Below are 72089 nucleotides of genomic sequence, written 5' to 3'. Positions count from 1 at the left end.
TTTTTTCTAAGAAGTATCTGTTTGTTTTGTTTCTTCTCTTTTAATGGGGTTCTGCAAAGTTAGGGTATCTGGCTTAAAGGGGGTTGCTCCTCGGTGACCTTACCAGCATTGGGCAGTGCATGAAAACAAGGGAAGGGATTTAAGGCAGGCTGAGTGAAAGTGGACACTTTCCCCAATCAGCACCCCAGCCATCCATGTCTCCCATCCTGAGGCTTACTCTAACACCAGTAGACACCAGTAAGGATACCCAGAACCCCCCCCCACACACACACACAAGCCCAGACATCCCAATGGGATGTTTCAGAAACTCCCATTTGAACAGTGCAGAGAATCAAGGGAAAGATTTAAAGGCAAACCACTTGTAAGTGGCACCTCCCCTCATTTTTACTCACTGTGCCCCAACCACAATGGTCAAAAGCTCATCCTCCTGATCAGGAGATATCAGTGATATCTGTACTTATATAGCCTGAGTGGTTAGAGAACAATCATCCAATCAAATAACTCTCTTACTAATATCAGATGACATAATTCAGAAAAGTTATAAGGAACAAAAATAGATATTTCCTAATAATCAAGGGGTAAGTACAACAGAAATAAATCACACTTCTAAACATATATGTACCCAATGATAGACCAGAAAAATATTTAATACAATTGTTCACAAATCTGAAAGAAGATATCAATAACAACACATTAATAGTGGAAGACCTCAACACTGCCCTGTCACCTCTTAATAGATCAATCAGACTTAAACCTAAAAAGAATATGCTAGCTATTAAAAAAAAAGAAGAAATGGAAGAAAGTGGACTAGTAGAAATATACAGGACACTCCATACCCAGAAAACTGGATACACATTCTTCTCTAATGCACATAAATCATTCTCCAGGATAGACCACCTGCCTGGCCCTTAAAACATACCTCCTGTATACGGACTCCTGTAAATGGACTAATATGATAACAATGGCTGCATTTGCCTTCTTTTGTTCAACATTATGTAAAAAAAAATACCTCCATAAAATCAAGAGGATAGAAACCATGTAGACTACCTTCTCAGATCACAAGGCACTGAAATTAGAAGTGAACTACAAAGGGATACAGAAGCAAATTTTTAACACCTGAAAGTTAAACAGCTCACAACTGAACAACCAATGGGTCAAAGAGGAAATCAAAAGATTCCTAAAAAAAATACCAATGGAAACACAAATTATCAGAATTTATGGGACACAGCAAAAGTGATACAAAGAGGAAAGTTTGAAGTTTTGCAAGCACATGTAAGGAAGAAAAGGGGGCCTTATTAAATAGATTAATGGCATAGCTTATAAAATTAGAACATTATCAACAAAATGAATCCAAAATAAGAAGGCAGAAGGAAATAACAAAGCTTAGAGCAGAAATTAATAAAGTGGAAATCCAAAAAACAATCCAAAAGATCGACGAAAGCAAAAGTAAGTTCTTTGAAAAATAAACAAGATTGATAAACTACTAGCAAAACTCACAAAGAAAAGGAGATAGAAAAACTTAATAACCCAGATTAAAAATGAAAAGGGGAAGATCACTACAGATAATACTGAAATCCAAAGGGTAATCAGAAACTACTTTGAGAAACTCTATGCCACAAAACATGAGAACCTGGAAGAAATGGATAAATTGTTGGACTCTTATAATCTTTTACGGTTGAATAAGGGTAATCTAGCATATATAAACAGTCCTATCACAATTGAGGAAATTAAAATGGTAGTCAAAAGTCTTCCAAAAAAAAAAGAAAAAAAGAAAAAAGCCCAGGTCCAGATGGGTTCACTCACGAATTCTTTCAAACCTTTCATGAGAAACTACTACCAATTCTTTTCAGGCTCTTTCAGGAAATTGAAGAAACAGAAATATTTCCTAATATTTTTTATGAAGCTAACATCACCCTCATACCAAAATCAGACAGATGCTGCCAAAAAAGAAAACTACTGACCAATATCCCTAATGAACACAAATGCAAAGATCCTCAACAAAATCCTGGCAAATAGAATCCAAAGGCTCATCAAGAAGGTCATACACTGTGGCAGGAGAGGTAACATGGAGGTAGGGCATTTGCATTGCATGCAGAATGACTGTGGTTTGAATCCCAGTCTCCCAAGTCTGCCAGGAGCAATTTCTGAGTGCAGAGCCAGGAGTAACCCCTGAGCGCTGCAGAGTGTGACTTAAAAAAAAAAAGTCATACACATGAACAAGTAGGTTTCTTCATTCCAGGAATGCAAGGATGGTTTAACATACGTAAATCAATCAATATAATACATCATACCAAAAAAGTAAAAATAAAAACCATATGGTCATATCAATAGATGCAGATAAAGCATTTGATAAAGTCCAACACTCATTCATGATTTAAAAAAAAAAACTCTCATGCTCGCTTCGGCAGCACATATACTAAAATTGGAATGATACAGAGAAGATTAGCATGGCCTCTGCACAAGGTTGACATGCAAATTCGTGAAACATTCCATATTAATTTTAAAAATAACTCTCAACAAGATGGGAATGAAAGGAACTTTTCTCAATATAGCCAAGGCCATTTACCACAAGCCAATGGCAAATATTCTCAATAGAGATAAACTAAAAGACTCTCCTCTAAAATCTGGTACAAGACAAGGTTGTCCCCTTTCACCACCCCTATTCACATTGTACTGGAAGTACTTGCCATAGCAATTAGGCAAGAAAAAGATATCAAGGGAATTTAGACAGGAAAAAAAGAAGTCAAGCTCTCACTGTTTGCAGATGACATGATATTATATAGAGTCCTATATATAATATATGTAACATATATTATATAGTGTATATATAAAGTCCTATATATAGGATATACCATAAAACTTCTAGAAACAATAGATTCATATAGCAAAGTAGCAGACTACAAAATTAACATGCAAAAATCAGTTGCCTTCTTATACACAAATAATAATAGAGAAGAAATAGATTTTTAAAAAACAATCCCATTCACATTTGTGTCACACAAACTTTGTTGTCTACTTAATTAAATAAGTGAAGGATCTATATAAAAAATATAAAACACTGCTTCAAAAAATAAAGAGGACATAATGAAATGGATACCCTGATCATGAATTGTGAGGATTAACATAATTAAAATGGCAATACCCCCAGAGCTTTTTTTATAGATTTAATGCAATCCTCTACAGATACCCATGAAATTCTTCAAAGAAGTGAATCAAACACTCATGAAATTCATTTGGAAAAATAAATACCCATAAATAGCTAAAGCAACTCTTGGGGAAAAGAAGATAGGAGGCATCACTTTCCCCAAATTTAAATTCTACTACAAAGCAATAGTCATTAAAACTTCATGGTATTGAAATAAAGACAGACTTTCAGATCAATGGAATAGACTTGAGTATTTGAAGAATGTTCCCCAGACATACAACCAATTAATCTTTGATAAATGGGCAAGAAATGCAAAATGTGACAAAAAAAAAGCCTCTTCAACAAGTGGTGATGGGACAACTGGTCAGCCACATGTAGAAAAGCAAACTCGAATCTCCATCTAACATCATGCACATAGGTCAAATCCAAATGGATTAAAGACCTTGATATCAGACCTGCAACCATAAGGTATTTAGAAGGACACTTAGGAAAAACACTCCATGACACCAATACTAAAGGCATCATTAAGTAGGAAGCAGCACTGTCCAATCAAGTAAAAGCAGAAATAAACAGATGGGACTATATTAAGCTAGAAGCTTCTGTATTTCAAAGGAAATAATGATGAGGATACAAAGACCACCCACAGAATGCAAAAAACTATTCACCCAATACCCATCAGATAAGGGGATAATATCTAAAATATACAAGGTTCTGACAGAATTTAACTAGAAAAAACATCTAACCTCATCAAAAAATGGGAGAAGAAATGAACAGACAGTTCCTCAAAGAAGAAATACAAATGGCCAAAAGGCACATAAGAAAAATGCTCCACATCACTAATCATCAGGGAGATGCAAACCAAAACAACAATGAGGTACCATCTCATGCCACAGAGACTGGCACACATCACCAAAAAAAAAAAATCAAGAACAATAAGTGCTGGTAGGGATGTGGGGAGAAAGAAACTCTCATTCACTGCTGGTGGAAATGTCGTCTAATCCAGCCTTTATGGAAAGAACACAGAGCTTCCACAAAAAAAAAAAAAAAAAAAAAAAAAAACTGGAAATCGAGTGCCCACATGATCCAGTAATATCATTCCTAGGGATATACCTTAGGAACACAAAACACCTTCTAAACACCTATATTTATTGCAGAACTATTTACAATAGCCAGAATCTAGAAACAACCAAGATGCCTGACAACAGGTTAGTGGCTAAAGAAATTGTGGTGCATATACACAATGCAATATGATGCAGCTGTAAGAAGAGATGAGGTCATGAAATTTTCCTATATATGGGTGGCTATGGAATCTATTATGCTGAGTGAAATAAGTCAGAAGAAGAGAGATAGACACAGAATAGTTTCATCTATGGGTTTTAAGAAAAGTAAAAAAATTACTGTAATAATTAGTACTCATTAATGATTTGATAAAAAAAATACTTCATGATTATGTCTTCTACTATGACCTAAAGCTTATGATCGTGGAGACCACAGAACTATGCAACTGCACACCAAAAATTTATGTTGCAGGTTACACTCATGTTTTTGCAAATTACTATTATCCCTTCTCTCTTGTTCTTACTTTTCTACCTTACTTTTTCTTTTTCTTGCTTTTATTTTTTATTTATTTATTTTGTAATTTTGTCTTCTCCTTTTTTCTCCTTCAATTCAAACTATATTACCATTATATAATAATGCCCATAATGCCCATAATGTCAGTTTCATTTCAGGAAAGGAACCTCAATGCACAAGTCCTGGGGAAGGGTGCTACATAGGGTAAACTCCTCTTATAGTGCTTGCTATCATATTGCTTAGATGTGAAAACTATGCTTACTCTAAAATTTAGCAAATTTTACCCTTACCATTGATTAAGTCCCAAGATATTGGAAAACCCTTTTCTCCAATGTGCTGGCCCAATTTATTTATTTACCTTTTTTTATTTGTTTTTTTTTTCTTTTCTTTCTTTTAATCTGTTTTATTCATCTTCCTTTTGGGGTTTGTTTGTTTTTTTTTGGTTTTTGTTTGTTTGTTTGTTTGTTTGGGGGTCACACCCGGCAGAGCTCAGAGGTTATACTCCTGGCTCTACATTCAGAAATTGCTACTGGCAGGCTCGAGGTACCATATAGGATGCCGGGATTTGAACCACTGTCCTTCTGTATGCAAGGCAAATGCCTTACCTCCATGCTATGTCTCCGGCCCCAATCTACCTGTTTTTTAATTTAGTTATTTTTAAGCACTCTGGCCCACCCCATAAGTGTCAGGACTCCAACCACAATCTACGAATAGATCTCTAATGTCTATCAGTGGCCATGAGTTTGTATGCAGTAGACTCCTCTGTTTGCCTAATCTATATTATAAATAATTCATGCCTATATTATATATACCTTCCTGATATATATATTATTCTTCCTCCCCCGCCATTCAGAACTCCTTCTATCTTCTCACCCCCTCAATCCTGATCCATTATCTCTCCCTATTTAACCCTCTTCACCCTCAGTTCTTAACTCCTTAGAAACTGAGACTGTCCACCTGCCCCAGTAAGCTGCCAACTGACTCCCAAAGTGAAAGAGCACCCTCTCAGCCCCTCATCTCTCACCCAGGCAAGAAGCTACAACAACCATTCCTGGTGATGCAATCCATGCAGCCTCTTTCTCCCACCACTACCTTCAATATGGACTATTGCTTGCTACCAGACTCAGCTCCAGAGGGATCTCCAGCTCGAAGACTCTACCTGACCCCTTATGGCTGCAAACCATTTCTCAGACTTAATAAGACCACAATGTGGGACAAAACTGAGCCCTGGATCTCATTCCCCGCAAGACTATCTCAAAAGGCTTAATATATTCTCCTTGTATGTTTAATTTCTTAATAATATACCTCTTAGTGTGTTTATATCCAAATGTAAAGTAGTCTCTCCATCCTTTATTTTTAATTCTAATTTTTATTTTTGCTTATTTTGGTTCTGCTTAGTACAAAATTCTAGTAGAATAGTCTTGCTTGGGATAAAAGCTCAGGTCAAAACCAAGGCACAGGGATTATATAGCTAGTCATTTTACCCTTGAATGCACCAACACTCTTTATTTCACTTCGTTTGGTTTATGCCATTGCTATCTGAGGGACCTTCATGAGAGATCCTCTTTTACAAACAACAATGGGGATTCGTTTGCACGGGATTATCTAATGTGGGATCATCAGAAACAATATAGAAGATTCCAACAGTATTTTATGTTTGTATAACTTAATATTAACCTGACTTAGTTGTATCACAATAAAACAGGGAACTGTTAAAATAAAATAAATAAAATAAAAAAAATGTGTCCAGGGGCTGGAGATAGTATAGCAGGAAGGGAACTTTTCTTGAATACAGCAGACCTTGGTATTACCCCCCCAAAAAAAAACTCCATAGGGTCCTTGAGGCCACTAGAAGTGATCCCGGAGAACTATGAGGTATAAGCCCAAATTTTTAAAAAGTAAGCAATAAATATTCCAATGTAATATCAAAATGGTTATAGATAAATAATGTGAATCCAAGATTTTACCATCCTAGAAAAAAAAGGAAATTTTCTTTTTGTTAAAGACTCGCCCCAATGCTCCCTTCATGTCTTTGTTCCTCAGGCTATAGATGAATGGATTCAACATTGGCGTCACCACAGTGTACATCATAGCCATGACAGTCTCCTTGACAGTAGAGTTATTAGAAGATGGAACTAAATAGAGACCAATAATAGTCCCATAGAACAGTGACACCACAGTGAGGTGGGAGCCGCAGGTGGAAAAGGCTTTGCGGATACCCCTGGCTGAAGGGACCCTGAGGATAGAAGAGATAATTCTAGCGTAAGACATGATAATCAGCAGAAATGGAATGACAAGAATGAGTCCACCCATGATAAATATCACCAACTCATTCACTTGTGTGTCAGAGCATGACAGCTTTAGCAGAGCAGACATATCACAGAAAAAGTGGGGAATCACATTGTCTGCACAAAAACACAATCTGGCCATGAGTAGAGTATGTAACAGAGCATGGAAAGTGGTCAGAACCCAAGACAGGACCACCAGGGAGAGGCAGAGCTTGGGGCTCATGATAGTGGTGTAGTGTAAAGGGAAGCAGATGGCCACAAACCGATCATAGGCCATAGCCACTAGGAGGAAGCTTTCCAAGTCTCCAAAAAACATGAAGAAGTACATTTGAGTCAAGCATCCAGCATAGGGGATGGATGGGACTTGGCTCTGCATGTTCTGCAGCAATTTGGGCATTGTGACAGAGGAAAAACAGAAGTCAGAAAAAGACAAATTGCTTAAAAACAAATACATGGGTGTGTGGAGATGAGAGTCAAGGTGAATGAGGACAATGATGAGCAGGTTTCCCAGGACAGTAGTAAGATACATAGCCAGGAAAAGGACATAAAACAGGTTTTGCTGCTCAGGACGAATTGGCAAGCCCAGGAGAATGAAGTCTGAGACAAAGGTCTGATTCCTTCCTTTCATGCTCTGGGTTCAGTCTCTTTAGGAAGAAATAATATAATTCATTAAAACTTTAAGGTATAGATGATCCTATTCCTGAAATACATAAAATGTTTAGCAAAAATATGGCATTACTCATATGAATCATATGAATCATTGATGACCTCTACATTGCAGATCTCAAATCAGACATTTATTTTATTTCATTATCTTTAACCCATACAATATTCGATCACTTTTAAAACACCCATGTTTATTTATTAGCTTCTGACAAACAAACCAGCAGCTTTTTACTTATATTTTTTCACTAGTCAACCTCAAAAACCAGTAGTATCTTACCTGTAAATAGGCTTCAATCTCTTCATAAACATCATTTATTTTTTATTTGACAAATACTCCCATTATAAACTCATTTGCTACAATAAATTATATTATTAAATCTCAGAAGTAGAAAATCTTCAAACTGTGAATATATCCCCAGTTTGTTAATGGCTATCTTTACTCTACATATCTTGTGCATTTGAGTTTCAAAACGTCCAGAACAATCTACATTCTCACTTTGACCCTCTCCTAGTACACTCCTCTCTAGTCTCTCTAGTTGCCCATATCTGAGTACAAAGAATCCAGATGCACTGAACATAAAATACAACTGAAAAATAACTTTGTGTTACTTTTTCTCATTGACATCCAAAATTCTAGCAAGTCTTGTATATATTTTCAGTGTAACTCTTTCACATTTATAAGTGCATTTATGAATTGATATCACTACACTGATTCAGCTCACATCAGCTGGTTTTTACTATTGAAACCATTAATTATCTCTAATACTCATTTCATTGCTTCCACTCCATCCTTTTTAATGTCTTCATACTATGCCATTCTAAAATAAAATTCTGATCATCTTTCTTTTCCTAAAGTCTTAATAAATTCTCATTGCTCTTAAGATAAAAGGAAATTCCTTTTACAAGTACCAAAGGTGTTTCAACACCCAATAATCATATATCTCCATGGTTTCATCTTGCCCCACAAAGACATTCAAGTTCAAACACACACACACACACACACACACACACACACACACACACCTGGAAATAAGTCATAATTCTTTATCCCAGCTTATTTCACTGTTTGCATCTCAGTCTATCACCCTCCTCCATCTGATTCTTCTTCACTTGGCTCCTTCTGCTTCAGTTATACAAAGCTTTACCTAAAGAGCTATAATGACGTTCAAATTATGGACATTTGAAATTTGTGTTATAGTATCATACTATTTATATACATTTTATAAAAATATTATAATTAGTGAACAATGACAAAATATGTCTACTTTATAGAAAAGCTTCAGAAAGCAGAGAGATAGAGAAAAGAGATATCAACAAATCTACAAATTCCAGCAGAACATCATAAAATTTGGAGATGAAGACCCTCAAGTTGGGGATCAGTGAGGGAGATAAAAGGTTGAGTCTCCATGATACACATGCATAAAGATTGGTTTGATCCATGGTACCACATGGTCCTCCAAGCAACTTGTCAGGGGCAATCCATTTGGAACACACTGGAAGCAACCCTTGAGCACTTTCAGTTTTTCCCTAAAACCCGATACACACATACACCTATACTCAGGTCAGAAGGACTTTAAGCACCTACTTATTTTCCATCTTCTCAACTTACCCATAACTTACCAAGTGTGTCTGAGGGTTGTAAGGTTGCAGGGTTGACCCAAGATCCTGCTCCCTTTAATCTCTGAAGCACATGAAGTAACAATCTCTGTAGCTATTATCTGGATCTGCATCCCTTCTCACTCCTCCCACTTACACATCCCTGGGCCTCAGGGACCCTAGATCCCACAGGAATCCAGATCCTGAAGTAAATCATTAAAAAAAGAAATTACCCAGATTTCTCTGGGAAAACAACTGTCTCAGAACCCTGGAACACTGTTAAGTCACTTATCACCCTTGGCTATCCTTTGGGTAAGGTAGAAAGACTTGTGTATATGGATGATTGAACACTGCCTAAAAGAAATGGAAAATAGGCCTGTGTGGAAGGACAGGCAAAGGAGAATGTTGGAAAGAAGCCATAAAACAAAGCAGGAATCAGATTAGAATATCCTAAAACTTTCTATGAATATTAGATTTTTATCCAGTGCTCATGGTCTTCAAAGCAGAAAAACCAATCTTGAGAGACATATTTCAGAAAGATTTTCAGTGGCATAATTCTGCCTAAACTTCCCCCAAGTGAATAAAAACAATTGACATTAACTAGTATCAGCTTTTGCAACCTACCAAGTGTAGCTTGATAGAAAGGAGTTGGCATAAGAGAAAAGATAAGCCTTCTGGATCAAACTGTTCCTCAGAAAATAAGGAAAGGGGGCTGGAATGATAGCACATCGGTAGAGTGTTTGCCTTGCACTCGGCTGACCAGGACAGATTCCCAGAATCCCACAAAGTCCCCTGAGCCTGCCAGGCAGGAGTAGGCTCTTCTGAGTGAAGAGCCAAGTGTAACTCCTGAGCATCTCTGGGGGTGGCCCCAAAACCTCCTAAAAAATAAAAAAAAAGGAAAGAAAAGAAGAAAAAGAACATTCTATTTTCATTCCTTTGAGGTATGTTTAGCCTCCTCATATATTTGAGGAACCTTCAAGTCAATCTTACCACCTCCACAAATATCTGATTACTTCCTGCCATCCTTCACTTTCTTACTCTATAATTGATCATTGGACAAGTTGACAAATTACTTCTCTCATATACTCATTTTATTTTCCTTACCATCACCTCAGCTGGATATAATTCTCTGTAGTGAAACCTTGCTAACCCTTTATATACAAGAGTGTGCATACTCATGGATTTAGTTGTTAGGATTTCTATTAGCATTTATTATTGGTTCTGAAAATACTAACAATTCCCCAAATAACCTTCTATTTATTAATATGTATCTCTCAATCGTTTAGAGAAGCCCATTGTCCCCTAGGTAATGCATAATCATGCTTAGTACAATTGCAACACTTCCGTTTATGCTATACTATCATTCTAGCTCATGTTCCCGCTGTTTTTGATTGTGCCATTCTCATTGGTGAGCATTGATATCCTATAGTCTCTTCATGTAAGCACCACAAAATGTCTAGTTGGTAAATTTAACTTACCTTTCATTTAATTTACCTTTAATTTCATTAAAAATTTTTATTTAATTAAACAACTGTGTTTTACAAAGTTATTGGTAGTAAATTTTAGGCTTATAATATTTCAGTATCAATTCCATCACCAGTGTCAAGTTCCCTCCACCAGTATTAACATGCCTATGTTTCCTACCACCATAAGACTACCCCCACCTGCTTCCTTGACAGGCAGGCACATTTCAATGCTTGGTCATTGTAGTTGAGAGTGCATGTCTTCAGTGATTATGTTTGGGATATATAGCTATACTACTCACCAATATCACTAATATATATAGCCAGTATACTCAGGGCCCTGACTCCTGTTCCCCATCTTTAATATTTCCCCTCCTTGATTTCTTTCCTTCTCTATCCTATTCCCTATTTTCAAGGGCTAAGGATGATCTAGGCATTTCTCCCATAGGTTGCAGTTACTTATCTGTGATACATAGACTTACTGAATAAGAAAATATCACTTATCACAGATAAGTAAGTGCAACCTATGTTTGTCATCCTCTTCTGCTTAATTCTTGTACATGTTATCTTCCAGTTCCAACCAAGTTGTAGCAAATCACATGATATCATCATTCCTTGCAGCTACATAGTATTGCATTGTGTGTATATATATACTTCATTATAATTCATTCATCTGTTGTTGAACACCTACATTGATTCCATCATAGTTACTGTAATAAATACATCAATCAACGTTGTGCATATGTCTATTTGAATTAATGTTTTTAGACCCATAGGCAAATACCCAAAGTGGAATTGATGGGTCATGTGAGAACTCAGTTCTAATGTAAATTCTATTTTATTCCTACAGGAGTAGGACAATATTCCCACTGGCTAAGAACTCCATTTCACCATATCCCCCCAAAACACATTATTGCCACTATTTGGAGGGGGTCCCACAATCAGCAGCCAGGGCTTACTCAAGGCTCTGTTCTCAGAGATTGTCCCTGGAAGGCTCAGGGATAATATGGATTCCAGGGATTAAATAGGGATTGGACACATGCTAGGCAAGCTCTCTAACCACTGTACTATCACTCTGTTCCCATGATCCCACAATTTTTGATATGTTCCATTCCCACTAGCATGAGACAATATTTTATTGTTGTCTTTATTGGATCTCCTTAATAAAAGTAATGTTGCTCTGCTCTGCTCAGTTAGCCAGCCATGAACCACACCACCAACAACAGCTTCTGAAGGCATGAAAACAGAGAATATCTCCTGAGGGCATGTCATCTGAGGTGAGCTGTCTCCGCTCGCTCACGCAAGGTATAGCTTAATTACTGCCATTTATTTTGGAAAACAGGAGACATTTTGAAATGCCTTTGCTCTACTCCATGAAGTGGCTGTGAGCCACCCCCACCAGAAAAGCTTCTGAGAGGACGTCATCAGAGCTTTGCAGCCACACATATCTTCTAGCCAATGAACACCACAACAACACATAGAAAACATCACACTAAAAGTGTGACAATGTGGAAACAACACATTTATTGAAGATAAATGTGGAGAATAACTTTTCACACAAATATGTGCTCCCAAAAAGGCACATGATGTGCTTGAACATTTGGGAAAGCTCAGGGAAGCTGGGGGGCAATTCTCTCAAAAATTGCCCATGCATGTCTGCTTTTCCACTAATCTCCCTGAACTTGGCTTTGAGATCAGGTTTGCATTGCAGGTCAATGAGCTCCATTTGAAGCACAGGAGGGGCATCTTGCATATCAAAGGAAAAGGGGTCCACAAAAATTTGGAAAGTGGCTCTGTGCTTTTTGAAGTCTGCAAATCTGTGATCAAATCCTTTCTCTAGCTTAAAAATAGCATCAACATATTTCTCACCACTGAATGGTATGCCTGCATCCACAACTTCCTTGCATGCTGGGAAATGGCAAAGGTTTGTCTGAGAGAGCTGGGATTTCCATAACACAACTTTTGTGGAGAATGTTCTCACGTTGTCATAGGCAGCACTGATAAGCTGCACTGGGCCTTGTAACATCTTGTTTAGTACATTCAGCTTACGTGTGATGTCAACAAGAAAAGCTAAGTCCATGAGCCATTTGTGATCACTCAACTCAGAAACAGCATTCCCATCCTTCTCCATGAAGGCTTTCACTTCTTCTCTCAACTCAAAAAATCTTTTCAGGACATTTCCCCTGCTGAGCCAACGTACCTCGGTGAAATAGAGCACATCTCCATATTCTGACTCCATTTCCTCTAAAAAAAAGCACGGAACCTCCTGTGCTTTAAGCCCCTGGATCTGATTTGGTTGATGCATTTCACAACAGACATCACATTATCACACGGCAGGCATTTACTGCAAAGGGCCTGCTGATGGATAATGCAGTGAAGAGCAATGGCCTTCTCTACACCCTCCTCTTCAAGTTTTTTTTTTTAAACAAGTGCCACCAGTCCATTTTTCCTCCCTGTCATCGATGGCACTCCATCGGTTATTATTCCAACAAACCTCTTCCATGGCAAACCTGCATTCTCAATGGCATCACACAGATGCCAAAATATCTCATTAGCAGTGGTCTGGCCATGCATTGGAATTATTGTGAGCAGCTCCTCTGTCAATTCAAAATTGCAATCAACACCACGGACATAAATTGTGAGCTGTGCAGTGTCTGTTATATCTGTGCCCTCGTCAAGAGCAACTGAGTATGCATCAAAACATTTAGCTTTCTCACACAGTTGATGATAATTGTCACTTGACATGTCAGAAATGCGCTCTGCCACAGTGTTGGCAGAAAGGCTGATTTTGCTAAACTGACCTTTCATTTCCAGACAGATAATACTTGCAGCCTCTAACATGCATTTTTTAACAAACTCTCCTTCTGTGAATGGTTTCCCTGCCTTAGCAATCATCTCACTAACTATGTAACTAGCTTCGACTGATGCAACATTCTCTTTGGTTGCTTTCTTGAAGAAATCTTGTTGCCTCATTAGACATGCTTTAAGACTGGCAACCTGCTTGGCTCTCTCATTTCCTTGATATTTTGCACATTCCTCAGCATGTTTAGTTGAATAATGGTGTTTGTATTCCTTGTGCACTGCAACTTTCTCTGAGCAAATAGGACACGAGGGGATACCCCTGTGCTCAACAAAGAAATACTGCGTCTCCCACTTTTCCTGAAATTGTGCTCGTCATCAATCTTTCTCTTCACTTTAGGCTTTGATGAAGTCATGATGAAGGTATGACAAAACCTAATTCTGTAATAAACTTCTCTCCCTTAGGCCTCCGATAATGCAAGGGACAGAGGGCAGGAGCAGCGGAAATGATGTCTGCACTAGGTGCAAAGTATTCACGATTATTCACTTACCGAATATTCGCAATAAAAAATCGCATTAGTAAGAAAAAATATCGCAAAAAATTGCATTAAACATTTGCATACCCCGAAGAGAACTGCTGAGGGTGAGTGTTTAATGCGATTTTTTTCTTACCTTACCCAAAGGATGGCCAAGGGTGATAAGTGACAACACTGTTCCAGGGTTCTGAGACAGTTGTTTTCCCAGAGAAATCTGGGTAATTTCTTTTTTTAATGATTTACTTCAGGATCTGGATTCCTGTGGGATCTAGGGTTCCTGAGGCCCAGGGATGTGTAAGTGGGAGGAGTGAGAAGGGATGCAGATCCAGATAATAGCTACAGAGATTGTTACTTCATGTGCTTCAGAGATTAAAGGGAGCAGGATCTTGGGTCAACCCTGCAACCTTACAACCTTCAGACACACTTGGTAAGTTATGGGTAAGTTGAGAAGATGGAAAATAAGCAGGTGCTTAAAGTCCTTCTGACCTGAGTATAGGTGTATGTGTTTATGGGGTTTTAGGGCAAAACTGGAAATGCTCAATGGTTACTTCCAGTGTGTTCCAAATGGATTGCCCCTGACAAGTTGCTTGGAGGACCATGTGGTACCATGGATCAAACCAACCTTTATGCATGTATATCATGGAAACTCAACCCCTGAGTGTGACCCAAAAACAAAACAAAACAAAATCCCATTCACATTAGTGCCATACAAACTCAAATACCTTGGAGTGAATTTAACTAAACAGATAAAGGATCTATTCAAAGAAAACTATAAAACCCTGCTTCAAGAAATAAAAGAGGACACAAGTAAATAAATACACATACCCTGTTCATGGATTTGGAGGATTAACATCATTAAAATGGCAGTACTCCCCAAAGCATTGTACAGATTTAATGCAATTCCCCTAAGGATATCCATGACACCCTTCAAAAACGTGGGTCAAACACTCCTGAAATTCATTTGAAACAATAAATACCCATGAATAGCTAAAGCAACCCTTAGGAAAAAGATATCAGTAATCCCTTTCCCCAACATTAAATTGTACTACAAAGCAATAGTAATTAAAACAGCATTGATCTGTTTTAATAACAGATCTGACAGACTCACAGATCAATAGACTTGAGTATTCAGAGAATGTTCCCCAGACATACAATCAATCAATCTTTGATAAAGGAGCAAGAAATAAAAAATGGAGTTAGGAAAGCCTCTTCAACAAGCAGTGATAGGACAATTGGTCAGCCACATGCATAAAAGAGAATTCGGATCTCCATCTAACACCATGCACAAAGGACAAATTCAAATGGATTAAATACCTTGATATTAGACCTGAAACCATTAGGTATATAGAAAGATATGTAGGTAAAACACTCCATGACATTGAGAATAAAGGCATCTTCAAAGAGTAAACATCACTGTCCAAACAAGTGGAAGCATAGATGAATGGATGGGACTATATTAAACTGAGAAGCTTCTGACCCCCAAAGAAAATAGTGACTAAGATACAAAGGCACACTCAGAATGGGAGAACCTATTAACCCAACACCCATCATATAAGGGGATAATATCTAAGATATACAAGGTACTGACAGAACTTAACCAGATAAAATACCTGGGGCTGGAGAAATAGCATGGAGGTTGGGCATTTGCCTTGCATGCAGAAGGACAGTGGTTCAAATCCCAGCATCCCATATGCTCCCCCGAGCCTGCCAGGAGTGATTTCTGAGCCTAGAGTCAGGAGTAACCCCTGAATACTGCTGTGTGTGACTCAAAAACAAAAACAAAAACAAAGATAAATTACCAAACCCCATTAAAAAATGGAAAGAAGAAATGAACAGAAAATTCCTCAAAGAAGAAATACAGATGGCCAAATAGCACATAAAAAAATATTCCACATCACTAATCATCAGGGAGATTCAAATCAAAACAACAGTGAGGTACCATCTCATGCCACAGAGACTGGCACACATTACAAAAAATTAAGAACAATCAGTACTGGCAGTAATGGGGAGAAAGAGCTCTCATTCACTATTGGTGGGTGCTGCAGGCATTTTGCATCTCAGCATCTCTAGTAGAGAATAAATCCTTCACGAGAGGAAAATGGGTAACATGAGTGACCAAATATGAAATATGAAATAATGAAACCACACACAGAGTATGTGGGGTCAACACATCTTCTGGCAGGAGTGCGACAAGTTTAATCTTTAAGCAGGGAGCTTTATATGGGGCAAAGCCAGTCATAGGTATAGAGAAGAATGTTTACAATCACAAAGCAAAGTTTAACAGTAAATTTAACAATACTTAAGCTATAGGTGTGAGCCATAAGGATTCTGAGTTACAAAAGAGAAGGCTACAACTCAAGGCAGTTCTTTTCAAACTTACTTCAAATGCAAAATAAGGGGTTATTAGGAAGTAGAAAATATTTAGGAACATGGTCTTCGCTGAGCTCAGGTCTGTTGTTTTAGAGGTCAAGTAAAGGAAGGAGCCAAATCCCCTAAAATGTGACTCCCTTTTACTAAGAAGAGTCAATAGCCCAGGATCTGTATTCTCGCTACACCCTTGATTACCAGAAACTGAAGCTGCAAGGACATATTTGAAAAAAGAGAAAAAATATTGTCTTTGCTTTTAGGTGCTAAATATTATCCAGAAAATGGGTTCTCTAAGTAATCTTTGGTGTTGGAATTTCTGAGCCAAATTTTTTGATTGAGGCCATAATTTTGCCTGAGATTTTACAAAGGAGAAATAGCCAAATAATGACAGAAAATGTAATACCAAGCATCGATTTATCTCTTTGAGAATTCCTCAATTATCCACGCAGGGAAAAAAGGCGTACACTGCAGGTCTTTTGAGGAATCCCACGGGGGTTATTTCAGTTCTCCACACCAGGAAAATCTGAGCATACATCTGGTGTGTCTCCTGAGTTCCCTTATGTTTATGTATGCCATGGCAGGTGAGAATGCCGTCTAGTCCAGCTTTTATGGAAAACAATAGGAGATTCCTCAAAAAAAAACTGGAAATTGAGCACCCACGTGATCCAGCAATACCATTCCTAGGGATATACCCTAGAAACATAAAAATACAATACAAATATTCCTTCTGCACACCTACTATTTATTGAAATGCTATTTACAATAGCCAGAATCTGAAAACAACGCAGATTCCCAACAACAGATGAGTTGCTAAAGAAACTGTGGTACATAAACACAATGGAATAATACTATGCAGCTGCCAGGGAAAATGAAATAATGAAATTTTCCTATACATGGATGAACATGGCAACTATTATGCTGAGTGAAGCAAGTCAGAAGGAGAAATAGATACAGAATTGTCTCACTCATCTATGGGTTTTAAGAAAAATAAGACATTATTGTAATAATACAATAGATACAATAGAGATGAAATGGTGATACTTCTTGAATACTATTTAATTCTCTCAGGTCATCTCTTATTCCAGTCACATTTGCAGTAACTACAGTACTTCTGCACAGTAGTGTGTGTTAATATACTGCCTCACAGATAAAAGGTATGTTGCCATTTGTTTTTCCCTTATTCTGCTTCTTGATGTTAAGAAGCATGAACTGAGAAACTAATCAGTATCTGACTCTCTCCTTCTAACAGACTTCACTCACTTCATTGCCATCAACATAGCGACATAGCATTACTTCATCTTTTCTTATAGCTGCATTGTATTCCACATTATGCACACCACTATGTCTTTACTTAGTCATCAAGTCTTCAGAAGTTGTCTATCATAAAATATCTTAACTATCATAAAATCTTTTAATTCCAATTTTTGTAGTTACATTCACGTTTTATATTTTTATTAATACATTTAAGAACCATGATTACAAATATGTTTGTTGTTGCGTTTTAGTCACATAAAAGTACACACCCCTTCACCAGTGCAACCTTCCTACCACCAGTACCCCTTTCTATACCTTCTTCCCACACACACACATTCTATTTCTCTCATTCACTACTATTATCATGATAGTTGTTGGTGTAGTCATTTGTCTAACTGCACTCACTCACCAACCTTTGTGGTAAACTTCATATCCATGGGCTGGTCACTAGGTGTTTTTTAATCAAGATGCAATAATTTATTTAACCATGCTTTTATTACTAAAAAACAGGTTTGTTTCTGATATATTACTTCTGTGATCACTATTGATATGGAAATAATTTTGTATATTCTTTACCACACTTTGTTTTTTTTGTTGTTGTTTTGGTTTGGTTTGGTTTGGTTTTTGGGTCATATCTGGCAGCGCTCAAGGGTTACTTCTGGCTCTATGCTCAGAAATCGCTCCTGGCAGACTCAGGGAACCATAGGGGATGCCAGGATTTGAACCACCGATCTTCTGTATGCAAGGCAAATGCCTTACCTCCATGCTATCTCTCCGGCCCCCACTTTGTTTTTTTGTGAGGTTTTCAGTTATGTGTGCTTATCTATTAGTAATACTTCAGATTATTTCTTTTTTTCTTTTTTTTGGGGGGACACATCACCGGTACATTCAGGGGTTACTCCTGGCTCTGCACTCAGAAATCGCCCCTGGCAGGCTAAGGAATCATATGGGATGCCAGGGATAGAACCAGTTCCCTCCTGAGTTGGCTGCATGCAAGGCAAATGCCCTACTGCTGTGCTATCTCTCTGACTCCTTCAGTTTATTTCTTAGGGCAACAAAGGGGGGAAATGTATCTCCAAAGACCTAGCCACATTTTTGAAGGCTCTAAAGATTATAAAATTTAACTATAGGATATTTTAAAAATTCTACACTGTTTTATGCAAAATATCAGGTTTGAGTGATGCATTTCACCAAAATAACTAAAAAGATAATAATCTTAGAATAAGACACAATCCTTGAAAAATCATGAGTACATATTTTCTTTAAAAAAAATGTCTCCAGGGGGCTAAAGAGAGAGGGCAGCAGGAAGGGAACTTCTCTTGAATACAGAACCCCTCTAGGGTCCCTGAGCCCGTCAGGATTGAGAGTTCAGAGTTCTCAGGTTTATACCTGAGAATTGTCAGGTATAAGCCCAAATTAAAAAAAAATAGTAAACATTAAATATCAAAATGGTATAGGTAAATAATGTGAATCCAAGATTTTACCATCCTAGATAAAAGGAAATTTTCTTTTTGCTAAAGACCCTCCCCAATGCTCCCTTCATGTCTTTGTTCCTCAGGCTATAGATGAATGGATTCAACATTGGTGTCACCACAGTGTACATCATAGCCATGACAGTCTCTTTGACAGTAGAGTTATTAGAAGATGGAATTAAATAGAGACCAATAACTGTCCCATAAAACAATGACACAACTGTGAGGTGGGAGCCACAGGTGGAAAAGGCTTTGCGGATACCTCTGGCTGAAGGGACCTTGAGGATAGAGGACACAATTCTAGCATAGGACATGATAATCAGCAGAAATGGAATGACAAGAATGAGTCCACCCATGATAAATATCACCAACTCATTCACTTGTGTGTCAGAGCATGACAGCTTTAGCAGAGCAGACATATCACAGAAAAAGTGGGGAATCACATTATCTGCACAAAAACACAATCTGGCCATGAGTAGAGTGTGTAACATAGCATGAAATGTGGTCAAAACCCAAGACAGGAACACCAGGGAGAGGCAGAGCTTGGGGCTCATGATGGTGGTGTAGTGTAAAGGGAAGCAGATGGCCACAAACCGGTCATAGGCCATGGCCACAAGGAGGAAGCTTTCCAGGTCTGCAAAAAACAGGAAGAAGTACATTTGAGTCAAGCATCCAGCATAAGGAATAGATGGGACTTGGCTCTGCATGTTCTGGAGCAATTTAGGCATTGTGACAGAGGAAAAACAGAGGTCAGAGAAAGACAAATTGCTTAAAAACATATACATGGGTGTGTGGAGATGAGAGTCAAGGCGAATGAGGACAATGATGAGCAGGTTTCCCAGGACAGTAGTAAGATACATAGCCAGGAACAGGATATAAAATAAATTTTGCTGATCTGGTTCTATTGGCATGCCAAGGAGAAGGAACTCTGCGATGACAGTTTTATTTCTTATCATGGTCTCCGTCCAAAATCTTTAGGAGAAAATAAGTGTCATTTTAAAAATCTGAGTTAAAATAAACAATTTCTATGAAACATGATCTATAGTTTGTCTGTAATAATTAAATTTATCCCAATTTTCTATATCTAAAATTTCTATATAAAACGAACATTGTGACCCAAAACGAACATTGCTAAAACTAAGCCACTTTTTCAGGCTTATTTTCTTATTTCTCATTAATTAACATCTAATAGTGACTCTTTCCTCCCTTCTAAAATCTTGTTTCTTTAATGTTCTGGGTGATTATAGATTCTTCCTCATTCTTTCTGGCCCTTCATTCTCAATAGCTGTGTTGGTTTTATTCTCTAACAGTATTTATATATTGGGGTTTCCTAATATTTTCCTAAAAATTGTTTATTGGACTTTTACATATGCAGCTCTAAAAGAATCTCATCTTTCCCATGGCATCAATTACTATCTAGATCTCTTTGGTAAGCCTCTGTCTCCTTCAGAACAGTATTATTAACTACTTCGTGATTATCTCTTTAAGAAATAACACATTCTTAATTCAACCAATTTCTAATGAAATCCATGACCTCACCCTGTAACTCACAGTATTCACTCTTGCAATCTCTCATGAATAAAAGTATGATTTAAGCTAAACACTTAAGTTTGCTTTCAATTCCTCCTTTCTGTCATAATCAACAACAAATGTATCAATTTTTTTCATTAAATTTTTTGTCTCCTTTTCTTTTTTCATTTAATTTTTTTGTCTCTAGAATTTTATCACAATTTTCACTAGCCTGGATCAGCTATCTTCAAGTCTTGTCTATATGACTGGAACAGTCTCTTTATAATGTTCTTTTTCCAAATTTTCTCTCCTTCATTCTCCTCACATTGTAACACTTTAATGAAAATCTCTTTAAGTACCTCATGGATTCTAATTGCTCTTAAGATAAAGGCAAAATTTCTTTCAAAGGTCCAAAAAATGCCTCATGGTCTGACTTTATCAATCTCCACAGCTTCCTCCAGCACAACATTGGCACACATCTACCTCTCAGTAATGTTGAACTTTTCTTTAAATTCACAGAATGATCACAATTATTTGCTGGTATAAAGGAACATATGAGAATAGGGCCTTTAGAAAATAGGGCAGGAGAACTAGTCCACATCTTCCTCTCAGTAATATTGAACTTAGAAGTTTAAATTCACAGAATGATCACAATCATTTGTTGGTATAAAGGAACATAAGAGGAGAATAGGGCCTTTAGAAAATAGGGCAGGAAAACTAGTCCTTAGTAGGAAGCTTACCACAGTGGAGGACAAAGTGTTAGAACTGTGACAATAATAGAGGGAAGTGGTCAACTTGGATGAGAACTGGGTGCTAAAAGGAGGTAAAGTATTATGCACAATACCTCTTCAGTAACAATATTGAAAACTACAGTGCCTAAAAGGAAAAAAGAAAGAGGAAAAAGTACCTGACATAAGGGCAGGCCATGTGCAAGGGGGAAACTAGGGACATTGGTGAATGAAAGGGGACACTAGTGAAGGGATGAGTGTTTAAACACTGTATGCATAAAACTCAATCACGAATAACGTTTGTCACTTTGTAATTCAGGTGATTCCTTTTTTAAAAAATTTATTTTAAGAAAAGAAGTCACAATTATTTCTTACAACCAATATTTGCACTTTATCTAGAATCTTGCTCCCTCTGTTCATTTTTACTAGCTTGCACTCAGGCTAGTATATAATATTTACTCAACTAAACCACCTTTACAAAAATTACAAAATTACAAAATTACTTCCCAAAACCAAATGACAATTGGCTTCTGTTTCTATAGAAATTCTATTTCTCTTCGCTCAATACCCAAGTGGGTTTTTAATAACTATTTTCTCTATGAGACTCTGAACCCTATCAATAAGAACAAGTCTGCCTTTGAGAAAGAAGCAATATCCACACCAATATGATGTCTACACCTGGTACAGGGCCTATATTTAGGTGATGTTTCTTCAATACTTACTCACTGTGCTTCAGACTAAGACATACATTCTTCAGCCTTAAAAAGAGGAAAGTCTTACTGTGTTATAAAGCATACTAGGGTCAGAGAAATAGCACAGGGTTAAGATGCATGCTTTGCACACAGCTAACTCCAGCTCAATTCCAGCACTGAATATGTATTGGGTGTGGTCCCAAACAATATCTAGTTGTACTAAATCCTGCCAGAAAAAAGTTCTTGAGTATAACCCAGAACTCATAGAAAATACTAGACTACCCCCAACACACTTTTTTAGAAAAATATGAGAGGCATGAAAGAGAAAGATGTGTATTCAGAAAAGAATACGGGTGTCTCCAGAGTGGAAAAAATAACAAATAAGCAAAGAAACATTGAGACAAGCAATATACATGTTCAACAGAGAATACAGGCTGTATACACACTATTCTTTATTCTTTATTCTAAACATAAAGTATATACATGCACATTCTTGTCTTTCTTCCCTAGAATGTCTATCCCTATAAGATTCTGTGGAGTTGTTATGAGGACAGAGAATTAATCTGATAGAGAGCTTTCATAATTTGGCAAGAGAGATATGGAATAAAGATAATTTATACTCTTGAGAAACTCAGTTCTTTATCTGCTAGCCATAATAAAGAGCTGAGTAAGGAAGGCACATAAAAAATATTGAATGGGGGGGCTGGATAGATAGCATGGAGGTAAGGCGTTTGCCTTTCATGCAGGAGGTCATCGGTTCGAATCCCAGCATCCCATATGGTCCCCCGTGCCTGCCAGGAGCAATTTCTGAGCATGGAGCCAGGAGTAACCTCTGAGCACTGCCGGGTGTGACCCAAAAAAAAGAAAAAAAAATATTGAATGGGGGCCAGTGAGGTGGTGCTAGAGGTAAGGTGTCTGCCTTGCAAGTGCTAGTCAAGGAAGGACCACTGTTCGATCCCCCGGCGTCCCATATGGTCCCCCCAAGCTAGCGGCGATTTCTGAGCGCGTAGCCAGTAGTAACCCCTGAGCATCAAACGGGTGGGCCAATATATATATATATATTGGATGGGTCCTAGAACAATAGTAGAGCAGGTAGAACTCTTTCCTTGCATGCAGCTTATCCGAATTTGTTCCCCAACACCCCATCGGCCTTGAAGCACCGCCATGAGTAATCCCTAAGTGCAAAGTCAGGAGTTATCCCTGAGTATTGTGAGGTTCCCCTTTCCCAAAAAATATATATGGGACATTACTTCCTAAAAGAAATGCACTAAATCCAACCTTGTTAATACTTGAGTTAGACACATTATGATTTTTCATGTGGACTATAAGCAATGCAGTTACAGTAAAGAAAAATAATTTTTTCTTCACTATAACTAATTTTATCATTTCCAATAACAGTACTTGTCTAATAAATGTGTGAAACCTGTTTCTAGCACTGAGTCTCATTAGAAATCATAAACAAGAGAGGCAGCCTTTTCAGATGTTGTCATTGATCAGTCACATCAGCTTCAGCTGCTCCATTAATGATGCTCTCATCTTTCTCTTCTGGTAAATCAGTACTTTTCAGTCTACACTGCACAACAGAATCATATAGGACAGTACTTAAGAGTTTAATATAGTAACTAACAGTAAATGCTGATTTTTTACTAGAACATTGATGTTTTCTAAAATCCGATACAAGCACAAATTCCAAATTTCATTAAATCTGGTGGTCTAGGAATCACACTTGTAATGAACACCTGCAATTTGAAAAAGTTTACAGTTAGGTAACTACAATACTTTTAAGTTTATAGTATTGATATACAAAATTACTATATACCATAGGGAGTACATACACTGAATGCAATATAGATGCAACCAGATGCAAATGCAGTTGTGCAACCTCCTACAATAAATTTAATCATAATCTCTGGAGGGGGTTATCTAAAGTATTTTAAAATCTCCTAAAATAATTAAAAGTATAGTTAAAAGCTTGTTATTAATATGGTTACCCTTCAGATATCTTTTTTCCATTCAGATAACTTATTTAAAATGTTGTGAGAATAACTTATTCTTATATAAATTATATACAATTTATATATATAAACATTGTAATATTAATAAAATATTTTTACACTGTGGATTTCCTGAAGAGAGGTCAGACAAGGGGACATCATGAAAATGTTATGATAGAACATCATACAACTTGAGATAAGATCTTCAGTTTGGAAAAAACCTAAACATCTGCTTATTCTCCATCAACTTACCCAGTGTGTCTGAGGTAACTACAGGATCCTAATCCAAGAGCCTGCTCCCTTTAACTACTGAGGTACATAAAATAACAGCCTTTGTAGTTATTATCTGGATCTGCAAAGTCCCTTCTTACATCTCCCACTTACATATCCCTGGGACCAAGGGACCTGGATCCCACAGGAATCCAGATGCTAGAGTAAATCATTAAAGAAAAAGCAATTACCCAAATCTCTCTGGGAAAAATTTTCTCAGTCCTGGAGCAGTATAGTCATGCATTACACCTGACTATACTTTGGGGCAAGGTAGAGATGGAGAAAGACTTGTGTATATGGATGCTTAATCACTGCCTGTAAGGAATTGACAAAAGTCACGTGGGGATAGACTTTAATTTGTGGAAGTTAAGAAGAACCCATAATCAAAGCAGGAACTAGACTGAAAATCCTAAACCACCCTAGGAATGTGTATTTTATCTTGCAAACAAAAGTATGGCCTCATGCTCTTCAGAGTGTAATGCCTCCATGAGAAACATTTCAGAAAGTTTTCCAGTGTGGTAGTTTTTCTTAAATTAATCCAGGAGAAGAGAAACAACGACAGTTAATTAGTATAGGTTTTCTGCAATCCACCAAGTGTAGCTATAAAGGAGTGAATAACAGAAAAAAAAATCATCCTCTGAATCATGTTAAGGCCTTCCTCCAAACAGGACCTTCAATTTATGTTAAACTGAGATGTCTAGCTTTCGCCTCTTTGTAAAACCTTAAAACCAACCCACCACCAAATTACTACCAGATTATCACATATTACCAATTTCCTAATTTGGCAGTAAATGATCACAAGTCTTAGGTAAATGATTATAAGACCAAATGTAACATTCATAACTCTATTAAGTATTTCATGTACTTTTGTTATTATTTTCTATAACTGGAGTACTTTACATTCAATCATCACTCCCTGGGAATCTGCATCCACAATTACCACCTTTCTGATATTTATAGTTTTCTATTAACTAAGGGGCACCCAATCAATCTTCAGATATAGTTCCTTTTCTAACTGTTCAAAGAAATCTAAATTTCCATTGTTATTTTGGACTCATTTACCACCAGATTGTACTGTACTCTTTGTTTGCTTATTGGTTTAGTGACATAAAGAAGCACAAAGTGCTTCCTCACTTTCTAAGTATAAATATTAAAGTTAGGGCCCAAAATGGATATAGAGTCTTAGCTTCTAATAGAATAGAATCATTGAAGTAATCATACTAGAAAAATATCCCTTGGGAATTGTATTAAGACATATCTGGAAGATCTCTCGGATTTTTGCAGATATCAATTTTTCTTCTAGATACAACAGCAATAAACAGTTTTGTACAGAAATTAGTTTCACACACAGTTTAACTTCATTACTTCATGTATGTGTTCTGTATTCTGCCAGTTTTCATAATCCAAAGAGGGGGATATTATGGGAAGTCAATTTAACAGCATATAGATGGCGCCTTAGGGACCACGCACACCCTCTCTACAACTGCTGCCATGCCAGTGGCATGGCACTGCTTTTCCACCAATTTTTGCAGACTCCTAGCCTCCAAAAAACTCCAGGTATACTGGTGGTTTGGAGCCAGGTGACATTGCCTCTCCCTGCACCAACCACTGTTCTTCCAGGATTCCCAGAAGCAAAGCCCACAGTCCAGAGGCTTCTGCCATTTCTGCATAACCAACATGATAGACTTACATAACTCTGGAAACAGGCACAACTAGCAGGATAAAACTTATGGACACAGGAAGGCAAATGGTCCTATGATATACTTCATCAATCTTTACTCATTCCTAGTTATAGCCAGTTTAATAAACTACCACAGTATTGGCTTTCCCTTCTTTCATATTAATTTTATTATTTTTGTTTAGGCACAGGATTTACAATGCTGTTAATAATAGAGTTTCTGGCATACAATATTCAAACTCCAAATAAACACTATCTCAGGAGAGATTTTCAAATATACTTGCAAATAAAACTTCACAATTGCTAAATTTGGGGAAAACTATACAAAAATGTAAGATCAGGTGAGCCCAAAGCACTGAGATAAGCAAAAACTATGAGCACATTACCTGGTTTACTAAAACATCAGTTCTGCTATCATACCTTGATTTCCAGAGTGGCTATAATGCCAACATACATGAGTTTCTTATATAAAGCATACACTGCATTCTATAGAAGAGTACACCAACCTCTGTGAATGTGATCTCTCAAATAAAACCATAATCGAATCTTTGGCATTATGTATAAAACTAGAAAAGAACTTGACATCATTCACATGTCTTTCCATGTACTTTCCAAAGAATTTTTCCATAAACTCTACCTATACACTTTCTTACTACATAGATTAGAGGCTAATGGAGATCAAAAGGAGGGGTAGTGAGGTGAAAACTAGAAACAGATGTGTTTCAAAAATAAATGCTTATATATTACATACAAATATTAAGGTGCAAACCCATGTTACAAGAAATATGCATGTATTTTTATTTAATTGTAAAATAGCAATTATCCCACAGCTCAACTTAAGATATATACTCTTGGCCTCTTTCTTCTCTGAAGGTTTTTTCTCTCTTTTCTCTTCTCTCTCTCCCTCCTTTCTCTCCCCCTGCTCTATCTCCTTCTTCTCAATGTTAACATACATTTCCCAATTATATTTTTAAATTAATTTTTGGGTCACACGTGGCAGTGCTCAGTGTTCACTCCTGGCTCTGCTTGGGAATCATATAAGATGTTGAGAATCAAACCAAAGTTGACTTCCCAGAAGCAAGCACCTTAATTAAGCACCTTAATTAACACTGTACTCATTATATCTCCAGTTCTGCCCTATGGATCTTCAGGGTAAATTCAAATGTATTATTATAATATCTCTACTTCAACCATAATATTTTTCCTAAAATATCTGTTGAGTGAATACACCATTTTTATCATTATTTTCAAAAACTCTGTCCACACTTAAACGTATTTAAATATTTTAATTTAACAAATAAAATACAGGAAAACAGTAACTATAAAGCCATGAAGATTATAATTTAAACAGTAAGAAAATGCTTTAATTTATACTATTTAAACTCCCATCAACATTTAAATTTCATTCATTATAGTCGTATAGTGTCTCATTTCATTATCTGCAATTTTGACAAGTGCTTGAAAAGATTTTTGTTCAGATACAGATGCTGGTCTGATAGAAACACACTTGAAAATATTCTTTTTCAGGTCATAGTGTCCAACACATCTGTGAATTCGGCCTCTGATCAGTCTTGGAAGTTCACGATCCTATTTTTTAATATGAAAAATAAACATTAATGCAATTTTATCAGATCAATTCCAATTTTAATAACAATATGATCCACTAAATATGAATCTACCACCTAAACACAAAAGCAGGAATTCTCTTTCCTTATTCAGGATCTGCTGCCAACACTATCTATCATAATAGATAGGCATATTAGTACCCTATAACAAAGGAAAGAACTTCACTGGTAAGCAGTCTCTAAATAACAAACAAAATGCTTCTTTTTAAAATTCCTGAGTACAGAGCCAGGAGTAACCCAAGCACTGCTGGGTGTGACCAAAACAAACAAACAAAATAAAGACTATCAGAAAAAATATAGCCATTGCTTGCTTTGGCAGCACATATTCTAAAACTGGAACGATACAGAGAAGATTAGCATGACCCCTGTGCAAGGATGACATGCAAATTTGTAAACCAAGAGACCTAAGTTTAACAATCTAAATTTAAAGGGGCCTGTTCTACTGGCAGGCCAGGGGGCAAAGGATGGTGGGATAGGATGCACTCTATTGGTGGAAGGAGGTTGACACTGGTGGTGGGAAGGGCCTTGACTCATTGTATATCAGAAATTCAACTATGCAGGACTCTGTAGATCACAATTTTTTCAATAAAAATAAAAAAGAAGTATTACTTCACATATATTTTGAGTAAGAGAATAGCATATGAGGGGACCTGTAATTAAAGTCAACATTTTAAATCTTAATTTTATTCTGATTTTTTAAAATGAAACAAGAATGAGGGATTAAGTTTTCTACTGTTTGGCTCTTGCACTTGGATTCTACTTCTATTAGAACAGTGCTAAATCCTCCAGGGTGCTAGACTATCGAATAAAGATTTGCATTATTTCTGTTGCATGACACTTTGTAACATATATTACACTGAGAAAGGTTGCAAGAGCTATATTTAGCACCCTACCCATTATTTTTGTAAACGTTTTTAATGAGTACAAATGTAAACTACCACTAAGAATATATTTAACTATAATAAACTTTAAGTAATAAGTTCTTTGCATTACCACTAATGAAATATGTTTTTGAATACATTTTCTATTGACATATAAAAAATGAATTTCTACTTCTGTGGAATTATGGTTCACACTGGTCAAATCTTTTGGCTTTGCAAATAATACTCAAACAAATACTCACAATTTCATAAAAAACACAAGGCAGACTATTTTTCCCATCTCTCATAAGAAAGGTCCTTGAATAATGTGGACCAGATGTAACAGCTGAATCAAGAACAGCTAAGAAACATTAAATGGAGAAGGAAAATCAGAAAATTTCAAATAAAATTTAAGAAAAATAAGATGATAACTATTCTCACATCAATTTCTCATTATTTTACTCATAAATATTAAAGAATATATTCTAAGAAGGAGATATATTTCTAAGACATTTTTCTGAAACCTTTTATACTGAGGAATACAAAACTGGCTTTCTTCAACTTAGTAACATGGCTAAATTAAAATAGCCACTAAATTATAATTAAAAACCATGTACTGAGTCCTAGTTATGCAACTTACTAAAGTGAAAATTTTATTTAAGTTCTTTCAAATCTATTTCATCTATGTAATACAATAATTATATCAATAAATTATCACATAAAACATTCCTTTTTAACAATAATACTGAGAATGAGTATTTTCTTTTCTTTTCTTTTCTTTTTTATTTTTGGGTCACATCCAGCAGTGCTCAGGAGTTATTCCTGGCTCTACGCTCAGAAATTGCTCCTGGCAGGCTCGGGGCACCATATGGGATGCCGGGATTCAAACCAATGACCTTCTGCATGAAAGGCAAACACCCTGCCTCCGTGCTATCTCTCCAGCCCAGTATTTTCTATTTTGAGGTTTTTTGTTTCCTTAAATAATACCAAATTATATCATAATAAGGCCTCTACAATGTCATTCTTAGCCATATATTAAAATGGGGTTTATTCCCATCTGCAGGTCCAGGAATAAACAGAGCATATCCCACTAGCATATCCCATTTACCAACTACAGAGTTCAGAGTTGATGGAGTTGTTACCCAGTCAGAAATGATAATCATTAAAAATCAATTTCCGGGGCCGGAGAGGTGGCGCTAGAGGTAAGGTGTCTGCCTTGCAAGTACTAGCCAAGGAGGGACTGCGGTTAGATCCCCCGGTGTCCCATATGGTTCCCCCAAGCCAGGGGCAATTTCTGAGCGCTTAGCCAGAAGTAACCAATAAGCATCAAATGAGTGTGGCCCCCCCAAAAAAAATCAATTTCCTCCTTTATTTCTTTGATATTCCTAATATCAAGCTCATAGGTAACTATATTAATAAAATGTAAATGAATATATTTTGTAGCATACCATTTCTCTTTTTTAAGAATATGAAAGAACTAAGCAAGTAAAATAATTATTCTTAAGTAAATGTTTTATTTCAACTATGGAAATAGTTTTTAGTCTCTATCATCTTTCTAATCTAAGTAAAAATCACATAAATGTTCTAAAAAACTCTTCTCTTTTAGGAGAGTTAAAGAGCATGTACAGAGCCTGTAGTTATTCCCATGACAGTATACTTCAAGGGCGGAGAAACCCTGTATCTCTTAGGCCATGGCAATTCCCTTTCTAATCTCCTCAGTATTTACTGTACCTATGCAGCAGCAGCAGCAGCAGCAGCAAAAGAAGAAGAAGAAGAAGAAGAAGAAGAAGAAGAAGAAGAAGAAGAAGAAGAAGAAGAAGAAGAAGAAGAAGAAGAAGAAGAAGAAGAAGAAGAAGAAGAAGAAGAAGAAGAAGAAGAAGAAGAAGAAGAAGAAGAAGAAGAAGAAGAAGAAGAAGAAGAAGAAGAAGAAGAAGAAGAAGAAGCACAAATTTTTTTTGTTATCGGTTATTCGTTTTTCTCTTTTTTTTCTTTGCTTTGCTTTTTTTGTTTTTATTACAGGATCGTGGTTATTATTTGGATGTTGTCTTTATTTGCTGTGGTGCTTTTCAGATATTTTTGTTTGATTTTTTTTTTGTCATTGTAGTTTGGTTTTTTTTTTTGTATTGTTATTTATAGCCTCTAGAACAGGGGTCTCAAACTCAATTTACCTGGGGGCCGCAGGAGGCAAAGTCAGGGTGATCCTTGAGTGCAAAGTCAGTAATAAGCCTTGAACATTGGGGGGTGTGACCCAAACAACTAAAACAAAACAAAACAAAAAAAGATTCCTCTAGGGCAGGGCCACAAAATGTTGTACGGAGGGCCGCAAATGGCCCGAGGGCCGCGAGTTTGAGACCCCTGCTCTAGAAGGACTCCTCCTGTGTTTTGCTTGTTTGATTTTTGCCTGATTTTTTCCCTTCAAACAGAACCACATAACTTCAATCATTGAATATCAAGATCTCTAGCTATAGAGTACTGATTTTGTCATCCACAACTGAGCAGAACGTTTCCTGGCACCATAAAAAGACCTTGGGTTCGATAATGAGTGTGTATGGAGCCTGTCGTTGTTCCCATGACAGTATGCTTCAAGGGTGGAGAAGTCTGTACCTCCTAGGCCAAGGGAGTTCCCTCTAACTTTCCCAATACTTATTGTGCCTATCACACACACACACACACACACACACACACACACACACACGCATACACACAGCCTTGCCACACCAGCCCTTCATATTCTTTTTTCTTTTTCCTTTTATTTTTCTTACGGTTGTAGTTTCGGTGATGGTTTTTTTTTTGTTTTGTTTGTTTTGTTTTTTGCTGCTGCTGCTGTGTTTTGTCATTGCTTGTTTTTTTGTTTTTGTTGTTTTTATTTGATTTTTTTGTTTGTGTTTTTCCTTTTCTTTTTTTCCTTTCTTCTGATTTGATATTTATAGCCTTTAGATGGATTTCCCCCAGCGGTTTTTATTTTTCTTTCTTTTCTTTTTCCAAAAGAACCACAAAACTTGATTTATCTTGTTCTCCCTCATAACTTGAGGGGGGCAAAATGAACGGTACCAGGAACAACCAGTCATATGAACATTAAATGGAAATAAAAAATGATCAGACTTAAGCCCAAACCCAAAGTCAATGACACCAGAATCAATACCCAATTTACAAGCTATACACAAAGGAGATCTCTTATACTAGCAGTCCATGGGGCAAAAGGGGGAGGGTATGGGATGCATGCTGGAAACAGGGTGGAGGGAGGACAACACTGGTAGTGGGACTGGCCCTAATTCTTTGTCACTATGTACCTTAAATATTACTCTGAAAGACTTGTAATTCACTTTGATCACAAAAATTACATTAAAAAAATGTAAGTCAAGTAGAAAAATTTCATGGGAATACCAGTCTTCTGGCTGAAAACTCTGGGGCATATCCTGGCCCAAAGCCCAGGCAACCACACACACACACCCTCCCCAGAGCTGCCACCATGTGAGAGATCCAACTTCACTGCATCATAACTAATCTCTGCAGAGACGCCTAACCAACAAAATATTCAGGTACACAATTGGGGAGTGTGGGGGAGGATTGAAACTCTGGGATCTTCTCGAAGTGAAGTGGGGGCTGGCAGCCTTCCTTCACTGCCCACACTTCCAGAAACCCCAACAGCCATGTCTATATTCCATAGCCTACACCATGTCAACTCATTGGCCCAGTTCACAGACTCACTAGTCTCACAAGAGATGTAAGCCAAACTCCAAAAATTCACAGAAACACTGGTCCTCTGCCTGAAAACTCTAGGGTGACCTTAGGAGGGGGCCAGGCAGAGTCCACCTCACAGCTGTCACCATGCCAGAGGCCCAACTTCACAGCTTCAGACTAATCTCTGCCGAGACACCTGACAGACAAAATCTTCAAAAACAGATCAGCTCCACAACTAATCTTAAAAACAATGTCTAGCAACCAAATCTCCCAGGTAGATTAGCATGGACTGAGAATTCTGGGTCATTCTCAGACTGGGGGCAGGCAAATTCCCCCCACTACTCCTCATCCCAGCTATAAGAATCAGGACCTCTCCCACACCCACCACTTTCTGGCATAGAAATAGCCCCTGCTCCATAATTAAATCTTATTCAGTTGCCATGCCACAAAATGGTTCCAATTCTTAAAGCACATGGCCTCAACACCTCCAAATTCCAGAGTACTGACAGCCCAGTAGAAACACAGAAAAGTTGATGGGAACATTTTATAGAAGATCACCAAGCTCAATGAGAAAAAAACAGTAACAGAGCGCTCAACTAAGTACCAACTAGCTCAGTAAATCCTCAATGACTTTAATATCACCATTATGATATAATAATTATCACAAATTTCCTTTACAGATCTATTTTATGATAACTCATGTTGTAACAAGCAATATAAAGTAAATTATTTTGTGCCTGCTAAGGGGGCTAAGGCTGTTAAGGCTTGGGGTGGGTGCTGTAAACGTCATTGTGTGCAACCAAAGTAATGAACAGTGCAACCAAGTATGTGAATACCACAGCTAATATGTGAAATCTCAAAGACTTAGCATATATGTGCGACATCAGAGAGCGAGAAGTATGTACTGCTACTTCCATCCCAGTAGCAGTCCCACCACAAAGAAAATAACTAATGCAAGTGTAATTTTGTTTTAGTATGTGTTATCATAACTGATACAAACTACTTTTTGTACCTGCTAAGTGGACATGTTGTGTTGGGGTGGGAAACTGGGGACATTGGTGTAGAAAAGGTCACAATACTGGTAAAGTTAGTGTTAGAACATTGAATGCTTGAAAAACTGTATTATGAACATTGTATATCACAGCATTTAAAGATTTTTAAAACATTTAATATTGTTGAACTTTTATAGTGAATTTAATATAAATATATTATATATTATGTTATAATATAATAATATAATACAAAAACACTAGATTCACTTCCAGATTTAAGTTACATGTTATAGTAATATATCTGCTTCTAATTGTGATTTTTAGTCATATGTTAATGATATTCCCTATTTCCTCAACTACTTCAAATTATTTGTAAAAACCATTTCAATGTTAACACTATGAATCAGAAGGATACAATTATTACTAAAAATATTTTATGATACATAAATTAATATTTATTATTCACAAGGTGAAAGAAATCCTAGCAAATCATAATATTCTATTGCAAACTTTTTGTCTTTAATATCTTGTTTGTATTATTGGCATTCAAGACAATTGTCAAACTAAATTAATGTGATATTCTTATAGTACTATACATACCTAATATTTCAAAAAGAAGCACAGTTTTCTTTATATGTTCACACCAGTATTTCATGCTTTCAATAACTGCAGAAATAATTCTTAAAGGATTCTCTTTTTCTTTAAATTGTATCTTATATGTTGAGGTTTCCTTTTGAAAAAATTAAGCATTAAAAATCCTTCTAATATTACGCATTCACTTTTAAAGCAAAGATTCTAAGTCCATAATGGTCAAATATATAAAATGTTTTAAGAACTCTTGAAATTGTTACTGTAAAGACCAGAGAGATAATACAATAAATAGGGTGCCTAACTTGTCCATGGCAGTCCCAGATCAATCTCCAGAACCCCATAAGGTCCCCCAAGTTCACAAGGAGTGATTCCTGAGTGCAGAGTCAGAAATAAGTCCTGAACATCACCAGCTGTGGCCCAAAAACAAAAAGGTTACTGTAACTATACCTCTATATTAAAGACATATTAGCACATCATAGGAGGAGAAATTAGGCAATGCTTAAAAACAAAATAGAACTATTTACATATGTATTTGTTAACTTATTCATTTGATCATTTGTTGACTATTTCTAAAGCATGGTAAACAAAACCTATGATAAACTAAGAGACTAAACACTATTTCACTGATGTGCTTATATTCTAGAAGAAAAGCCAGACATTAATTCAGTCCAAAAGTATTCATTGGCACTATTATGATAAATACTGGCAATAAGTAAATAAGTCTACTGAGAAAAATAATCAAATAAATATATAATAGTACATCAGAGGTTGAAATAAACTATGCATTTAAAAAGAATAAATGGGGGGCAGAAAAATAGCCACATGCAAAAAAAAAAAAAAAAAAAAAGAAAACTTGGACCTCTATCTAACATTATGCAGAAAGGTCAAATCAAAATAGATGAAAGACCTTGATATCATACCTCAAATTATAAGGTATATAGAAGAAAATGTAAGCAAAACACTCCATGACATTGAGCCAAAGGCATCTTCAAAGAGAAAACATCACTGTCCAAACAAGTGGAAGCAGACAAACAGATGGGATTATATCTAACTGAGAACCTTCTTCACTTCAAAGGAAACAATGACTAGGGTAAAAAGGTCACCTATGAAACAGGAGAAATTATTCACCCAATACTCACCAGATAAGGAGCTAATATCTAACTTATACTAGGTACTGACAGAACTTAACAATATAAAATATTCCCTCAAAAATAGGGAGAAGAAATGAACAGACAGTTCCTCAAAAAAAAAAAATACAGATGGCCAAAGGCACATGAAAAAAATGTTCCACATCACCAATTATCAGGAAGATAAATCAAAACAACAATGAAGTAAATTGTGCCACAGAGATTGGCACACATCACAAAGAACAAGAATAACCACCGCTGGCAATGGATGTGGGGAAAAAGGAAGTCTCATTCACTACTAGTGGAAATGCCATCTAGTTCACTCTTTCTGGAAAACAATATGGATATTCCTAAAAAAAACTGGACACTGAACTCCCTTATGATCCAGCAATACCACTATTAGGGATATATCCTAAGAACACAAAAACACAATAAAATAATGGCCTCTGACTCCTATGTTTATAGCAGTTCATTTACAATAGCCAACATCTGGAAACAACCCATATGCCCAACAACAGATGAGTGACTAAAGAAACTGTGGTACATATACATACTATGTATAAATACTATGTAGCCCACAGGAAAAATAACCTCAAGAAATTTACCTTTACATGGATGGATAAGAAGACTATTATGCTGAGTAAAATAAGTCAGAGGGAGAGAGATAAACACAGAATAGTCTCACTCATCTGTGGGATTTAAGAAAAATATAGGACGGTATAGTAATAATACCCAGAGAAAATAAGAGATGGAAGGACCAGTTTCATGATATGAAATTTACCACAAAGAGTGGTGAGCAAATTAGAGAAATAACTACACTAACAACTACCATGACAATGATAGAGAAATAGAATGCCTGTCTGGAAGACAGGCAGAGGATGAGGAAGGAAAAATATGGGAGACATTAGTGGCAGGAAAGGTACAGGAATTAAGGAGGGGTGTACATTTTTTGCATGCAAGGCAAACGCAATACCTCCATGCTATATCTCCGGCCCCGAAGGATATACATTTTAAGGCTAAAACCCAACTAAGAACATGTTTGTAACCATGGTGCTTAAATAAAGAAATATAAAAAGGTATTATGATCTACTATATAATAAGTGGTCTTTAAATAAAGTAATTTATGGAGTAAAAATAAAATCCAAAAAATTAACATTTATTTAACCAATTCCAGGGGTCTCAAACTCAATTTACCCTGGGGGCCACAGGAGGCAAAGTCGGGGTGATCCTTGAGTGTAAAGTCAATAGTAAGCCTTGAACATTGGGGGGTGTGACCCAAACAACTAAAACAAAACAAAACAAGATTCCTCTAGGGCAAGGCCACAAAATGTTTTACCGAGGGCTGCAAATGGCCCGCGGGCCGCGAGTTTTTGACCCCTGAATTAAACTGTATTGCATTACATCTTATGAAAAATATTTCAAACACTCTTATCTCTATAACTTTCTAAGTATTTTTAAGTTTACCTTGAGAGTACTTTCTTTTGGAACAGCCTCTGCTTTCTTTTTAAATTGATTTTGTTGAAAGTTGGACTTAATGGCCTGAGATGCACTGTTTTTATCTAGACCTCTCGTGGAGTCAAGTATTTTTGATGAATGTGTTTGTTGGAGTACTTCAGTTTCTCTCTGATGAGACAACTTAGGAGGTTCAGATATTCTTAACTTTTTCTGTGGCTGAGCTCCCAAACTCACTGAAGAATCTATTCCATCACTTGCCACTAGGGTTGTTTGTTTGTACTGAGGTCTAAAATCATTTCTACCCCAAGTTTTTAAGCTGGTATTTTTGTTTTCATCTCCATAGCTGTAGTGAGGGCGGGGGAAGAGATTTGGGAGTTTTTGTTAGTAAATACTTTTAATTAATTAAAAAAATAAAATACAACTTTTATTTATATGGAAACTAACAATTTATAAAATATTCTGTAACTACTTATATTTTAAAATTCCAAATACATCATCACAACAAACTTATAGTATATGATCTCTTTTTTTCAAGTGATAAAATAAAGCCTTTGGTAGGAACAAATTTGTCCAAATTAATATAACAAGTTATTGACTAATCTACAATGTAAAATCCATAACATCCTAGTTTCCTAATTAGAAGTCATGTGTCATAAGACTAATAAATAATTTTGAGAACTTTTTCCTTTTTCTGTGCATCTATTTTTTTATTTTCTGAAAGTCAATTTTTTATAAGTTGGACATGACTTATAGGTGATCTCAAACCACAAAGAAATAAACATAAATTGATATTTTATTAAAAACGTCTTTTATAAAACTACTAAATAATCATAGCATTTTATTAGCTATATTAATTTGTTTTGCTGTTATTCATAAGGCAAAAATCAAAAGTGCAATTTCTGCTAATTAAAAACTCCATAGAAAATTTAGTCCAAGTCACAAATTCTTAGTTGTGGATAATTTCCCTAGAAATGTCAAAGCAAAATAATGCATCCCCAAAACATCCAAATTCTCTTGTAATAACCCTTGACTATATAGACCTTGAAGGATATATAGTTTGGGAAGTCCTAAGTAAAGCAGGTATAAAATTAGGTATGAAAATTTAAATAAATTTAAACCTTTCTGATTTTATAAATACCACAAAAAGAACATCCAGGAAATGGTATTACTAGTAATTAAATGCTTGTTGAACACCTATAAGATTTTTTTCTATATCAGTTACCTCTTCATGTGAAAACACTTTCAATTTCCATAGAGGGGACAGAAATAGAATTTTTTCCTTTCTCTTCTTATGGCTATGGAAATTACCTTTACTATTCATAGTTTAGAAGTTGCTTCACTCTTTATGTTTATATGAGCATATTTTAAATATTCTTTAATATTTTCATTATAGAGGAACTTGTAGACAAGGAAAGAGCTCAGGTAACTAAAATACTTTGATCTTGCCAGGGTGTCCCTACACTGCTGCTGTTTTAGCAGCCAGTCTAGCTCATTCAGGTCCTCAGCAGAAGACAATGAAGCAGACACTGACGCCTAAATTGTGGCTCCTACACAAGACAGGGAGTAGTATTCCCTGAAAACTAAGACAGAATTCATATGCTCAATGACAATCCCCATAAGAATCTATTTTAGGGGCTGAGGTGGGGGAAGTCAGGCAACACCCAGAAGTGCTTAGAGAATATTTCAAGTACTGCAGAACACTACTCTAAGGTATTCCCAGCATCATGTTCAGAATCCAGTCCAATACACCCACATACAAAGTTCCAGCCCTGTGACTCATCTCAAAGTTTCATTAATAAGCTGTTCTACACAAAATAGATTGAAAGTAAAGCTAACTGTGATCCATCAGCATGCCTGCAGTCTCAGCATTAGGATACTGAGACAGTCTAGTAATGGTTTAGCACTTCTAAGATGTGGGTAGCTAATCTAATGTAGGTAGCTACATTCTTTTAGCTGCTGTTTTCAGGTGCACAGAAGATATGCCTTCAGAGTGGACAATGCAATAAAAACCTTGGTATTCGGGGCCGGGCGGTGGCGCAAGAGGTAAGGTGCCTGCCTTGCCTGCGCTAGCCTTGGACGAACCGCGGTTCGATCCCCCGATGTCCCATATGGTCCCCCAAGCCAGGAGCAACTTCTGAGCGCATAGCCAGGAGTAACCCCTGAGCGTCAATGGGTGTGGCCCAAAAACCAAAAAAAAAAAAAACCTTGGTATTCATGGATTATTCATTTCATTAAAACTATTCACCTGCAAGTGATGAATAAAAATATGAAATCTAAATCTTGTAGAGCTGGACTACATTCACTCATAGTTCAGACAGTAAATATAAAAGCAAATATTTTTAGAAAACTATAAAGAAGTCAATAAATTATATGAAAATATTAAAATAAAATAAATTATATACAGATATCACTTTTGAACCTATTCTAAAATGTATACTTTAGCATCCAAAACATCTTCTAAGCAAGAACACAGATGATCTCACTTATCTGTGGTATATAGATTAACAGGACAAGGGAAAGCAATGTAATAAAGGGAGCTGACTAGATCACCCTTCACCCCAGAATATAGGAAGGATAAGGATAAAGAAAAGAAGAAATTGAAGGGGAAAGAAGATGAAAATGGGAATAGGGATCAGGGGTTAGAATACTATGGTACAATGGTAATGCAAGGGGATGATATAGCTATATATCACAGACTCAACACTAGGAAAACCACACTCAACAATGAAAACATGAGATCCAAACTACAACCACTCAACATTAAAATGTGTCTGTTCCCATATCAAAAATATTGGCAGCAATTTGTGTTGACAGGGATGTAATTAAAAAGAAACTCTCATCCATTGCTGATGGGAATGCTGTCAGTTTCAAACCCCTATAGAGGGTACATAGTAAACTCAGAATCAAACTACCATATGACCCAGTAATCCCACTTTTGGTTATCTATCCCCAAGGGGGGGGGGGGAAATCACCCAAAAGAATATATGCACACCACTATTCATCACAGCACTCAGTACAACAGCTAAGAATTGGAATCAACTTAGATGTCCAACAATAGATGAGTGGATCATGAAGATGTAGTACATATACACAATATCCATCAGAGCAGACTTTTAATTTTTTTTTTGGTTTTTGGGCCACATCCAGTGATGCTCATGGGCTACTCCTGGCTATGCTTTCAGAAATCACTCCTGGTTTGGGGGACCAAATGGGATGTCGGTCTATCAGCCACATGCAAGGCAAACACCCTACAGCTGCACCACAGCTCTGGCCCATTTTTTTTAAGCATAAACACTATAAGATAGTTACAAGTTGTTCATGATTTAATTTTAGTCATACAATGTTCCAACACCAATCCCTTTACCAGAGCCTATTTCCTGCCACCAATGTCCCCAATTTTCTCCACCCTCAATGGCATAATTTTTCTCCTAATACCTGCATATGGAACTCTGCCTCCAAGAACCATCTCAAGCTACTAAATAGGCCTGCTCAGTGTTTCAAGTGCTAAATGATCCTATGAAAACTAGCATGAGTAATAAAGTCAAATCTATGTTTCAATATATTGCTTTAATATATTTATTTTGATGAATTTTTGAGAGTTGCACCCTTTTTGAAAAAATATATGGTAGGCTGGAGCATTAGTACAGCAGGTAAGGTGTTTGTCTTGCTGAACCAGGTTCAAACCCTGACATCCCATATGGTCCCCCCAAGCACTGCCAGGAGTGATTCCTGAGTACAGATCCAGAATTAACCACTAAGCATTAACAGGTATGACTCCCAAAATTAAATCTAAAATTTAAAAAAATCAACATTATATCTTTGATAAAGGTGAGGTATGGTATTATAACTTCATAGGTTTCTGGAAAAATTATTAAAGTGATAAATATCAATATCATTAAACAATGATACATGCTTGGTATTGTTTTTCCAATACTTTGCTTCTAAAATTATTTCCTGAAATAGTTGCCACTTACTCAAGAACACTAAAATTGGGCCCGGAGAGATAGCACAGCGGTGTTTGCCTTGCAAGCAGCCGATCCAGGACCTAAGGTGGTTGGTTCGAATCCCGGTGTCCCATATGGTCCCCTGTGCCTGCCAGGAGCTATTTCTGAGCAGACAGCCAGGAGTAACCCCTGAGCAACGCCGGGTGTGGCCCAAAAACCAAAAAAAAAAAGAAAAGAAAAGAAAAAAAGAACACTAAAATTAAGCACTTTAAAACACCCATACCGACTCTGAGGACTTCAGGGGGAAACTTCTTCTATGCCTGTCTGCCTGTGCTTCTGAATCCCCGAAGGTTTCCTCAGAGGCCTAGGGAGCACACCCCCAAAAAACTTCATTTTGAAGCTGCTGAGTAAGTACATTCTGGCTGCGGGGGTTGCTGTCCAATAAGCTGAGGTCTCTGGCCTGTGGAGGCTCTGCCCTGCTGTGTCTTTGTTCACTCTGAGGACTGTCAACTAGAGGCAGCAAAAAAGTTCGCTTCGCGGCTGGGCACTCTTTCTAACCAATGAACCCCACCACAACACGCAGGAAAAACCACACTACAAGCGTGACAATGGGGAAACCTCGTAGGCAAACACCATCCACAGAGAATGAAGACGAAAGCTCGGATGACCTAATAAATTCCAACCACCTGATTAACCTTTCAGATAAGGAGTTTAGAATAGAAATATGGAATATGTTCGTAGAACTCAAAAAAAGCATAGATCGATCTGAAGAGAACACAAAGACAGAAATCAGAAAACTCCAAACTGAAATAACAGATATGAAAAACACGGTTGCTCAACTAAAAACCTCAATGGATAGCTTCGCCAACAGGGTATCAGCAGCTGAGGAGAGAATAGGAGTATCTTAAGACAAACGAACAGGCAATGGAAAAAGTACTCAATGCATGCGAACAGATGAAAATAGAAGTCGTTGATAAACTCAACAGAAACAATGTAAGAATCATTGGAGTCCCAGAAACCCAGGAAGAAGATCTCCAGGAAGAATCAACTGTCAAAGACATCATCAAAGAGATACTCCCAGAGTTAAAGACTACATGCAATCAAATCCTGCATGCCCCAAGAGTACCAGCTAAAAGAGACCCAAAGAAAAACACCCCAAGACATATCCTCATTACAATGACAAATCCCATAGATAGAGATTAAATACTGAAAGCAGCAAGATCAAAAAGGGAAATTACATTCAAAGGAGGATCCCTAAGACTTACAGCAGACATGTCACAAGAAACTCTCAAGGCCAGAAGACAATGGTGGGATATTGTGACAAGACTGAATGAAATGAATGCCTCACCGAGAATACTGCACCCAGCCCAACTCACGTTCAGGTTTGAAGGAAGAATACACAACTTCATAAACAAACAACAGCTCAGAAACTTCACAGATGATAAACCAGCCTTAAAGGAAAAATTGACAGGTCTACTCTAAGACAAGAGAGACCAACAAACACAGCAAACTTATCTACAAAGATGACATCAAATCCTATGACAATCATCTCCCTCAATGTCAATGGACTAAATTCACCAATTAAAAGACACAGAGTGGCAAAATGGGTCAAAAAGATGAATCCAACCTTCTGCTACCTACAAGAAACACATCTGAATAGTCAGAACAAACACAGACTCAAAATCAAAGGCTGGAGGAAAATCATCCAAGCAAACAACACCCTCAAAAAAGCTGGGGTGGCCATATTAATATCTGATGACACCAACTTTATACTCAGAAAAGTGGTAAGGGACAAAGATGAACACTATGTACTAATCAAGGGATATGTGCAACAGGAAGAAATCAGACTATTAAATATATATGCACCCAATGAGAGACCAGCAAATTATCTAATACAATTACTGACAAATCTGAAAGAAGAAATCAATAATAACACAATCGTTGTGGGAGACCACAACACGGTCCTATCAACACTTGATAGGTCAACCAGACTGAAACCCAACAAAAATATACTAGCCCTGAAAAGAGTTATGGAAGAAAGAGGACTAGTAGATATATACAGGACACTCCATCCCAAAAAACCTGGATATACATTCTTTTCCAATGTGCATGGGTCATTCTCCAGAATAGACTACATGCTGACACATAAAACATACCTCCATAAAATCAAGAGGATAGAAATCTTTCAGGCTACCTTTGCTGACCACAAGGTTCTGAAATTAGAAGTGAACTACAAAGCCACACAGAAGAAAAACTTTAACAATTGAAAATTAAACACTCTGCTACTGAACAACTGTGGGTCCAAGATGAAATCAAAAAGGAAATCAAAACTTTCCTGGAAACAAATGATAATGAAGACACAAACTGCCAGAATGTATGGGACACAGCAAAAGCGGTCCTGAGAGGAAAAATTTACAGATCTACAAGCACACATCAGGAAGTAAGAAGGAGCATACCTGAATAACTTAATGACGCAGCTCAAAAAATTAAAAAATGACCAACAAAAGGAACCAAATATAGGGAGACGGAAGGAAATAACAAAGCTGAAAGCAGAACTCAATGAAGTGGAAAACCAAAAAACAATCCGAAAGATCAACAAAAGCAGAAGCTGGTTCTTTGAAAAAATAAACAAGATTGATAGACCATTGGCAAAACTCACAAAGAAAGAGAGAGAGAAATCTGATAACCCGTATTAGAAATGAAAAGGGGGAGATCACGACAGAAATTGCAGAGATCCAAAGGGTCATCAGAGACAACTTTGAGAAACTTTATGCTACTAAACATGAGAACCTAGAAGAAATGGAAAAATTCTTGGACACTTATAACATTCCACATTTAAGTAAGGAGGATGTAGCATATCTAAACACCCCCATCTCTACTGAGGAAATTGAAACTGTAATCAAACATCTGCCCAAAAAAAAAAGCCCAGGCCCAGATGGTTTTCCTAATGAATTTTTTTCAAATCTTTCAAGAGGAGCTACTACCAATCCTAGCCAAGCTCTTCCATGAAATTGAAAAAACGGGAACACTCCCAAACAGCTTTTATGAAGCCAACATCACCTTGATACCAAAACCAGACCAAGACACTGCCAAAAAAGAAAATTACAGACCAATATCCCTGATGAATGCTGATGCAAAGATCTTCAACAAAATCCTGGCTATTAGGATCCAATGCATCAAGAAGATCATACACTATGACCAAGTAGATTTCATCCCAGGAATGCAAGGATGATTTAACATCCGTAAATCTATCAACATCATACACAACATCAACAACAAGAAAAATAAAAATCACATGATCATATCAATAGATGCAGAGAAAGCATTTGATAAGGTCCAACATCCATTCTTGATCAAAACTCTCAGCAAGATGGGAATGAAAGGAACCTTTCTAAATCTAGTTGAAGCCATCTACCACAAGCCAATGGCAAATATTATCCTCAATGGAGAAAAACTAAAAGCCTTTCCTCTAAATTCTGGTACAAGACAAGGCTGTCCGCTCTCACCACTCCTCTTCAACATAGTACTGGAAGTTCTTGCTATAGCGATCAGGCAAGAAAAAGATATCAAGGGAATCCAGATAGGAAAGGAAGAAATCAAGCTCTCATTGTTTGCAGACGACATGATACTCTACTTAGAAAACCTTAAAGACTCTACCAAAAAGCTTCTAGAAACAATAGATTCATATAGCAAAGTGGCAGGCTACAAAATCAACCTACAGAAATCAATTGCATTTTTATACAGTGAAGCCTCATCCCCCCATTCTTCCTAGGTAACTTGACCTTACCTGCAAGCCCCTGCCCATTCCTGGGAGGGGTCTTGGAAAATGTAGATAAGGCTTTGACCAGAGGGGATTAGGGCCCTTTTTGGTCTTTTGCCAGCATGGAGGTCAAAGGGAAGATGGCTAAAAAGAGTTAAGATGCAGGGCTAGCTAAGAATGGCTGAATGCTTAATTGGTTATGATATAGGCCACACATGTGGTGGATAGGGTATGAATAAAGCTGATACTTCCTGATGCCTGTCTCTGGATGAGTCTGATTCCGCCATTCACCTAAACCTGGGACCCACCAGCTGAGTGGGGGATGAAGCCACGTGGCCATGGCCTAATAATAAAGGCCTCCATCCTTCTCCATCCAAGCCCATCCTAAGGGAGAAATGCAATAATACACCAATAATGATAGGGAAGAGATGGAAGTCAGGAAGGCAATCCCATTCACAATAGTGCCACACAAACTCAAATATCTTGGAGTCAACTTGACCAAAGACGTGAAGGACCTATACAAAGAAAACTATAAAACCCTGCTCCAAGAAATAAGAGAGGACACACGGAAATGGAAACACATACCCTGCTCATGGATTGGCAGGATTAACATCATTAAAATGGCAATACTCCCCAAAGCATTATACAGATTTAATGTGATCCCCTTAAAAATACCCATGACATTCTTCAAAGAAGTGGATCAAACACTTATGAAGTTCATCTGGAACAATAAACACCCTCGAATAGCTAAAGCACTCCTAGGGAAAAGGAAAAGGGGAGGCATTACTTTCCCCAACTTTAAACTGTACTACAAAGCAATAGTTATCAAAACAGCATGGTATTGGAATAAAGATAGACTCTCAGATCAGTGGAATAGGCTTGAGTTCTCAGAGAACATTCCCCAGACATACAATTACCTAATTTTTGACAAAGGAGCAAGAAATCCTAAGTGGAGCAGGGAAAATCTCTTCAACAAGTGGTGCTTGCAGAACTAATTAGCCACTTGCAAAAAAGCGAACATAGACCCCCAGTTAACATCATGTACAAAGGTAAAATCCAAATGGATTAAAGACCTTGATATCAGACCAGATACCATAAGGTATATAGAACAACACGTCGGTAAAACACTCCATGACATTGAAACTAAAGGCATCTTCAAGGAGAAAACTGCACTTTCCAAACAAGTGGAAGTAAGATCAACAGATGGGAATACATTAAACTGAGAAGCTTCTGCACCTCAAAAGAAATATTTCCCAGGATACAAGAGTCACCCACCGAGTGGGAGAAACTATTCACCACAATACCCATCAGATAAGGGGCTAATCTCCAAAATATACAGGGCACTGACAGAACTTTACAAGAAAAAAAAACATCTAATCCCATCAAAAAATGGGGAGAAGAAATGAACAGACACTTTGATAAAAAAGAAATACAAATGGCCAAAAGGCACATGAAAAAATGCTCCTCATCACTAATCATCAGGGAGATGCAAATCAAAACAATGATGAGATACCACCTCACACCGCAGAGATTGGCGCACATCACAAAGAATGAGAACAATCAGTGCTGACGGAGATGTGGAGAGAAAGGAACTCTTATCAACTGCTGGTGGGAATGCCGTCTAGTACAGCCTCTATGGAAAGCGATATGGAGATTCCTTCAAAATCTGAAAACTGAGTTCCCATCCAACCCAGCTATTCCACTCCTAGGGATATACCCTAAGAACACAAGAATACAATACAAAACCCCTTCCTCACATCTATATTTATTGCAGCACTATTCACAATAGCCAGGCTCTGGAAACAACCAACATGCCCTTTAACAGACAAATGGCTAAAGAAACTGTGGTACATATACACAATGGAATATTATGCAGCCATCAGGAGAGATGAAGTCATTAAATTTTCCTATACATAGATGTACATGGAATCTATCATGCTGAGTGAAATAAGTCAGAGGGAGAGAGAGAGATGCAGAATAGTCTCACTCATCTATGGGTTTTAAGAAAAATAAAAGTCGGGGCCGGGAAGGTGGCACTAGAGGTAAGGTGTCTGCCTTGCAAGCGCTAGCGTAGGATGGACCGCGGTTCGATCCCCCGGCGTCCCATATGGTCCCCCCAAGCCAGGGGTGATTTCTGAGCACATAGCCAGGAGTAACCCGTAAGCATCAAACGGGTGTGGCCCAAAAACCAAAAAAAAAAGAAAAAGGAAAGTCATTTTTGTAACAATCCTCAGAGACAATGAGAGGAGAGCTGGAACACCAGCTCACTCCATGAAGCTCACCACAAAGAGTGGTGAGTACAGCTATAGAAATAACTACACAGAGAACTACCATAATCATGAGAATGAATGAAGGAACTGGAAAGCCTGTGTGGAGTACAGGTGGGAGTGGAGTGGGACAGGGGGAGATTTGGGACATTGGTGGTGGGAATGTTGCACTGGTGAAGGGGGTGTTCTTTACATGACTGAAACCTAATCACAATAATTTATGTAATCAAGATGTTCAAATAAAGAAGAAAAAAATAAAACACCCATACCTCCTCCTTCCCTCCCTCCTTCCATCTTTCCTTCATTCCTTCCTTCCTTTTTTCCCTCCTCCCTCTACTCCTGGTGTGGTACTACTCTACTGTGGGACCATACAGTAACCAAATTAAACCTTTGGGAGGAAACTGGTGTATATGCATTCAACACTTTCAACCATTTTACCTGAAAATCACAAAAGGCTTTTCAAACTGGGTCTATCAAACAACAAAATGTCAATAATATATCAGTTCAGAAATTTTTCATATGTTCTGTTTGTGGATGTACTATATTATATTGTATGATTAGTTATTGAGATACTAAATACAAAAATAAATCCTCTTATGGTGAATTTAGGCCTACTTTGGGTTCCATCAATTGCCAACCCAGGTTAGCATCACTATCGTAATAGTAGTTGTGCTATTTTAAAAGCATATCTCCCAAGTGGCATACATGTTCCCTGAGCACCGCCAGGTGTGACCCGTGACCCAAAACCAAAACAAAATAAAACCAAAAACGAAGGGAGAGATAAAGGAGGATAGAGTAATGTAAAAAAAAAAAAAGGAATAGAATAATAAAGAGAAATCTTAAATAACTCACCTCCAGCTACTCTTGTTTCTTTCAGTATTTATTTGAACATTCTTAGACATAGAATCTTGACTTCTCAGGGGAGGAGAAACAGAATGTAGTATTTGACTTAAAAAGAAATATGTCTTATTAAATATCATAATGTTTCCAAACTAAAAAATATAAAATACACTCAGAAAAACAGCATTAATTAGCAACAGACACATACATCATTAATGTATACTTTTCCACATACCCTGTGTTCACTGTTTTTGTTACAGGAGGCAACTCTGTATTCATAGTTTCCCAGGTCCAATCTCAAAAGATATAAAAAAAAAAGATAAAAGTAAAATAGATGGCATTTAGAAATCATCTTCATACTTTAATTTAGGTAACTGAAAAGTTGAAAAAAAACTGAAGAAACTGACTTGTCCCTCAAAAATACTTTGTTTTAGAATTCTTTACAATCTGCCTTGTTAGTATTTATACATGTCCTCCTTCATCACTGTACATCATTAAATTTCAAGAAAAAAAAAAGAATTTACTTGGCATTTTGCTCACATTTAGACTTAATATAATTCCTTTAACTTTTCAACAGTCAGTCTAATTAGTATTTCTTTTGTTGTTGTTGTTGTTGTTGTTGTTGTTGTTGTTGTTGGTGGTGGTGGTGGTGGTGGTGGTGGTAGTAGTAGTTTTGGGGCCATACCCTATGGCACTCAGGGGTTACTCTTGGCTATGCGCTCAGAAATCACTCATGGCTTAGGAGACCATATAGGACACCAGGGATTGAACTGTGGTCCATCCTGAGTCAGCAGCATGCAAGGCAAGCACCCTACTGTTGCACTACTGCTCCAGCCCTAATTAGTATTTCTTAAACATTTTATATCTCTATTCATATCAAGAAATATGCAGCACAACATAAAATCAACAATCATGATTCTTATAAAAATATATTAGATGATGGAACAAAGAATTATTTAAATAGCAGGTAATATCTCATACCCATATATGTATGTAGATATCCACAAATGCCCATTTGCCCATAGGTAGATATCCACAAATGCCCAAAAAATACCCACTTGTGGGTATCTAATGGTTTTTATTTTATCCCAAATAATGGAAAAAAATGTCAAATTCATACTTTAAATTTCTCAAATATGGGATTAAAAAGTTAAAGATTTAGAAGCTGATTAAGATCTATGGGGACATACTAGGTCAAAATGGTAATACAAATACTACTATATTAAAAGATGCTAATTTTCTAGTGGAGTAAGATCCTGCTAAAAATTTTCTTGGGGGGGCCACACCCAGAAGTGCTCAGGGGTTACTCCTGGCTATCTGCTCAGAAATAGTTCCTGGCAGGCACGGGGGATCATATGGGATACTGGGATTTGAACCAATCACCTTAGGTCCTGGATCGGCTGCTTGCAAGGCAAACGCCGTTGTGCTATCTCTCCGACCCCAGATCCTGCTAAAATTTTAACATGTGTATACAGTAAAACAATGTATAGCGGACAATCTACCAAGTATATTTCAAAATGTCTTCCTGTCTATGCTTTTTTGCAGGGATAAATGCAAAGTTTAAAACAGTAACATCTCCTAGCAGCTACTACAATAGCCAACTGTATCAGCAATATAAGATACCCATAAAGCTAAAGCAGATTTTGGTGACCTACCTTAAAATGATGAGTTCAGAGACTATCTCTAGAACAAGTTAATAAAGAAGACTAAGGGCAATTTGTTCATAGTTAAAATATTGATAAGGAAGCCCAATTGATTGACAGTAAAAAAAAAAAACAACAAAGACAACAAAAAATAACTTTTTGTCAGACAAAAAAAACACAAAACCCTGGGTCAATTATGGTGCTTAAATAAAGATATTATTTTTAAATAAATAAATAAAGCACACACAAAAAATTTTCCCATTTTTTTCCTGTGTATTCATTCATACTCTTTCCTATTCCACATGGTAACAAATTATCCGACTTATCACCAAATGTTTAAATAATGATATCTGGAGTCATTTTTTAATTTTATAATTAATAAAGGTAACTGTTCATCAAAACAAAGTTTCCATATATAAAATATTCCACTTAAATGCTATGCCACTCATAGATTGACAAGTAAATTCAAACTACTCTACTGAAACATTCAGAAAAAGTCAAGCAATCTCTCTATTTGGATAGTGGAAAGAAAAATTTTATTTCCATTATATTGAAATGCAAGTGATAATTTTCCATATTCCTACCTCTTATTTTCTGAAAACATTTATCTTAGTTCTTACCTGTTGGTAGAAGAGGGAAATCATAACTATCAGAAGCAGTACTGATAGCTGGATCATTTTTAAGTGGATTAGAAGTTAAGGGCTGTCTAGTCCTCTTTTTCTGATTGAACAATGGTACAGGCAAGCATCCTAAATAAATGTAACAGCAAATTCAGTAACTGAATAGGCAAATAATCAAATATAGTTAAATAATTATTAGTAGCATATAGCAAACTATATGAAATTGTCTACCTCTATAAGTTAATTGCATATTTATGATGGATTATAATTCCATATCTTTGGATGAAACTTTACACTATTTTAAGAGATGAGGGCTGGAAGGATCGGCCCATGTTATGAAGTTTAACACAAAGAGTGGTGAGTTCAGTTAAGAGAAATAACTACACTAGCAGCTATCATGCCAATTGTAGTAAGTGAAATAGAATGCCTGTCTTGAATACAGGCAGAGAGTGGGAGGAGAGGAATGGGGGCACTGGTGGCAGGAAGGTTGCACTGGTGAAGGGGGTGTACTTTTTATGACTGATATCCAACTACAAACATGTTTGTAATCCTGGTGCTTAAATAAAGGTATAAAAATAAATAAATATAATTTAAAATAAGTATTATTTCTCTCTCTAAAAACTCTTAGGTTGAGAAACTGTGTAAGTTAGGGCTTATGTTGCATCCAGGTTCTATCCTCAGCACCACATGGTTCTATAGCATAGTCAGGTGAAGTCAGAGGCCCCTGAGCACTACCAGCATGGCTAACATAACTCACAGACAGAATCTGAGAAGAACTGCATCTTTAGCCCTTGCTCTGAACTCCAACCAGACTGACTGAGAAAACTCAGTGTGTCCTCCCGACCTCCTCAGAACCACTTAGAATAATAAATAATAAATTCAATAGAAATAAATTTAAATAAAAATAATTTTAAAATAATAAAAGCTCCTTTCTTGTACTACATTATCTTCATTTTACTTTTATTTGTAAATAATTCCTCTTGCCCAAACATTTTTCAAATTCGATTTTTGTTTTATCTCAACCTATGTTCTTCTAGTACCACCAACAGAATATATAGTATAGTCACCAATACAATAGTGGTAACAGAGAACCAAACTCTGATCCACACTTTCAAAAATCCTAACTACTCCATGACTATGATAGCACATTTTTCACATTTCTTTAGGGAACAGGTTCTCAAAGTTCTGGAGCTATATTTAAAAAGCCAGTTCTTTAAATATAAGAACCTGATACCAACAATAGCTAGAGTGTGAAAAAGTTTCACCAGGACCACAGAGAATGACTCGGGTTGGACAGACTGATATGCCTGGAACCCAGAGTCAGTCATATGCCAATAAACTTCTTGGGTGAGGCCTTTTTGTAATCAGGGCAAGAATTTTTTTCCATTTTCCCCATATTTTTCTGGACCTATGGAAACATCAGTGATTGCCACTATCACTTACTACATATTTTTTACTCTTATCCTTTAAGGAAAAAAATACTATTTACTGAACTTAAAAACAAATAACTGTAATAGAATATTTGTCTCAAATACAGGAAGGGGCTAGGAAGAGGGGAGTGGGGAATGTTACACTGGTGAAGGGAGGTGTTCTCTTTGTGACTAACCCAACTATGATCATGTTACTTAAATAAAAAAATATTTAAAAAAAAGTCCTATTTTCAGATAGATTAGATAGATAAATAGATATAGATAAAATTTATATATATAAACACAGCTATATATGTGTATATATAGGTATATATAAACACAGCTATATATGTGTATATATGTATATATAAATATATAGATAGATAGATAGATAGATATATAGTTTTTGGGTCACACCCTGCAGCGCTCAGGGGTTACTCCTGGCTCTACGCTCAGAAATCGCTCCTGGAAGGCTCAGGGAACCATATGGGATGCCGGGATTCAAACCACACCCTTCTGCATGCAAGGCAAACACCCTACCTCCATGCTATCTCTCCAGCCCCCTCACAGCTATATTTTAAGAATTTTTTGGGAGGCAAAACAACAGAATTTTAATAAACATTGTAGTACCTACAATATATACCTATAAATTATCTGAGGGTGTTTTAGAGTAATGACAAACAATCCAAATAAGAAAGCTGTCTCCAGACCATTTAGATTTGGCCTGAGATATCAAATCAAGCCAAAAGCAAAATTAACTAAAAGGAACCTCAGAGGAAAAAAAGATAAGAGAGAGCTTGTACATTGCCATGGTGTAAGAATCTATATAGACTCAAAGTTCCTAAGCCTGAGATTAGACATCTTTCTACTATTCCATACACTAACTGGCCCATTACCACTTGTACTACAGTGCAATAAAGACTAAGAAATGGCTGATAAAACGCTGGAAAGGTATGGAAGTGTTACGTATTAAGTTGCAAAGCAGATATTAATGATAATTTAAAATATAAATTTGGGTAATTTCTTACTGTGTTATATACAAAAAAAGCAGGATAACAAAGGAGTTAAAAGTACAGACTCTTAATTACTCTTAATCACTTAAGTATTCTTAATTACTCTTAATTGTTCTGTTTATGTCTGAAACCCAACTATAATCATGCTTGTAATCATGGTCCTTAAATAAAGATTTTTATATTAAAAAAATGTATCCAGGTTTGGTGAACAAGTTCAACACAAAGAGCCAAAATTTTAAACTGTGAGAGTCAGAGAGCCACACCATGCAGTGACCTGCCAAAACAGACAAACACTCACACAAAAGCATGTAATTTTAACAATAATATATTAAACACATATTGCATTTTGCCATTTTGAGTGAGGGTCAAAATCCTGTTCACCACCCCTGGTATAGACTCTTGAATCAGATTCTTAGGTTTAAATCTTGATACTTAATATTCCACTTATTCAACATCATTGTGCTTTAATTTATTACCTGAAGTATCAGAATAGTACTAATTAAAGGTTAGTATAAAATAAAATATGTTTAAATAAATGTTGATACATTTAGCCACCATAAATAACAGCTGTTATCTTTTTTTGGGGGGGGAGGGGTCACACCCAGCAGTACTCAGGGGTTACTCCTGGCTCCATGCTCAGAAATTGCTCCTGGCAGGCACGGGGGACCATATGGGATTCTGGGATTCGAACTGATGACCTTCTGCATGAAAGGCAAAAGCCTTAGCTCCATAACAGCTGTTATCTTTACTGTGTACTCTCATTATTTCCTTTGTTCTCTTTATTCTTGTTCTCTGTCATTTTATTAAATGGTAAAACAGAAATAAGAGGGATACTAGGAGATTAGAAGTGCTTCTGAAACTAAACAGGCAAATCTCTGAATACAATATAAATATATCTCTTTGATTTCAGCTTAAAATCACAAAAGTTGACAAGAGCATTAAACTCAGGAAAGTTGTATTTTACTTTCACCATACCACTAAATGTTTTACACTAAATAACAAATTTCCTTGAGCCTAAAACAAGTCAAGAGCCTAGACTACAGTTTCAATCTTTTTAAAAGTTCCTTTCATGCCTAGAATGTGTAAAACCACAGTACTACCAAGAGGAAGCAAAAAGTTACTTTCAAAACGTTTCACTTATCCATTACAAGCACTTTACTTAGTATACACAAATTACAGAAAATCTTAAAAGTTGATTACCTGCTGTACTCCGAATTGAATTTTCATTTAAGTTTCTCTTCATTTCCATTAGTAGTCTGTAACTTTTTCTTTAGCACTCCAAATTTACATCAAATTCTTTGACTAAACCTTTAAAAGAAACCTGTAGCTCATATCAAAACACAAAAAAGGAAAAATATACAACTGAATTAGTCATGTGATAACTTGATCTGTGTGTTTCAATTTATAACACCAGCACCTTACAAATGCAGTACACCAAACTGTAGTAAACTTCTTGCCTTGCTTGTGTGAGGCCCTGAATTAGATCCCTGCACCACAATATATATATATATAATATATATATATGTATATTATATATATATATTTACATGCATATATATATATATATATTTAAAATCGGATGTTGCCTTAATTTGGAATTCTTGGGTTATAAATAGTATCCAAAATTAAGGCTTCATTTATTATTCAGAATAAATGTAATGACAAGTTTCCCCTATTTCTATAACTTCTACAAGCAAAGCTTTCCCTTTTGTTTCTTTTACAATAGAATTTTTGTTGTAGTTTTTCATGTTTAGCCTCTTAATATATTTCAATTCCAGTTAAAGGCAACAAAGCCATATTGTGAGAAAAGGCAAGATACAAATCCAGCCCAATAATAACATTTCTGTTACCATATTCATTCACCAAGAAGCCATAAAAACTCAAATTATAATCTAGGTAAATTGTAATTCCCAATACTTCTCATGTAAAATTGAAAAACACGGTATAAAGAAATGCTTCCTGTTTCCATACCTTGAGTTTGAAGTGGACAGGGTGAGCCTGTTAGAAAAATATCAGTGATGCCATATTATTTTATTGTTCATAAGTCATATATTTTTCACCTTATTATATTTTGAACTATTTGTCTTTATATTATTATTTTACCTTTTTTTACTGAGATACTATGATTTACAAAACCATCCTAATTTTCAGGCACACATTGTCCCTACACCACATTCACCAAGGCTTCCTTCCCTTCGCCAGTGCCCTTCATCCCTCCTCCACAAAGTAAGGAAACATCAATTTTGTAGACAAACTCTCCCATTTCGATCCCTTTGGCCGTTTGTCATCCCCCTTAGTGTGGTTCTTAACGTCCTACATATCAAAAAATAATATTTTGATTGTGTAGGTGAGGACCCCTAAATACAGATGAAATTCCACAAAATTGTCAATCACTGATAATGTTTTTCAGAAACTGTCTTTTCTTACAAGGACATACATTTTTCATTAATTGCAGGAATAAGTCTAAATGTACATATAATAGTTAAGTACCATTCTAGAAACAAACAAACAAACAAAAAAGAGTATATGTCCTTTTTTCTTAGCACATTTTTCTTAACCAAAAGAGCTGGTTGTCTAAATATAAAATTGCTTCTAGGGGTTCTGACATTTTCTGAGTCATCATGCCAACAAAATGAAGTCCACGACTTCCCTCCAAGGCCCTGGCACTGGCCACGTCACCTCAAGTTGCCACAGTCGCAGCTCCCAGTGAACCTAAGCGGCATCCACCTGGGTTGGGGGCGGAAATGAGCCAAAGGCCCTGCCTGCACACGCACGTGAACACGTGAACACGTGGAGCACCGCCCGCCCCTCCCCCACCACCTCAGGGCCTAGCCTCCAAAGGACGCCAGGAAGCCACGGAGGCTCCTCTTGAGGAACGGGATGGGCAACCCTTATCTTGAGGGAAGATTTGGTGACTAGGGATAATACACAGCGATCTTTCCCTTTCGGCCCTCCTACTAACACCACACAAAACTTGAATCCTTGTGTTTCCTCACCTCAGCCGTCAGCAGCCGCTTAAAGCGACCACTCGGCCTCCGAGACCTTCTCGCCACTGAAAAAAGGCGGGAACGCAAGTCCTGCGCATGCGCTCCTCTGAGCCAAGGCTTCCGTCCCCGCAGTTGGCTCTGATTGGTCGGTTGCAGAGCAGGTGCGATGACGTTATCAGGTCTCTAGCCACTGAAAAACGACAGGAACTCAAATCTGAGCATGCGCTCTTCTGTGCACAAGGCTTCTGTTCACCCCTAACCCCCCCCCCCACGCACGCAGCTGGCTCTGATTGGCCCATTGCAGAGCAGGTGCAGTGACGTCATCAGGTCTCTGGTTCTCAGGTAAAGTCAAACCCGCGCTTTTTCCAGAGCGCAGAATCTGGGCTCTGGACGCGCCTCCCTTTGGCCCTCAAGCTGGTCTAGCTTAGTCAGTCTCTGCCTCAACAGCTCTCTCTCCCAGGAATCATTTCGAAAGTTCTGGATTAGTGCGCTACAACCAGGAGTGTGTTTGTGCCTAGAAAACAATGGTTCACAGGCCTCAAAGCCCACAGGAGGTCGCTCTGTCGGTTTTATTGGTTTTCTGAGATTAATTTTATTTATTCAAATTAAAACGTATTTAGAGTGTGTGTCGTGGAGCTTCTTGTGAGGAAGATCAAGCAGGGAATTCAAATCAGGGGGATTGGTGTTGGAATATTGTATGCCTCAAAAATCCCTTTATGTCTAATTTTGTAAGTCAAATTGATTCAATACAAGTAAAATTGTAAAGCAGATTAAATAAATTATAAAATGAAAATAAATAGGAAACCAGTGGGAGGGCTTAAGTTCTGGTGTACCTCAGATACCTGGAACCCAGAGAGGAAATATGACCCTGATCTCTGCCCGTAGGCTGCAAAAGTAGTTTCCAAATCCTTGCATCATGGGTAAATGATTTGCCCTGCTAGACCTGCAATTGCCTTGGAAGTAAAAGAATAAAAACAAATTACCTCGATCAAGGATGAACAGGCTGAGCAATAATACAGTGGTAGGATGCTTGCCTTGCACAGAGCCATGTCAGGTTCTAGTTTTGGCATTTCCTTCAAGCAATGTCAATGGTGACTCCTGAGTGCCTGAGAATTACTGGAGAGATAGTATAGAGGAGGGGTGCTTGCCTTGCACATGACAGACCCATGTTTGATCCCCAGCATCCAGTATGGTCCCCCAAGTGCTGCCAGGAGTAATTCCTGAGTGTAGAGCTAGGAGCAACCCTTGAGCACCACCAGATGAAGTTCAAAACCATACACATATCCCCCACCCCATCTCTCTCAGAAAATGGAAGAACAGGGCTTAGGGCCAGAACTATAGTATAGGGAAACAGTGTTCGCCTCACAGCCGACCCATGTTCAATTCCCACATGCCATATGGTTCCCCAAGCTCCTGGCTCGTAGTTGATTCCTGAGCACAGGAGTAAGCCCTGAACACATCACTTGTGACCCCAAAATAAACAAAAACAAAAAGATCATCACATAGTAAACATTTCACAAATCTTAGCCCTTATTCCGCAACAGTAGTCATCATTTTTGAGCAATTTACTGTAGACCAGAGAGCCCACTCTGCATTCAAAGAACTTGGTTTGTTCTTAACATGTCTTCATCTTCAAGCCTTTAAAAAAAGAAAAGAATAGATGAAGGGAAAAGTTAGATGAGGACACGGAGATGGAGGGAGTGTTTGATTAATAAAAATCTGACAATTATATAATTGTTTCTTGGAAGTTTCCAAGATATACAAAGTGTTAGGAAATAAGATTTGAGGTAGATTTGGGGCCTTGAATGACAGACTTAAATTGTGAGGGAATAGGGGCTTATTAATTTATAAAAGACGTTTTCAAGAGATAAAAATGTGTAGAAAGACTTGTTATTCATTTTGTTTCCAGTAGAAGACTCTTTCATGGATAAAAGCTTTAGAAAGTAGCTAGAGATTGATAGTACAGGAGGTAAGACACTTCTTTTGCATGATGCTGCATCAGCAACAAACCTGGTTCAAGTTCTGAGTACCATAGATGAGCACCAGGGGTCACTCCTGAGACAGCAGGAATAGTCCAAAAACAAAATTTTAATAAAATAAAAACACAGGAAACGGATTTTAAATTGATACAGTACATACATTTGCATGCAACACTGACACACTCTCAAAAATTATTTAAAAAAATTTTAAGTTATTTTTAAACCACTTTTAACAGTATCTCGTATTGTCTTACAAGGAACATAAATATAAGAGATGTGGAATCTTTTCTAACAGTTTATATTAGAATCCATTTTCTTTCTATCTTATTCTTGATGTTTTCACCTGGAAGGTTGATCAAAGGGAGTGGCAGTAAGGGAACTACAGGAAAAAAGGAAAACATTAAAATAGTGAGAATAGTTGAATTTATAACTCTGGTCAACCACATGTATAAGATAACTTGGGTATAAAAATTTTCCCCCACTTGTACCCGAGTCATATTGAAATTTGCTTCCCACAAAATTTCTAGCATTAATTATTGGACATCCATGACTATGAAAAAATGCACTCCTTTGTTTTAAGGAATATTCATTTGGTAATAAAACAGGCACCACTATTCCCAAAATTATGTTGGAAGTTCTTTAGCTTATTCTTTTAGGTTATTTATACCATTAAATATTTGACCTATTAGTAATATAGTGATAAGTAAAAACAGGTTAACTTTTTATAATATCACTTCACTGAATTCTTAAAAAGAAGAACCAGAGAAGAAAAGACTGGCATTTTTGTGGGGCAAAATATGTAGTGCACTTTGGGAAACAGAGAGTTAAAAATCTTTTGGAAGTTAGCATTATAAGAGTAAGAAAAGCTTCTGTTGCTCTAGTTCTAAGGAAACGCTCGCCTTTTCTCTAATAAAGCTTTTTTTTTTTTTTTGCAGAAGACAAACTACACAATAAATAAGGTAAGTATAGGACAGAATTACTACAAATCATTAACTCTCAAAAACTTTATTCATCTTGGCATGCTAGGAAAACTAGTTATGAATGTAAAATGAGCTGATCTGTTAAAATTCCATAAAACAGGCCTTGAAATACAGTCATTTGTGCCAGCTACAAGTAAATCACTGAAGCAGCATTTCAGAGAGAGTAGGCCAAAGAACAAAACTAACCACAAACCGACAAAAAGAAACAAAGCCAAAGAATAGTCAAGTTTTAATAATTAAGCATAGTTTCTGGTCTAAAAATCATTGTGAACTAAATGGTACAACTGTCTGTTTACTCTGAAATTGTTTTCCTCAGCTCTACAATGAAGTGTTTAGTATGCATTGATGCAAGGGTAAGATAAAAGGTTACATGGGGCTTTTTTTAATATATTAGAACAGTAATTTTAATGTGAAAATTTTGTTTTTACTATTTTTCCCGTGGAGAATTATGTCTTAAAAGAAAAACAGAATTGGTTTATTAATTTGTACCAGATATTCACATTTTATATTCCCATCATGTATTTTGTTTGGATGCTTGTTCATTTACTGAAGACACTGTAATAACTGTTTGCATTAATTCCAAAAGACTAAAAGTAAAACTTAATGGAAGGCCAAAAATAACAAGGAGCACCCTATTCTATGAATAACCAACTGGACTTTGAATAGAACCTGAATACCAAACCCAAATTTCTCCTAGTAACTTTGGGACTTTATCAAGTATTTGACCTCTCTTTTCTTTACCTCTGTGTTGGGGATATCAGTAAATAACTACCACGTGTCTTACAAAGAATGGTGATATGAATAAACTAAGATAACATAGAATGGTCATGTAAATTAAATTACTCTAACATTGTAGTGAATTTATATAAACTTTATGTCCTTTTTATTCTTATCAAACTACCAGCAAATAGTATTTCCAGTACCTGAATATTTTGACTTTTTGAATGATAGATCATAAAATCAAATCACATTTAGTAATGAGTCATTTCCCCTAAGGAATATATTAATCTTAGTAAATGAATATAATAGTTTTTCTAATAAGATCTCTTCTTGAATAACACATTCCAGTGGAGAATCCCTGTCTCCAGTGAGTTTGTCTATGTTTATAGAAATTCAAGACATGTTGTTTCTATAAAGAGCATGCATGCCTCAAGACATTTTCAATCATTACAAAGACTTGAAATTACTAACAGTGTTTTTCCTTCAGTATTGGGCCAAAAAAATTAGAAAAATTCCTAAGGAAGTTAACACAGAATTACAAAACATTTTATGAGAAAAAAAAGTAAAGCATGTTTTAAAGTGACTTTTTAATTACTGTTATTCATTGATTTGGTCCTTGTTACTCTGACCATGAAAAAGCAGAAAGAGCAGTGGTTTTAGAGAAGGTCTTTGGACACTACCTTTGTCTGTTTATAGATATAAAATTCAAATGCCCTAATATGATAAAAAAAAGTGCATGAACTCATTCCAGAAAAAAAGTACTTTTAAATGTGAGTGGAAATATAAATACCCATTAATAATGTACATATTATAGACCTGTTCTTTTTCTATTTTTGAGGATTAGGAAAGTATAAAATTTGTATAAAAGTATAAAGTAGTTATGATAGCACTATTAGATGTTATTCTGGTGAATTTTTTGCATTTGTATTAGATGATAATTCATTATTGCACTTTAACCTACTGACCATTTGAGGGAGTGAGAAGTTAAAGTAAACAACAGTATCTCTAGTTGATCTTTGCATATTTTAATCCAAATATGGTAAAGGGCAGGGCTAAAGAAGGGAGTGTCCATATAATAAACTGACTCAAAACTTGTGACAGAAAATGAAAACATACTCCAAGAGAATGTTTGTACTTTGTACTTTGGTTAAAGTACTATTTAGACTTGAATTCCTAAGTCTTTCTTAAGAAGTTGTTTTCATTAATCTCTCTTCTGAATTATAGAAATAAGATAACTCTACTGGACAAAATGACTTCTTGTTATGTTTCTGAAGAGCCTATTAAAAGAGTTGCTATCTTTGGAGGAACTCATGGGAATGAGCTAACAGGAATATTTCTAGTTAAACACTGGCTAGAGAATGGCACTGAGATTCAGAGAACAGGACTGGAGGTAAATCCATTTATCACCAACCCAAGAGCAGTGAAGAAGTGTACCAGATATATTGACTGCGACCTGAATCGAGTTTTTGGCCTTGAAAATCTTAGGTAAGACTATATTTTGTGTTTTGTATGCAACTGTGAGTGTGAGCAGTGTTTGTTTGAATGAGCACATATCTGTACGATTTTCATGTCTCTATGTATATCTGTAGTTATAAATAAAATACTTTCACTTTTAATCAGCCGCCATTATGAATTACACAATTATCTAATCTGGGCTCACATGATATTTTGTAAACATTTTTACAGGACCAGATTGTTCTTAAATGATTTTTCAACACATTATACACCAAGTCAGTCAATAACAAAGATTTTTATTTTAAATTATATTTTTAAAAAACAAATTTATAATCTTTGAATAAATGAATATTGAACAGTATGTTTACCTATACTATTTTTAGATTTTTAGGTATCTATTTATGGTATTTTATCTTTATTTAATGAAATAGTAATTAAATACCTATCAACAGGAAGCATAGGAATATTCTCATTTGAGGAGCAAATACTTATTTACAGCAGTGGGTCAATAATAGGTAAAGGCATTTAACTGAATTTAAATCACTGAATTAAAATCTAGTTTTAACATTCTAGGTATATTCTATTTACATCATGAAAGCCTCTACTATGAATTCTAAAGTACGTCTTTTGCCTCTATACTCTTTGGTTAACCTAAAAATACTTTTCTTGGGCACTATACCAGGTACTTTGAAAATAATACAAAAATGTTTTATACCACAAGATGTTTCCAAACTACTAGTTCAAAATAAGACACAACAGGAACAACTAATTCAGTCCTGCTTTTATGTGACATTTTTCTATTAAACTCTAATTTGAATTGAGGGTTATCTAAGTTTAATCTCACCACATATCAAAAGATGGCTACTAGTTTTAATATAAATAGGACTTACTTTATGGAGCAGACATTATATATATATATATATTTGTAATACAAATATCAAATTATATTTGCTAGTATGAATTTTATTTCAGAAATGTTTTATCTTTGTAATTGAGGTTATATCAACACAATTAAAGTTAATTCATTCACCTAGACAAGTTTTTAATTAAATTACAAGTAAGAATTCATTGAAGGTGGTGAGGCGGGGACTCAGGACTGTGTGTCGGACTGTGACTGAGCCAGCATGGAAGTGAAGGATGCCAATTCTGCACTGCTCAGTAACAAGGAGGAGTTCCAATCACTCACTGATCTGAAAGAGCAACGTAAAGAAAGTGGGAAGAACAAGCACAGTTCTGGGCAACATAACTTGAATACTTTCATCTATGAAAGTTTAAACAAATATGAAAAAGCACCATGCAGGCACCAGAGTCCTGAGATTGTCAGAGAATTTCTTACAACAGTGAAAAACCACAATTGACCAAAGCTGAAAACTTCAGCTGCTCAATCACATGCCTATGACTGCTGTGGAAATCCAACTGATCATGGAAGAGAGTAGAGAAAGGCTTACAGAGGAGCAGATTGAAGCTCCCCTTCACACTGTCACAAGCATTCTACCTGCAGGACCAGAGGCTGAGCAGAAAATTACCAACAGAGATATTACAATGGATGAAGAGGACCCAAATGTAGAAGAGCCATTACCCTACTTGCCTCATGAATTAAAAGGCCCCGCAGTTGTTTTCCAGATTAAAAAAAAAATTGTTTGATTTTATCCTCTAGTTTATAGCACTGATTTTGTTAGTTGGATAAATCATAAGAATAAGTCTTTCAGAAATAAGCTGGAAATAAATACTTGTGCCCTCAGGAGAAGAAATGTGGCAAAAACAGACTTGCATTGTTGGAATAATGAGACGAAGAGTCAAAGATGACAATGAATTAAGGTTATATATATATATATATGAATAAAGGTGTTATATATATAAAATAGATGACAATGATTGTGTAACACTTGATTTAAAAAAAAAAAAAAAAACAACATGTCCTCTAGAGCATCTAGTGTGGGCTGGTCCCTGTGCACAACTGGTCAAATACATGTTCCTTAAGCACTTCAGAAGCAGGAGCTCAGAGCCTTCTTGGGTTGAGATCAGAGTTAGAAGAATTTTTTTTGGATGATTCAAAACTTCCTGAGCAGCATATTTTTGTGTTAGGTTAAACACACTGCAATTATTGTACCTTAAAGAATTCTTTATCTCAAGAAGTGTGGAGGTTGAAAAGAATAGGTCTGGCATGACTCTTTTATGGTTCTGAATGCCCTTTTTCTTTACTGACATGGATTTGTTTACGAGCTCACTGTTTAATCTTAAACATTTCATTCCCGTTGAAACTTCCACACTGAATGATAGTGGCAACTGCCTTTCTGACCACTTCTAGATTTCCTGGCCTAGGTAGGGGTGGAGGTGGGTGGATATGTGGGGTGACTCCCAGCTGAGATTGGGGAGTTTTATTTGCACAAGGGGACAATAGGTTTTTACAGTATTAAAAGGAATACAGTTGCATAATTTTTAACAAAGAATATATAAAAATGAGAAGTAACTTCAAATAAAAATTAAAATGAAGGACCAGAGTAGTAGCACAGTGGTAGGATGTTTTTGCCTTTCATGTGGCTAACCCAGGAGGGATGCGGGTTCGATCCTCAGCATCCCAAATGGTCCCCTAAGCCAGGAGCAATTTCTAAGCGGAGCCAAAAGTAATCCTTGAGGGCCACTGGGTGTGGCCCAAAAAATATTTAAATGATTGGTGGTTGTAAATTTATGTCAGGTGTTAAGTTTAAAATATTAGGATAATTACCATATGAAGATTTGTTAAGACTAGGCGTTGGAGAGTTTAGTAGCACCAGACAATTAACCTTAGGTTCTAGGAAGATTGCTGAAAATGTAATTTCTCAGTCACTCTGACTCCTTTATGGGGCAGAAAATGCCCACATATGTCCCCAGATTGAAACTCATGTTGTTAGGTAAGTACGTGCCCTTGCTGCTGTTGTTTCAGCCTCCCTACTTGCAGCCCTACCAGTTGCAAGTCTGCAGTCTTAGCTAAGTCCTTAGTCTTAGCTAAGGATAAGTGAGTTCTGCTTATGGGAATCATTGACGTTAAAGGGATGTCTCTTGAATATTGAGTTTCACCAGAATTTGCTGATGTAGGCAATAAATCAGCAAGGTGTATCTGTGCCTGTGTTATTGCTTCACTTTAACCTGAGGACATAAGTATATATGTATATGTATATGTATATGTATATGTATATGTATATGTATATGTATATGTATATGTATATGTATATGTATATGTATATATGACTTCTTTGTAGAAGATGCTTTTTTGTTGTTGTTGTTGTTGATTTAACTTTACTTGTTTTCTTTTTAAATATATTATCCCATATTTTCTTTGTCGCCCCATTCACAATACAGACCAAGCAAAGAGCCTGGGTTGAGGTGGATAAGGGGTGCGTTTACAGTACCTCCTTTTTCTATGCAGTCAGTGTAAAGAACACAGCCTGTGGTAAGCATTGGGAGGCTGGTTTTTATTTTTTTACTTCAAAATAAGATATGTGCAGTGTGGATAGGAATTTGTTCATTTTTTAAATGATAGTCTGGCCCTCCAATGGTCTGAGGGACAGTGAACTGGACCCCTTTTAAAAAGTTTGAGGACCCCTGCTTCAAAGAATTGTCTTTTTTGGGCCCGGAGAGATAGCACAGCAGCGTTTGCCTTGCAAGCAGCCGATCCAGGACCAAAGGTGGTTGGTTCGAATCCCGGTGTCCCATATGGTCCCCCGTGCCTGCCAGGAGCTATTTCTGAGCAGACAGCCAGGAGTAACCCCTGAGCACCACCGGGTGTGGCCCAAAAACCAAAAAAAAAAAAAAAAAAAAAAAAAGAATTGTGTTTGTTTTTGTTTTCTATCCCTCCTTTATCCCACTCAGAGTTTGTTATGCCATGGATAGAAAGAAATAAAATGAAGCCTGACTTAAAAAAAAAATTCAATGGAGATGATTCATTTAGCTGATTTGTTAACTTCTCAAGTAAATTTCAAACAGCCTAGGGTGTATTTTTCTTGTTTTAACCAATCAGTAGTATTTATTTCAGTAAAAGCATTTTTTAATTAAATTTATTTTTTACTTCTTATATTTAATACTATTTAATGATTACAAAGTTTGCTCTTGGAGTAACTTTAAATATTTTTGAGGTTGATAAACTCTGAGGTTTTCCTGTCTTTCCCATTTCTACTGAGATGTCACCATTATTCACTAAATCGCTTATGGAAATCATCTTAAAACTCATCTTCCTCATCCTTTTAGATTAGTATGTCCTTCTAGTTGTTGAATTAGTGAATAATTGTGAGAATTTTAAAAATCTGATCTTATTATTCATTTTCACTAACTTGGCTTATTTTTGTATGTGGTGTAATAGTTAGACTGCCTCCCTACAGAATCTGCATGCAGGAGACCATAGAGATAGGACAACAGCAACATCATTTGCCAGGCTGATCCAAGCTCAATCTCTGGCTCTCATATGGTCCCCCAAGTACACTAGGAGTAATTACTGAGTGCAGCGCTAAGTAAGAATAAGCCCTGAAAACCACTAAATAACAGCCCCACAGCAAAACACAGCAAAACAAAAATGTGTGCAGCCTTGCAACAGCTCTTCCTGCCTAAATTTATTAGTTTTCTATATGGTGGCAGCTAGAGTGATCAACCTAACACAAAGATCATGTTTCTTCCTTACTAAAATAAATATCCCCAAATATCTATTCCAGAATAAATTTATGTGACTTCATATCACATTTAGTGTCATCTAGGATCTTCTACCTCTTCTTTCAGCTTAATCTTTGGCACTCTTTTTAGAGACTTCATTTCCAGGCATGAGAACTCAAAGTGTTCACTAATTTTAAGACGTCAAGCCTTTCCTCTGATGGGGTCTGAGCAATAGTATAGCAAGTAGGGCACTTGCCTTGCACACAGCCCTCCTGGGTTCTATCCCTGGCATGAACCATATAAGAGTGATACCTACACGCAGAAATAGGAGTCAGCCCTAAGTACCATTGGGTATGCCTCCCTTAAATATAAAATAAAATAAAATAAATTAAAATAAAATAAAAACAAGCAAACAATAAAAAGCAAGCCTTAACTCTGAGCAACTTATGTTGTCACTCACATAGGGAAAAATTAGAAACATCAATTTGTAGTGAAGATCTCATAAAACTGTTTCATGACATTTTAAAACAGATATTGAGATATATATGACATATACATATATATCCTTGAGGAATTATGTTTAATTAATATAATAGAAATTTGTAAGTAGCAATCTAAACCAGGACTTCTTGAATTTTTTCCTCTTACAGCTCCTTTCCTGAGAAATGTAACATAGGCAAGCACTACCAGAAACACCTTGGTTCATTATACATTTAATCTTGAATTAATGTGTGTCCATGGCACATTCCAGAAATCTTTTACTATTGCCAGTTTTTTTTGTTTGTTTTTTTGTTTGTTTTAGCAATGTTCTTATTCATCAGCAGGGCTATGTAGAAACATAGCCCATCTTTAAGAAGCTAGGTTTAAAAAAAAAAAAAAAGAAGCTAGGTTTAATAAAGATTTTGTTTTCACAAATACTAAGTGCAGAAGTAAGCAGTCCAAGGCTGGTGCAGGAATTCAATAGTATCACCAGTAACACAATCTCCTTCTATTTTTTTTTCCACATTTAGCACACTCCTTTTGTCTGCTTGGCTTTTATCTTCATAGCCAAGAAATGATTTTTCCATCTTCTTGATTGCATTCCCGATAGGAATTACCTTGGCTCAAGATGTAGATATATTAAAGATATTATCAAAAATAAGGAATAAAGGGGCCGGGCGGTGGCGCTAAAGGTAAGGTGCCTGCCTTGCCTGCGCTAGCCTTGGACGGACCGCGGTTCGATCCCCCGGTGTCCCATATGGTCCCCCAAGCCAGGAGCAACTTCTGAGCACATAGCCAGGAGTAACCCCTGAGCGTTACCGGGTGTGGCCCAAAAACCAAAAATAAGGAATAAAAATTTTAGAGAAATGTAACTAGATAGCTTAAAAATCAACCTTAAAAACCTTGCACCATAAGAATATATATCCTAACAATTGTAAGAGAAGTAGGAAGATAGAAACTCATTTGAGAATTGAATAAAAATTGTTGACCCTTGTGTTAGATAATATATACACTCAAATATCTGCAAATTTTTGCATATTCTTAAGCTTTATAAACTCTTGTCTATAAAGTGTGTCACTGAACCACTAGCGATTTATAAACTCAATTAACAGTACCTGTGAATTCTGTGAGCAAAGAATTTTAACTATGTGCATTAGAACTAGAATATGAAAAATATCTTTTAATTGATGGCCTACCCCCATAAATAGTTGTGTGCAAAATTAGTAAAGTACCATTCATTAAACCAATGAATTATTTGAATGATTTTAAGGTTAAAGTCAAATACTAAATTTTGTATGAAATGCCTTTCCTATGACCACAAAAATAAGTTTTATTCCAAGACAATCTTACGTGCATCAAATGAAGAAGATATGATTTTTCATTTATAAATAAGCTTTCAAATGGCTTTGCTTCATTGATATTTCAAATTAAGGTTTGACAATAAAACTCTTATATATTATGTTCTCATTGTGTTTTATGTTATCAGTCACAGATATTTTTAATATTTTTCTTTCTGTTAATAACAGCAAAAATACATCAGAGGACTTGCCATATGAGGTTAGAAGGGCTCAAGAAATAATTAACCTATTTGGTCCAAAAGGCTCCTATGACATTATTTTTGACCTTCACAACACTACTTCTAACATGGGGTGCACCCTTATTCTTGAAGATTCCCATTGTGACTTCTTAATTCAGATGTCTCATTATATTAAGGTAATGTCAATGTTTTCAATGTATAAGTTAGCATTTGACCACTACTTTAAAGTCAATTATGAGTATGAAACTACCTGAAAATGGTCAGGAGGGAAGGAGGCAAGAGACAATATAGGAGATTTTGAGTAGAAGGAACACAGGAATATAAACAATGGTCAAAGACAATAGAAAGGAAATGAAATACAATGAATAACATAATAAGGTACATTATGAGCCTTTCATATATTAAATTATAAATGTTTTATCCAGTAATGGTATCAATAACAGTTAACTTGGAAAAATTAAGTAAAATTTATACCAAAATTTTAAATGAGTTGGTTGAAATAGCTCACTTAACAGTGTTAGAGAGTTTAAGAAAAGAATGACTTAAATTGACTAGAAACTGATGATTATAAAATAGGTTTTTTTTATTTTTGTTTTGTTTGTTTATTTGTTTTGGGGTCACACCCAGCGGCACTCAGAAGTCCTCCTGGCAGGCTTGGAGGACTTTATGGGATGCCAGGATTTGAACCAGGGTCCATCCTATGTTGGCCACGTGCAAGGCAAACACCTTACTGCTATGCTATCGCTTCGGTCCATTTTGTTTTGTTTTGTTTTTTAAGATAGGCTCTCTTTAATTCTGATTTTGTTTCAATTTGATTCAAATATCACAACATGTAACTGCTCTTTAAGTACTTCATTTAAGCTAATTAATTTATTGTTCAAAATCTAGATGAAAAATTTCGCCATTCACTGCCTGTAGTGGAGGAGAAAAAAATGAAAGCAAAAATAAACCCAAATAATAAATTATATGCTTGTTTCTGTAGGACAGATTATCATTTTCAGTATAATTAAGTAAAAGAGGTGGGAAGAATAGGAGGGAAACTGGGTACATTGGTGGCAGGAAATGTGTATTGTACATTGTATGACTGAAACTCAATCACAAACAACTTTGTAACTGTAAAAAATAACCCAACTGTATTATGAACAACATTGTAACCACAGTACTTAAATAAAGTAATTTTAAAAAGTGTTTACCAGTATAGCTGCATGAACCTGGTTTTAAATCCTGCTTTTCTCATTCATTAACTGGAGTGAGAGGTGAAGAAAAACTTCCTTAAAAAAATACTCAACTCCCCAAATCTAGCTTTTTTCATCTTATAAAACTGGTTTATAGGCTAGACAGAGAATATAGATTTTAAGGCACTTGTCTCACATGCAGCAAACTTGGTTCAATCCCAGCATGATTCCCCAAGCATTATCAAGAGTAGCAGAATGCTCAGTCAGTTCTTGAACACTGCCTGGAATGGCTCAAAATAAATTTTAAATCAATTAAATGGAATAAATTGACATAATGCTTAATTCCATATGACTGTTATTAAAATCCTTAAATAAGATAAATATTGTTTTAAATATGTAGCCCTATAGTAATATAAAGCAAAGGCCAAATATTTTAATGGTGTTTTATTTTCCTGTGACTTTTTGACACTTTTTTTTTGGTAGAAGGCATAATGCAGCCCTTATTAAAACATAATTTATTGCTCATTAAGGGACAGCTGAATTCTTTGGTTGCCAGGCACAGAAGCTGACAATAATGACTGGCATTATTATCAAACTGAAGTGCCTGTCTTGAATTTGCATCCAAACAGTGGAGGTTAGGGAATCATCTAATTTTTATAAGTTTAGACCTTAACCATTAGAATAAAATCAGAATCTTCACAAAACCTATACTAAATCAACCATAATTGTAACTAGAGGTAAAAAAAAAATCTAACCAGTTTCTGGGTGTGACCCAAAAACAAACAAAAAACCCAAAACTTTCATATTTTAATAATGATTCTAGGGAATTGCCTCATACACATTTTACCCAGAATATTAGAGATAATTCAGTGTTTTATGTGATTTTATATCTTTATGTTTTCAAAGTTGTAATAACATTGGGTTATAGAGTATATTTTATAAAGTTAATCTAAGTTAAGGAAGTAAAACATATTTTAAGTATTATTGACACTAACAGCAAAGAGAAAGAAGCATAAGGTTTCACAGAATAATAAAGATGTTCTAAATATTTTTCAGACTTCCTTGGCTCCATTACCCTGCTATGTTTATCTGATTGAGCATCCTACCCTCAAATATGCAACCACTCGTTCTATAGCCAAGTTTCCTGTTGGTAAGTCACATTTTCGTTTTTGTTTTTGTTTTTGGGCCACACCTGGCGTTGCTCAGGGGTTACTCCTGGCTGTCTGCTCAGAAATAGCTCCTGGTAGGCACGGGGGACCATATGGGACACCGGGATTTGAACCAACCACCTTTGGTCCTGGATCGGCTGCTTGCACGGCAAACGCCGCTGTGCTATCTCTCCGGGCCCGGTAAATCACAGTTTCTTTTTTTTTTTTTTTTTTTTTGGTTTTTGGTAAGTCACATTTTCAATGGTAACAATCAAACAAAAGTATGTTCTAGGTGAAACGCCATTAAAAACTTATTTTGTTTTTTATTTTATTTTATTGAAATTTCTATTATTTACAAAGTCTTTCATAATTGGATTTCATACAGTGAATCAGAGCCAATTCCACCCACCAGTGTAGAACTCCCTCCACCAATGTTCCCAGAGTGCATCCTATACCACTACCCTTTGCCCCTGGCCTGCCATTATAACATAGCTCATTTTAAGTTTAGATCAGGTGTCTCAAACTCTCGCCCGCGGGCCATTTGCAGCCCTCCGTACAACATTTTGTGGCCCGCGGCCAGCCTTCAAATATTGCAGTATTCTCGATTATTCGCTTACTGAATAATCGCAATAAAAAAATCGCATTAGTAAGAAAAAAATCGCATTAAACATTCGCATACCCCGAGCAGTTCCGTTCGGGATATGCAAATATTTAATGCGATTTTTTGCGATTTTTTTTCTTACTAATGCGATTTTTTATTGCGAATATTCGGTAAGCAAAATCCCTTATGCGGCCCTGCCTCACCCCGACTTTGCCTCCTGCAGCCCCCAAGTAAATTGAGTTTGAGACCCCTGGTTTAGATTGTTAAAGTTTGGGTCTCTTGATTCTAGTGTTGTTGACTTTGGCTTAGATATTTATTTTTAGTTCTGCACCCCCCTTTTTTTATTTCCATCAATGCACCTGAGACCCCATCCTTTCTTTTTTATTTTTCTCCTTCTTAATTTTATAGAAAAATGCAGAAATATGAGGTAAACAAAGTAATTTGTATCCCACAGTTCTATGAGAAAGGTAGGAGACCCTTTCTAAAAGACTAAAAAGGAGTGGCAGTTTTATTCATAGATGCAGCAAAAATTGGAGAAAATAGAAAAAAAAATCTCTGACTTAAGAACAGGGTATCCCCATGTGACTTGACTGGATTAAAAATATTTTTTAATTTTCAGACTAGGAATAGTGACCTAATTTCCTTAAAGACATTGCCACAAATGTTCAGAAATCCAGAATCTATTAAAATGGAAGAAAAGGAAACATGTCTTTGTGAAAAGAACAGTATCTAAAACTTATCATTATTTGGAGATTTAAGCCTACATTATCTTTTCTTTAAGCTAAATTAATAAATTCAATATATTCCTATAATTATTATGCTTTATAAATTAAAACTAAAACTTGCCAATGTTTATATAGCAATGTAGGTGAGATTTTTCTCACACTCTATATCACACATCTACTTACAGCCTTTTATTAATCTCAAACATTATAATGTATATAAGATCTGAATTTTCAATGTCATAGTCAGCTTAACACTATATTTTATACTAATGTGAAGTGAATTTTAGAGAGCATAATGGTATTTGGTACAAACTTTTTAAACTTCAGTTAAATGATTGAGATAATATATAAAAAATTAAATTATATCTTAGTAAATTTTATCTGAAAATAATTTTGCTTCAGAAAAAATGTGTGATGTTATTTTACCAAAATAAAAATTATTTTGTAATTTTACCATCTGACTTTATTTTCTGTAAACTAATAAAAATATCTATGGTTTAACTAAAAATTGCCAGACAGTACATTAAAGTTACTTTTGGTAGAAAAATAGACATTTTTTCTCTTCCAAAGTAATTGATAACAGAAGTAGAAAAAATAAGCAAAAAATATTGCAGTTATATTTCTTTTTTTTTTAAATACAAAGAAAATATTTTTATTTGTATAACAAAGACTCGCAGAAACGATGACATGAAAGTGAGCAGTTTATGCCAAGTCACAAATATGATAATAGGTTTTTTCCAGTCTCCCTTGATTCTATGTAGAGCATCTCTGGTATAACCAGACAATCTTAAACATGATGTATCCAGAAAGTTCATTTCCTTCCTTTAGTCCTCATTCTCTCGCTTTTTTTTCTTTTTCTTCTTCTTTTCTGTACTAGTAACAACAGTTGTGCTGGCACATGCCTCTTCATCAGAAACTGGTTATGCAGTTATATTTCTTAGTAATATTATTGCTAAATTAAAATTCATTTTAGTGATTATTGTAAAAAAAAAAAAAAAAAAAAAAAAGAACAAGGTGTCCCTACCATGAAGCATCCTGCCATAAGACCAAGCAAAGGCTCCAGACATACTAAGTTGTCTAACCCCAAAGAATTTCTTAATGATTCAGGAAAAGTTCTCCTCATGGTTGTCTCAGTCAGGCTTCAGTAATTAGAGATCTTGGTTTTCGCACAGATCCTATTTCAAAGTTAGGTGTCACAGTGTGTCTTTTGGTTTCATCTCACAGTTAGGTGGCAAGGCACGGAAACCCACCCTTAAAGTAAGTTGTTGCTGTTTCCAAGTCGTCAGGGTGTCATATGAACCCACCCTGGGGCAAATTGGTGCCAGGGCAACATTAGGGCCTTTCCTGGTAGAAAGTTCGATTCCTGGTGCTGGTACAGAAAACCTTGCCAGTTCTAAAGAAAGAATCTTGGGGTCAGAGATGAATGGCCAGTGTCTGATTAACTGAAGCCTAAGTCAAGTCACAGTGACAAATATTCAGGTTGAAAGGCTCCCTTGCAATAAAAAAAATTTAGGAGTTCCTATCCCTATTAGATAACAGCTTCTTTTTATACATAAGATTCCCCCCATTTTAATATGCCTCTGCAAAAAGAAACAATGCCACAGGATACTACTGGTGCATAAGGGGGTAAAAATAACAAGCTAAACAATCCCTATAACCTGGTTCTAACATGAACTCAGAACCCAAGAGAAACTTACCTACTAGAGTTTTCTACTAAACAAATTCAAAAAAGGGAAACTATTTCTACATAAGGAAATATACAATAAGAATGCCTATTAAGGGAATGCACCTAAAGAAATATACATAACCCCTTTAATACTTTTGAA

At 36.4% G+C, this 72089-nt stretch overlaps 4 protein-coding genes, 3 non-coding genes and 1 pseudogene across 7 annotated transcripts in view; 4 read left to right on the top strand and 4 right to left on the bottom strand.

Annotated features, from left to right (window-relative positions):
• The first annotated feature begins 2392 nt into the window (after positions 1-2392).
• On the top strand, positions 2393-2499 carry LOC126026678 (U6 spliceosomal RNA). The gene has a single exon (XR_007501907.1). It is a non-coding gene; the product is annotated as a U6 spliceosomal RNA (small nuclear RNA).
• A 4189-nt stretch (positions 2500-6688) lies between these two features.
• Positions 6689-7633, bottom strand: LOC126028766 (olfactory receptor-like protein DTMT). The gene has a single exon (XM_049787675.1). The coding sequence runs from the start codon at positions 7631-7633 to the stop codon at positions 6689-6691; it is 945 nt and encodes a 314-aa protein (XP_049643632.1).
• An 11533-nt stretch (positions 7634-19166) lies between these two features.
• Positions 19167-20114, bottom strand: LOC126028645 (olfactory receptor-like protein DTMT). Its single transcript, XM_049787618.1, has one exon. The coding sequence runs from the start codon at positions 20112-20114 to the stop codon at positions 19167-19169; it is 948 nt and encodes a 315-aa protein (XP_049643575.1).
• Positions 20115-27424: 7310 nt separating this feature from the next.
• Positions 27425-53099, bottom strand: SPATA22 (spermatogenesis associated 22). Its single transcript, XM_049782621.1, has 8 exons — positions 53057-53099; positions 49435-49563; positions 47407-47467; positions 47184-47279; positions 36370-36703; positions 33788-33917; positions 28778-28875; positions 27425-27616 (listed from the first exon to the last, which is right to left on the bottom strand). The coding sequence occupies exons 1-8, from the start codon at positions 53097-53099 to the stop codon at positions 27425-27427; spliced, it is 1083 nt and encodes a 360-aa protein (XP_049638578.1).
• On the top strand, positions 27962-28066 carry LOC126028195 (U6 spliceosomal RNA). Its single transcript, XR_007502401.1, has one exon. It is a non-coding gene; the product is annotated as a U6 spliceosomal RNA (small nuclear RNA).
• A 6528-nt stretch (positions 53100-59627) lies between the features above and the next one.
• ASPA (aspartoacylase) overlaps positions 59628-72089 on the top strand; it is a 23390-nt gene continuing 10928 nt past the window's right edge. Inside the window, exons 1-3 of the mRNA XM_049782622.1 lie at positions 59628-60007; positions 66604-66790; positions 68846-68939. Of these exons, the coding sequence (XP_049638579.1) occupies positions 59772-60007; positions 66604-66790; positions 68846-68939 (517 nt within the window). The 5' untranslated portion in view covers positions 59628-59771. The remainder of the gene's footprint in view (positions 60008-66603; positions 66791-68845; positions 68940-72089) is intronic.
• On the top strand, positions 61070-61621 carry LOC126014018 (DNA-directed RNA polymerase III subunit RPC9-like; annotated as a pseudogene).
• LOC126031379 (small nucleolar RNA SNORA51) lies at positions 63292-63424 on the bottom strand. The gene has a single exon (XR_007503288.1). It is a non-coding gene; the product is annotated as a small nucleolar RNA SNORA51 (small nucleolar RNA).

The sequence above is a fragment of the Suncus etruscus genome, chromosome 1, assembly GCF_024139225.1.
Source record: "Suncus etruscus isolate mSunEtr1 chromosome 1, mSunEtr1.pri.cur, whole genome shotgun sequence".
NCBI classification, from domain to species: Eukaryota; Metazoa; Chordata; class Mammalia; order Eulipotyphla; family Soricidae; genus Suncus; species Suncus etruscus.
Note: the sequence above shows the minus strand (reverse complement) of the source record. Positions and strands in the feature narration are given on the sequence as shown.

Coding starts and splice junctions, on each gene's coding strand:
- SPATA22 (XM_049782621.1), bottom strand. CDS start 53,099: ATGAAGAGAAACTTAAATGAAAATTCAATTCGGAGTACAGCAG. Junction 28,876..33,787: donor GCTTCTTTTTGAAATATTAG/GTATGTATAGTA, acceptor AATGTTTCTTAG/CTGTTCTTGATTCAGCTGTT. Junction 27,617..28,777: donor CTTGTGTTTTTTATGAAATT/GTGAGTATTTGT, acceptor ATTAAAAAATAG/GATCGTGAACTTCCAAGACT.
- LOC126028766 (XM_049787675.1), bottom strand. CDS start 7,633: ATGAAAGGAAGGAATCAGACCTTTGTCTCAGACTTCATTCTCCTGGGC.
- LOC126028645 (XM_049787618.1), bottom strand. CDS start 20,114: ATGATAAGAAATAAAACTGTCATCGCAGAGTTCCTTCTCCTTGGCATG.